General features: G+C 31.4%; 5 protein-coding genes and 2 non-coding genes across 10 annotated transcripts; 5 read left to right on the top strand and 2 right to left on the bottom strand.

Annotated features, from left to right (window-relative positions):
* Positions 1–3,235: 3,235 nt before the first annotated feature.
* On the bottom strand, positions 3,236–9,261 carry LOC107888920 (uncharacterized). 2 transcript variants are annotated; one of them, XM_016813189.2, is made up of 13 exons: positions 9,011–9,261; positions 8,442–8,554; positions 7,454–7,540; positions 7,283–7,329; positions 6,759–6,816; positions 6,354–6,467; positions 5,923–6,051; positions 5,638–5,749; positions 5,035–5,123; positions 4,712–4,780; positions 4,410–4,624; positions 3,557–3,758; positions 3,236–3,487 (listed from the first exon to the last, which is right to left on the bottom strand). In XM_016813189.2, exons 2-13 carry the CDS (start codon positions 8,521–8,523, stop codon positions 3,483–3,485), a joined length of 1,209 nt encoding a protein of 402 aa, XP_016668678.1. In that variant the 5' UTR covers positions 8,524–8,554; positions 9,011–9,261; the 3' UTR covers positions 3,236–3,482. The 2 variants fall into 2 exon arrangements, with proteins under 2 accessions (XP_016668678.1, XP_016668677.1); XM_016813188.2 differs by having other exon boundaries at positions 3,236–3,472.
* Positions 9,262–24,701: 15,440 nt separating this feature from the next.
* On the top strand, positions 24,702–31,653 carry LOC107888919 (sodium/hydrogen exchanger 2). Of its 3 annotated transcripts, none has more exons than XM_041077710.1 (15): positions 24,702–24,847; positions 25,115–25,436; positions 25,530–25,648; positions 25,956–26,053; positions 26,757–26,816; positions 26,902–26,948; positions 27,119–27,313; positions 27,396–27,442; positions 28,027–28,093; positions 28,197–28,297; positions 29,089–29,190; positions 29,268–29,406; positions 29,699–29,761; positions 30,361–30,444; positions 31,196–31,653. In XM_041077710.1, the coding sequence occupies exons 2-15, from the start codon at positions 25,260–25,262 to the stop codon at positions 31,523–31,525; spliced, it is 1,629 nt and encodes a 542-aa protein (XP_040933644.1). In that variant the 5' UTR covers positions 24,702–24,847; positions 25,115–25,259; the 3' UTR covers positions 31,526–31,653. The 3 variants fall into 3 exon arrangements, with proteins under 3 accessions (XP_040933644.1, XP_040933645.1, XP_040933643.1); XM_041077711.1 differs by having other exon boundaries at positions 24,723–24,847; positions 24,955–25,436; XM_041077709.1 differs by lacking the exon at positions 24,702–24,847 and having other exon boundaries at positions 24,855–25,436.
* Positions 31,654–39,121: 7,468 nt separating this feature from the next.
* LOC107888918 (bifunctional 3-dehydroquinate dehydratase/shikimate dehydrogenase, chloroplastic) lies at positions 39,122–43,649 on the top strand. The gene is made up of 11 exons (XM_016813187.2): positions 39,122–39,268; positions 39,369–39,616; positions 39,803–39,908; positions 40,892–41,110; positions 41,415–41,761; positions 42,118–42,181; positions 42,329–42,437; positions 42,520–42,663; positions 42,789–42,937; positions 43,103–43,265; positions 43,376–43,649. The coding sequence occupies exons 1-11, from the start codon at positions 39,248–39,250 to the stop codon at positions 43,414–43,416; spliced, it is 1,611 nt and encodes a 536-aa protein (XP_016668676.2). The 5' UTR covers positions 39,122–39,247; the 3' UTR covers positions 43,417–43,649.
* A 433-nt stretch (positions 43,650–44,082) lies between these two features.
* On the top strand, positions 44,083–47,661 carry LOC107888917 (pentatricopeptide repeat-containing protein At2g36980, mitochondrial). Its single transcript, XM_016813186.2, has 2 exons — positions 44,083–46,985; positions 47,173–47,661. The coding sequence occupies exon 1, from the start codon at positions 44,324–44,326 to the stop codon at positions 46,211–46,213; it is 1,890 nt and encodes a 629-aa protein (XP_016668675.1). The 5' UTR covers positions 44,083–44,323; the 3' UTR covers positions 46,214–46,985; positions 47,173–47,661.
* Positions 47,662–47,809: 148 nt separating this feature from the next.
* Positions 47,810–47,881, top strand: TRNAP-UGG (transfer RNA proline (anticodon UGG)). The gene has a single exon. It is a non-coding gene; the product is annotated as a tRNA-Pro (tRNA).
* Positions 47,882–48,012: 131 nt separating this feature from the next.
* On the bottom strand, positions 48,013–48,084 carry TRNAP-AGG (transfer RNA proline (anticodon AGG)). Its single transcript has one exon. It is a non-coding gene; the product is annotated as a tRNA-Pro (tRNA).
* Positions 48,085–50,067: 1,983 nt separating this feature from the next.
* Positions 50,068–53,810, top strand: LOC107890006 (peroxidase 24). Its single transcript, XM_016814533.2, has 4 exons — positions 50,068–50,286; positions 50,388–50,582; positions 51,359–51,524; positions 53,383–53,810. The coding sequence occupies exons 1-4, from the start codon at positions 50,068–50,070 to the stop codon at positions 53,790–53,792; spliced, it is 990 nt and encodes a 329-aa protein (XP_016670022.1). The 3' UTR covers positions 53,793–53,810.
* The last annotated feature ends 18,279 nt before the right edge of the window (positions 53,811–72,089 follow it).

Below are 72,089 nucleotides of genomic sequence, written 5' to 3'. Positions count from 1 at the left end.
TCATATCATTTTTTTTAAAAAACTATATAAATTAAAACTAAAATATTTAAAAAGAAATTAATATAAATGATAGGTTGGACAGCCATCTCGTTATATAATAATAATAATAATAATGGTGAATTAAAAAATCAATTGGCTTATCTAAAATTGACGAGAAGTTTGATTTTATACGTGACCCTTTGGACCCATTCAAATGAATCCCCTCAATTATTTATCTCTTAATCCTTATCCTTTCTCGATGTAGCTTAACCCTTTCAATTTTAAGATTTTAGTGTACGGGAGGAACTTACAATGACTCTCTCATTTTTCTTTATGTTATTAACAATATTACAATATTTTTAATATTAAAATGGATATGGAGAAAGTGTGGGTTTCAAATTATCAGATGTTATTTATTGGAGTAGATCGGTTGGATTAGTTGAATCGAAAATCAGTTGAATATCAGTTCGAAGAAGAATATTGAATCAGTTGAATTGGACAAAATATTAGTTGAAATTGGATGGATGAACCAAAATTTTAATATTTTATATTTTTATGAATTTTTCTTTATTTATTTAATCGAACCGAACAAATTGATTGAACTAATAAACTGGTCACCTATCACCAATTTAATTTTAAAAGCCTTGAAAAAAAGATGTTTAACAAAATTTGTATTAGAAATAAATATAAAAATAAACCTTTTGTTTATATATTTCCTATAATTTTCATAAACGTGACCATTTAAGGTCAATTTGGGTGTTGATTCAAAGGGGAAAAATTGGTGGAGAATTTGAAGCTTTTTTTAAGGAGCATTCTGTCCAATCACCACTAATGGTGGTGGTTTTTGCTTTCAAAACTAACATGTAAAGATATTTATAGATCATATCGAGTGAAGATTTAATTTATTACCAAAATTCGAATTCAAACGAAATTTTCAATAAATTTAGTTTCATTTCATATATGTTTTTCTTAATACATTCTCTATAATACTACCGACATGCAAAGCCTTAACTAATTATTCTCTTCAAAACACTACGGAAACTTTTAAGAATTTTCAATAACAATAGATTAATTCAAAAGTTTTTATTTATTTATTACAAAAAAAAAGAAGAAAATATTGCAGCTTAAAAACAGAAAAAAGGACAGTTGATATTCGAATCTCTTTTAATATGAAATTACCTATGATGTAGAAAACCTCCATGGTAATAAGCAAATACTAAAAAAAAAAAAAAAGATCTCTTTTAGTTCAGAAAAGGAGAAATCATGAAGTATACTTAATGTTTAAAGGTTTAAACAAGAAATGATAGCTACCGGCTACAACGAATTATCCGTGTGCCATAGGGTGTGAATGCTACCAAAAATTAAAGAAGAAAGTGACTTTTCCTTTCCAATTGTTACTAATTCGCTTTACTTCACGAAAGTGAACCACCACCAACCAGCATGAAACTACACGACAAAGCTACATAATGCTTATATATAGGGTTAATTCCATGAAAGCTTCCTAAACTTTGGAGCAATTTCTATATTGATCCCCAACTTCAAAGCATTTCAATACAAGTATCCTATTGTATTATTCACTAACTGTGTTCAATCATTCACCTCTATTATAAGTACTAGTTCCATTAAATAAATCAATTCAATACTTACACTAATAAAAAGAATCTAATAAGACAACTTTTAATATAATAAATACTTACCATTTAACAAAGCTAATGTTCTTAAAACTTTTATAAATATGCAAATGAAATGTTTTGTTCCAAAAAAAAAAAATTAAAACCAGACCGATGATTGAATCGATTAGGCCACCGATTCGTCGAATCAACTAATTCGATTAAATAAATCATTAAAACATTCATAAAAATAAAAATTTATATTAAAAACCTATACAACTGTCATTTTAATTCAATCTGTACCGGTTCACGAACCAACCAAAACCGATTCAATCTCTTTCTAGATCATTACCCCAACCAATTCTCAGCCCAACTAGTCCAATCAACTGGTCAAGTTCCAGCAACCATGGTTCAAAGTTGAACTCCAACTCCAAATGAAAAAAAAAAAAAAACTCATACCTTATCTAAAAACTATAAATGTCAATTCTGTTAAAATTGAACATTATCTAATTCTTTTTACCAATTTAAGAGTCAAACTAACTTGAACTGATCTCAATCTTCATAATAGAGGGGCCTCATAGGTACTTTCACCATCCTTTCCATCCCACATTTTCTGCTAGTTAGCAAACCGTCACCGACTGCTAATGGAACGATGCTGGAAATGCCAAAAGAAGGGATAAATTTGGTATAATATTAAGGACCAAATTAGGACATTTTGAAATTTAGGAACTAATACAAAATTTGCCCTAAAGGGACCTTTAGTGCGATTATATATATCAGTCACACTAACACCGTATATATGAACAAATGTGAAAACTGATTCCTATGAGACCCACTTCTCCATTGTCACTGTAATTGGGAACAAATGGCAAAAAATCACTGATCCTAATTCTAAAGAATCCCTGTTGCGGCTTGTCACTATCCTATTTTATTCTGACAGGTTAGGTTACATACGAGTATGTATCTGACACATATATACTCAACATTTTTAAGTTTTTCATATATTTAAAAACTCATGTCCATAATCCTATTTCGAACACAGACACTTAAGAAATTTTTTTTTTTTAAAAAGCAACAAAGTCCACATAACTGATTGCAACTGGCCACATCATCAACAAACCAGACTTCTCTTTTAAATTTTTTTTCTTGTCAGTGAACTGGAAGTTTCCACAAAAGAAGTGCAAGTTAGGAACATTTAGTAAACCTTCCGGACAAAGACAATAGGCTGTCCAAATCTGTTGCTATCAAAAACCACCATTGTGAATTGCATTTGCAGATGGTAAGGAAAACCCTGCATCAGTTTGTGACTGAACCAAGGCACGGACCTTGTAACGGTCCTACCATCCTTCATTATCTGCAATACCAATCAACAACATATCTTGAAAGCTAATGGCCAAATCTTCTATTCCTTACCTAAATGGCTTCTTCGGAGCGAAATACGCGAGATAATCAGGTCCTTTCTTTCACATTTATGTTTGGTTTCAACCAAGTTGGATAATTAGACCTAGTTCCAGATCTTGAAATTAGGCTTGAGATCCGGAACGAATAAATGGATACACTATCCGAAGCAGGAGGATAATAGACTATACAACACCTAAAACGGTAAAAATGGCATGGAGGAGCTCAAATAGACCGGTGAGCAACAGTAATTGAAAGATATTTACTTCATTTCCATGAAATATAAATAGAAGCAAGTTGTCAAAAGTGTAATTCAGAAGACTAGAATGAACAATTGAAGAGATATGCTTTCCTAGGTTTTCAAAAATGGATCCTAAATCTCATGTATGGCTAAATACACCTTCGCCAAGCAAAAATTGATCCCGGGACTGTCTATACAACAGGAACACTTCCATTAGGAGGCTGCAAAGGCCCCAGCAGTTTGTCTGCAGAAAATCAAACTACAAGAAGATTTGTAAAGAAAGAAGTCAAAAACTTTGGAGCAAACCGCAACTATGTTAGTAGACTACCTGAGTTTCCAGCAAAAGTATGGTGCTCAGGAACATATTTGCTTCGGGTCAATCCAACAGAATCAGCCTGAGGCCTTGGAATAATATCAACAGGATGCGGATTTGAGAAGTCATTGGATGGCAGGCACACCTCAGATTTACTCGAGCGTAATTCTGAAATTTGGGCAAGAACTTGATCGGGCTTCTGCAGAGAAGACTCTGGCTGCATTTCAAGGAACATGAAATTAGTCAAAGTTTTTCTGAACTCAATGAATACTTCTAGATATTGCAGTGCAGCAAAAGAGTTACGGCAATCAACCATATAGATACAAATTTATTCTATTTAACTGATAAACAATCCACTCAATCCTTGAAGTTTCAGTTCATCTAGATGCATAAAACATATGAATCACATAGGGCATATCAAAAAGCACTTCATTATTTTTAAAAATCCATGCTGTGCTTCTTCATGATTAAAGAAGCCCTAATTGCTTCAAATAATAAGCATCAATCTTTAGTTTGCTTGGTGGACATTCGTCTGTTAAACTTTGAATAGCATTCCACTGATTGTTGAGTTGAGGACTTTAACTTAAAGTCAAGGATGAGATCTTGAAGATATAAATGAAATTAAAGACTAGGTATCTTGTAAAAGTTAAATGATGACCCTTTTTTTCTGTTATTTTCGGTTTTTCCTACTAAATTAAAACAAAGTTGCAAGGGAAACTCAAGATTAATCATGAAAAAGGTTCCAGTTAGATGATTCAAAATAATCTCTCTTTAATTCATTTGTGTCCTTAAGCAAATCACATTCAAACTCATTACAACCTAGATGAAAGAGGAAAGCCTAAAGTAAGCATAGTTAGCAGGGGCAAACCTTCTTGGTAAGCAGATTATCCGCCTGTTCAAGAGGACAGCCCCCCTGAGAAGAATCCCGTAACATCATCGTGCTCTGCTTTGACACTTGTCGATTAGCCATTTCACTGTAAAGTTCTTTGGTTGAAGTAATGAAGTACTGGTGACTAAGCGCTAAGCGAAGACGACTATTTCTTTGAGAGTAATACATTTTGGTACTAAGAGGGGCAGGTGAATCTGATTTAATGGCAGGCAAAAAGAAAGTTCATGGTCAATTACAAGATTCAGAAACTACTATACTTAAGTGAAAGCAGTAAGGATTACCTTTTGTCAGTTTACAGTTAACGTTAGGGGTTTCACTTCTGGAAACTGTTCCAATTGGAGAGTCCTTTGCTGCAAATGTACATGATAAACATTAATGCATGAGTAGCGACGAGCAATAATTTGGTAATAGGATAGCCTTTCTGAGAGGCATATATCTCTGCTCCAGAATTTTGGTTAAAAGCCATCCCAAGATACTCAAACAAAACATCGAAAACTCTTATTGTGAACCAAAGCCTTTCTGCCTTAGCTAAATGCCGGAGATATTGTCCAACTGAGAATTTTCAGGAAATAGAATGACAACAACAAATTTAGTATAGCCTTACATGCATACAGGTCATGTGAATTTAGAATATTTTTCACACCAGAAGCTGTTTTTGGATCATCCGGAAAGGGAAGTCGGTTACCAGCTAGCCTACCAAAAAGAGAAAAGGAAGGCATCATCCACTAGAAAACAAAAAGATCTTCAGAAAGAATAACAAAAGCTTGAATAACAAGAGGTGACCTACTTCATAAGGAGCCCGGAAAAAAGCTAACAAAATATCACAATTCATAAGTACAACATTTTACAAAATCAATCCTCCCCAGGCTGGCAGACTGTAAAGAAAGAAATGAATCAACCTAAATGCCAATATGCTCAGTCACTTAAAACCTTTCTCAAACATTTGCACTCATATACTCCATGTTTGAGCTACAGAAAAAAAGAATACAATACTCATCTCAAAGGAAAGGAACAAGAAGAGGAAAACAGGTTTCTGGAAACCACAAATTGGGTAGAGTCAACAGTAATGAAGAGGAAGATAATTACAAGCATGCTAAGGTAAAATTTGTTATAAAGAAAAGACAATTTTATCATGCTGAACTATAAGCAGACATCATTAGGACAAATTTACTATTATTTGAAAAGAAAAAAAGGACAACGAGAATACAATTTAAAGCGTTTTGTTGAAGGTGGCACTAGAGAGGCTGATTGATCAGTATTCTGGGGACTAATTCCTGAGCCATCCATCAGATATCCCATATCTATACAAGTTGAATTCCCTAGAAGAAAAGGGAAATGATGCATCAAGCTCAAATAACGAAGCAGTTGCTGCAAAGGGAGAACTGACATGTATTAACTAAATAATGACACATTTCACATAGGCATTACATCATAAAATCATACCATTAAATAATGGGAAAAGCAAGAGAAATCAACAACATGATCCACTTACGTTTCACATGCATGGTTAAGGAAGAAGTCATTCCAATTTGCCCATCCACGAGGGATTCTGATGCTGTAGGATCATCATCAGCATCAATAATTTCGGATCTTTCCTGGTCCCCAGCTAGTGTAGGTTGGTCTAAGAGAGGTTAAGAAATATAAAAATATGAATCAACTAGGAAATACAAGTTTCCTAGTAATGAAACTGAAAAAGTAGGGCACTTCCTTAACATAAAACACAAGGAAACCAAAAAACAAATTTTCATTTAAAGAGAAAAAACATCTAAAGCTATTTTAAGTACTTTTGATATTTCTATTTTCCCGAAAAAAGAGTGATTAGTATAGTAACAAATTGAATAAAAGGAGATTGAAACTTAAAAGCGAAGGCAACAAAAATAATTAAACACATTGGAGAAGAAAAAGGTGAAAAAAATTGGATACTAGCATAAGCTGCTACTGACTTCTTCCTTTCCTTCCTTGGAGGTTTCCTATGGCCTGTATTACCATCAAGCTCCAAAATAATTTCTTCTGTGATTTTTAGTGACCTACAGAGTTCTGGAAAAATCGGCAGGGAGAGAAAAGAAACAATTTCAGTGAAGCACCACTAACTAAAGAAACAATGTAGACAAAATGACCATAAATCCCTAGTTCATACTGCTTATAGAAAGATCATTGAGAACAATAGCAATTGACTGACAACAGAAATTACATTAAATGCAGATAAATGTTTATCAATATTATAGATGATAATAATAAACTAGTCTTAACATCAATTTTAGCAGTGTTTGAATTAATCATAATGACAAATTGGGAAAAGTTGGTTACAAAAGTAAAATGCCTCCATACCTGCATGAGCAGCATATTGACTGGCCTTGACCGGCTTCTTACAAGCATTACAACATACCTTCATGATTATATTAAACAATTACGCGACAGAAAAAATATTTGGCGTGCACAAAAACAACTTATGTAGAACCCAACGAACTGACTGTATAAAGAATAAATTTCTACCTTAGTGAAGACACAACCTTAAAACTAAAAACAAATAAAACACACGTTGGATGCTACAAAGAAATTTTGGTAACTAAGAATGTAAAAGGCAAGCTGAGTATTCTCATGCGAAAAAGTTAAACTCTAGGTGGCTTTAATTAACCATACATTTGCAAAACCCCATGTAGGACTCAAATGTGAATTTCTTTTTTATTTAAGATTATACATCAGCAATCCAAACCATATAGAGGGAGCCTTAATAGGCAAAGGTATCATAGTTATAGATCAGAGAGAGCATCAACAGAAACAACTCTTTAGATGAAAGAGTTTTATACATGATGTCAAAGAGAACTGAGATTTCATAGCTCAGATAAACTCACCAAATTTAAAGGATCAGTCATGGGCTTCAAGCCAAAGACATGCATATCTGTGAGAAAAATCAACGTGCCATCATAAACAATGATCACAGCATGGCCCATATAATTTGGTGCAAAAGAAACATTATTAAATTGAAAAACCAATAAAACAAACATTAGTCCGCACAGCATCACCTTCTTCATCAAGTAAATTTGCCTCATCTGCCTCATGCAATTCTCTGTAAATGTATTGAGCAGCTAATTTTTTATTGCCAACCTCCTCTGCCAACAGCGAGGACAATGTCAATACCATGTTGTTTAATAAATTGGACCAACATATCCAGTTCATTTGAAACAGTAAGACCTAAATTTGATAACACATCCTCCGAGTGCAAGCAACAATGGTCAAGTTTGAGGTGCGGTTTCATAAATTTGACAACATGCTTCTTTTGTTTTAACTATTTTAAAAGTGAATCAAGAGTTTTACACATCTAATTACATGCTTGAATAAGACAGAAAGACAGAACAAAAACAAATAAAAAAGATCTAGTAAATGGATCAAAAGTGCGAAATATTCAGGGAGAGACAGGAAGTTGTGGGTTCTCTTTTTGTGGTGGAGCACAGCTACCACTAACTTCACTATAATAATTACAGAGACCTTCTCAAAAAGAAAGAATAATTACAGAGTTTCTCAAAAAGAAGAGACCAATTGTATGACACAACATATTTATCTCCCTTAAAGCATTCAGAACATGACAGTTACATACAATATAAAAGAATAAAAGTAAGAAACGGGTGATGCAAAATTGAGATATTTCTTTAATGATTTCTCTTACGTCAGTTCATTTGCAACATTCTATTTCACTTCCTAGTAACTAATTACTGATTGCTCACAAAATTAGACCACATCATTTCAATTTGACCATGCAACCAACGAGTGCAAATTATTAAAATTTTTATAATAAGCGTTGCTTCAACTCTTCATTTTTCTTGAAATACCCATGTTGGACACATATGGACGTGGATGTGAGGATATAATCCCAAGACGCTCTAAATACAAGGAAACTTGTTAAGAAAAGGCATACACGTGGCAGTCACATACTCTATCTATCACACCCGAATTGAAGTAACATATTGGAAGCATTCACATTCCGATATTTCATACCGTGTAATAATAGTGTACCTGCTATACTCGGCGAGATGCTTCCTGCTTCAAGAAGCCTAGCCATAACCGCCATTCTACCACTTCCCAGTGAGCATACCATTGAGACACAAAGCTAGCTCCGAATCTATACACTGCAATGAGCAATGCAGATAAAATCACCACAATGTTACTACAGCAATGTATAGCTCATAATTAATACTAATGCTAATAATAATTCCACGCGTTTAAAATTTATTGTTTTTCAATAAATGCTGGCAATTCCAGGAGATAAAAAGTTTGAAAACTATCATGTTTGTAAAATTGTATATTATTAACCATTTCCTTTTCATATTAATTTTTTAAGAGAAATAAAATTTAAATAATTAAAGGAAACTCAAATGTAAAAAAATGTGATTAAACAAAATTTAAAATAAAAACGAGGAAAAACTATATACATTGTAAATTCACATATACAAAAAAATCTTACGCAGTCATGCAATCCAGAATAAAGAAAATACAAGAAATTATAGCTCGTTAAAAAAATTTACAGTTTTTAAAAAAAAACCTATAAAAATAGAATATGAAAATGATAAAGAATAAAGACTCACCTCGATCTACACCATTAAAATTTTGGGAAAAAACCCTAAAATTGTGGAGAAAGTTAAAAAATTCGAATTAGTTCTCAAAACAATGCGCTGATCCCGATGCAATGTGAGTGAAACTAAAAGTTCAGGAAAGAGCTGCAATGGCGGAAATGGAAACCCTAGGCGGAGAGAAGAGATGAGTTGGCATTGTGGCGGAGCAAAATTGGGAAGGAAAAATAAAACGAAAACAAAAAACTGACGGTTTTTCTCTTTTGGATTTTGGTTTTCCGTTAATATATGCGCAGGGGGTTGCATTATAGCGATGTGGTCCTCGCCGCATTGGATAACAGGCTACTTTAGACACTTTTAAAATTAAAAATATTATAAATAACAATATAAATTTTGAACTGACTTCTTTGAAAAAGAAATTTGAATTGACCTCTCATCCGCCCGGTTGGGTAGGCCCAGCTCAGACCGGGCTATATCGCGTTTGAATTCAACTTGTTTATGGGCTAAGTGATTAAATCGGTCCAACCGGCTCGGCCTGAGTTTTGGCAATGATATTTTGTCTTTGAATCTGGTTCTGTCCGAATTTAAATTGAATAATTTGAAATATATTTTATTTAAATTTAAGCATATAATATAAAATATTAATATTAGATATTTTATTTTTTATTTTTTATTTTTTAAAATAGTAGAGTGAGTTATTTGGGTGGGTTGAGTTGAGTTAAGACTTTTTTTTTTAAAATTAAACTACAGACTAGCCTAAATTAATTAATTATTCCATACTTACTACTTGATGGCTAACGCTATCTAGATTTTCCGAAGTGCAAACAAGTACTTTTTTGAACTTGATAAATGATGCCAACTTGAGAGGCTTGGTAAATACATTAACAACTTGATCTTCACTTTAGTTCAATTGTTCCTTCATGATTAAAGTTTCACAAAAAAGGTAATATTTTATATCAATATGCTTGTTTCTTCTGTGTAGCATAAGATTTTTTTTTTTTTTTGACAATTGGATGGTTGAGTTGTTTTCACAAAAAATTGTAATGTCTCTTTCTTGCTTGAATTCCAAGTCTTCAAGAATTTTCCTAAACTAAATAGCTTGACAAGAACAAGCTTGTGGAGCTTCAATATGACCACACCGAACTTGTGGAGCTTGTTTTAGTCCATATAAAATAGTTTTCAATCTATAAATTTTATGCTCTCTTTTTTTATCTTAATATAATTATGGGGTTGTTCAATAAATACCTCTTCCATGCAAGAATGTCAATTCGATATTTAATTGAAAGTTAGGCCAATAATTATGTATTGCTAATGCAACATCAATATGATGATGATATGTACTATAACTAGGGCAAAAACTTATATGTAGTCCACGCCATACTTTTACTTGTACCCATTAGCTACTTACCACGCCTTGCACTTGTCAACTTGGCCATTTTCCTTCACATTTATCTTGTAGACCCACTTGACACCAATGGTTTTATGTCCTTTAGGAAGATCGACCAACTCCCAAGTATAACTCCTTTCGGTGGCATCAATTTCAACATCCATTGCCTCTTGCAATTTTGCTTCCTTGAAAGCACTTTCAAAATTTGTTGGGTCACAAACTACGAGCAATGCAAAATGAGTAAATGCATCATCATTTTCTCCAATTTCAATAACCTCATAATATTGCATCCATATATGCCTTCTTCGAACACGCTGAAGTACTTTAGTTGCTACACTAGTTTTTTCTTCTTGTGTTGGAAAAATTTAAGTGGCTGGTGAAGAGGTGTTCTCGGGCATTCAAGTTTTTTCAACTTTATTAGCACAAGGGACTTGAGTAGGCTCCTGCTCATCCCAATCCCAAGAGTTCTCTTCATCAACACACAACATCTTGACTTACAAGTTTCTTTGTCACGGGATTGAACAATCTATATGTCTTTGATGTTTCATTAATACTAAGAAAGACACTTCTTATTTCTATCATCAATTTTCTTCTTTTTCTCCTTTGGGTGGCCATAATCTAAGGTCCAAATTAAACTTAAGATCATGCCTTTAACCAGTCTGAACCATCAATATCCTTTTGATGCATTGACGATGTTTGGACTTATTTCTCTAGAAAGATGAAGCTCCAAATGACAAATGGAAGGAACTTGCCCTTCCGAAAAACCAACAAAAGATAAAACATTAAGCCTACACTGCATAGGTGGGTTCTATCCCTTACCTTGGACAACCACCATATACGTTTTGTGGTTGGAATATCAAAGAAACAAAATAAAAAATACACGACAAAGAGACAAAAAAACTAAAGGGATTAACATTCAAACCTTTACAAGAGAAGCTATGGCTAGGGGTGTTTAGATTTTGGTTAAAATCGAATTGATAGACCGAATCGGTCTAATTTAGTTAATCGGTCGCTTAACCGATCTAATTCGGTCAGAGATCGATGAATGATTTTTTGGAAGTTTGATTATCATTTAATTCGGTTTGAAATCGGGTAATTAACCAAATTAACCGAACTTAATAATTAATAATGCAAATTATATGTAGTTTTAATTCAGATAATTTGGTCAAATGGACATTATCAATTTTATTTTGATATGTTTTATACTTGTTTTAAACAGAAAAATAAAAACATATAAATTTCGGTTAATTCAGTTTTAGTTCAGTTAACTTTTTTTTGAAAAAAATTGATTTAGTTAGTGGTTAAAGGATTAAAAAAATTTGACTAATTCAATTAATACTAGTTTGGTTTGGGTTAACTGTTTGAACACTCTTAACCATGGCAACTGTTTCAAATGATCGACAACTCATCATCGTTAGTCTTGTACCAACTCTGCAAAGATAGCTTAACCAAATTAACAATAATAGAATCACAACCCTCTAGGGTTAACAAACTAAAAACTATATACATTGCTTCGAGCCGAGCAAAAAAAGTAAGGTAAATTACTCCGATAGCCACCGAACTATTAGTAAGTTTCTTTTTTGGTCACCCAACTATGAAAAGTACTTACAAAATGATCACCCAACAAATCAAAAATTTTTTTTTTCACAGATAGTTAATAGCTAATGGAAAGATAACATGACATTTTAAAATCGACATAATAACAAATTTAGTCCTTAACGTTTATCAATTGTGTCAATTTAATCTTAATTTTTTTTAAAAAAATAGCTCTTAATATTTACACATTTCCTAATTTTATTCTAGTTTTACATGAAAATGTAATTCATTAAACAATGAGTAAATTAGGAATAAAAACATAAACAATTTTTTAAAAAATTTCTATTTATTATTAAATTAGGTAATCCTCAAATATATTGCTTTCCTTAAACTTTAAATGGTTGAGAACTTGATATCTTTTAATAACAATTAACTCGTTTTTATTAGCTTGAGCTAACTGCCATTGACGAAGCAAATCAAAGCTTAATCTTTTGAAGTTGTTAGACTTGAAATCGGGTTGAATTAACAAAGTGGATACTTTTTATGTTTAAGGAATTGAATTAGCTAGTTCACAAGATTTGGGTCATTTTATTTATTCTTCTCGTTCTTCATTTTTTCCATTGAGTCAAATGTAGGGACGATGTCACAAAAGGACGAAATGGTAGCACTTTAATCGCTCCTATTTACCAACAAAACCCATCGTTTGATGTTAGCTTTGGCGACCAATAATACAAGTTCATTATGACTCTGTTTGAACTCTCGGGTCCCCAGTCTATTTAGTTTATCCACTCCCCAAACTTATCTAAGATTATTGAGGCTTCGACTATGGAAGTTGATGATATCAAAAGCACTTTTGTTTTCCTTATAATAGTGGACTAACTGAACGAGTGACAAGACTCTTTATGTTTGTAAAGACGTAATAATGACAACAACAACAACAATAATAAGAGCAGCTCAGTTGAATTGACGTCAAACAATTCAAGCACAAATCTTATGTAATCTAAAAAAAATGAATCGGTGAAAACTTAGTCATCTCAATTGTTAGTGGTCAATCCAATGATGAAGAATTAGAGTATCAAAAGAAAATAATGAGATAAGGTAAACATTATGACCTAGGGTTTTCAGGTGTTTTCATTTTTGGAATGCTTTTGATCAAATTTAGTTGATAAATTTATCTACTTTAGCTTTTTAGTTGAAAAGATCGTAGAAAAGCAAAAATGCAAAAAGGACCAAATTATATAATGTGTAAACTTCGAGGGTTAAATGTTTTAAAATCAATACTAAATTGACATGTATAAATGTTTGAGCATTAAAGCTGCTATTATGCCAATTTTAAAAGCTGACACATCAAATTTTTGTTAGCCATTTAATGACGGGCGACAAAAAAGAAAAAAAATGAATAACTAAGTGACCATTTTGTAACTTTTCATAGTTGGGTGACCAAAAAAAAAATTTATTAATAGTTGAGTGACTATAGGAACGAATCTGAGGAAGATAGGCAAGGGCCCCTCATATGGAAAATTTGTTATATAAGTTTTTATCAAATGATTAAATTAAAAATTGGTTTAAGATAAAATTACACTTTAACTACTTAAAATAAAATAAAAATATTTAATCTCTTTAAAAATGATGAAATCTTAAATTAATATATTATAAAATTATATTACGAAATGATTCCACTTTAATTTACCTAAAAAAATAATATATATTGATTCGTATTATGGTAGAGAGTCTTTGAAACCAAAACAACGAAATGTAAAACCTATTTATAACTAAAGGCACTAATAACTTTTGGGCCCGTCGCACTCTTTTCCTTGGAAAGAAATTGAGCATAAGAGAGTGCTTCAAATCTATCGATAACGGCAATAGATGAGGCCATGGCAGGAACATATTGTATAGGGTCTAATTTCAGAAAAGAAAAACCATATCATGTCATGTCATGTGTGTAGGGCCCAATTTTTAGCCCGGGGCCCAATAATAACACAGTCCAATACAAATTGTAAGCCCCAAGTTCTAAATCCTGGCCCAAAATACAATTCTGGCCCGATCACACAAACCCAAATGCCACACCCAATCCAATCGGCCCAAATTACTTAGACCCAACCTAGCCCAATTCCCAAACCCCAAACAAACCATAATCCCAACCCCTCGCGCCGTAGCCCTCAACTGCCGAACAACCTTCACACGCCCCGCGTCGTGCACCGCTCCACCACACCACGTCAATGGTATGCCTACACATGCAACTGCAAACAAACACAAAAAAAGAGACAACAACAAAGAAGTTTTGTTTGTTTTTCTTTCGTTCGGCTATAAAATCGAAGAGAATCGAGTGTAAAATGGGGACTTTTTTTATTTTTAGGGATACTGTATACAAACAAAAAGGCTCAATAGCAATAAAAATCAGATTCAAGAGGTTGTCTTTTCGCTCTTTCTCCTTCAGCATTCTTGTTTCATTTTTTTTCTTTCTCTTTTTGTTTCTTTACAAACTGATTTTAAGAAAAACCGAAAGAGAAAGGCTTACCTTATTCCGCTCCGTGGAACGTCAGTAGAGGCGGAGGTGCGAGGCACGAATGACCCTCAGATGCTGCACCAGGCTAGGTCGAAACCCTAGCAAAAGGGGGAGCATTCTGTTCTTTTTTAAAAAAAAAACCAAGGCTGCCTTTGTTTAGGGGTAAAAGCTTTTGCGTAAAAGCTTTTGCAGAAAAGCTTTTCAACCTTTTCCCATATTTGGTTGGCTGAAAATAATTTCTTATTGTAAAACTTTTTACAAAACACGGGAAAAGAAGCATTGATTTTAGTAAAATGTCTTACCGATTTTATTTTGGTAAGATGTTTTCCAAAGGTTTCCTTCCCCAGTAAACTTACCTGAAGTGTAACACCTCTAACCCGTATCCGCTGCCGAAACAGGGTTTCGGAGCATTACTACCATTTACAGATCACTAAAAAATTTCACTTAAATACTTACCGATTCCATGCATCAATATATATATTACCATTCAATCAATGACTTGGCACTTTCTTAAGCATCATTAACAGCAACACTTGTTAGTGTACTTACACATATTGCATATAAATTCTTATTTTCTCAATATATCATATTTAAATTTAATACTCGTCTTAACTTACATATTTTCCTTATATTAATATATAAAAGATAATCTCATATGTACATGCCATGATACATATCATTCTCTTACCGTTTATTTAATAACATTATCATTCATTTCATTATATCAACATTTCATGTACCATATACTTTCCACCCATGTGTCCATATAACATGTACAAATCATAATATAAATTCAATACAAAGATAAATGATTTATGAGTTCATTAATTCCATAATTTTCATATTCTTCCATTTCTCATATTTATCCCGTTGAATTTCTCGGAATTTCGATGGATTTTCCTTTGTTCAACGGGATGTATCATTTTATCGGGCATTATCAAATATATCCATATCAATTTCATATGCATGACAAAAATACAATTCACAAGTATAATCATGAATTCTATTCCATTCAACCGGGATTTATTTTCAATTTATATCGAGTATTATCAATATTCCATCAATTATCATGAATTGAACATTCAAATCATATTTTCATCACATAACCACATATTTCAAGTGTTTAAAAATACAATTCAAGTTACACAAACTTACCTCATTGCTTGTTTGTGTTTATAATTTCATTAATTCGATATCTTTTCTTTTCCACGATCAAGTCTCGTATTTGAGTTATTCGGATCTTTATAAATAAATTTGATCACTATTTTCATTCATTTCATATTCTAATGCATTTAATTAATGCTCTAGGCAAAATTACCATTTTGCCCATAAACTTTTAATTAATGACGATTTCATCCTTATGGTTAGGAAAATAAAATTCTTGCAATTTAATCCTTATTTCCAACTATTGTTCTCATACGTATTGATAACAGTCCAAAAATTCTATAAAATATCAGGATTTTCCATAATTTTAACACTTTTCAATTTAATCCCTTAAAACATGTTTTTCCCCGATTTTGAACTAAATTAATAATTTCATTCAATTTTGTAATTTAAACAATAAAATAATTCATTTCATCCAATTTAGTCATTTCTGACATTTTTACAAAATTGCCCATAAAATTTTACTTTTATTCAATTTAGTCCCTGAGCCTAAAATATACAAATTAGCCATGCTAGATGAATATTCATACATATTTTTCCTCCTCCTCCTCTCCATTCCACATCCTTAATGTAGATAACACACTTGTAAGTAACATTATCCATAATTTTTATTATTTACTTTTATGAATATTCAAGCTGTCTATCTGCGTCATAGTCACTAAATTATTTATATCTGGAGCTATAGAACTCCAAATTAAGATCTGCTAATTTTCCCTGAAACTAGACTCATATATATTCTTACCATAAAATTTTAAGAATTTTTGGTTTATCCAATAAGTACAGTTTATTCTTTAAAGTTACCCCTGTTCTGCTGTCTGATAGTTCTGGCCCTTCTTCACTAAAAATTAATTATCTCCTCGTACAGAATTCGAATGATATTCTCATTTGTTTCTATTGAAACTAGACTCATTCAGGATTCTAAACATATAAACTTAAGCCCATAATTATTTTTATCCAATTTTTTATGATTTTCCAAAGTTAGAACAGGGGAACCTGAAATCATTCTAACCTTGTCTCACAAAATTCATCATATCTCATGATTTACAATTCCATTGCTTACATAATTTCTTCTATAAGAAACTAGACTTAATAAGCTTTAATTTCATATTTTATTCATCCTATAATTAGATTTAAAAAAATTTTGATTATTTTTCAAAGTTAGACTACTGCTGCTGTCCAAAACTGTTTTAGTGTAAGATATTAATTACCATGTTATAACACCCTTATTTTCTTTTTCTACACCATTTCTCATCACTTTCTCTTATTTTCTCTTCACTAACATATTAAGAACATAGAACCTTATGTAAGAAAACTCTACTATAACATTATTTCCATGCTTTGTCAATAATAACAAACTTAAAAACATATTGAAATCTTGATGTACTTACCTTGTTCTCTTGATACCAATCTTTAACTTGATTTTCTCTCTCCTCCAGCTTCTATTTCTTGAATCCAACTTGATATTCTAACTCCCCATGGTCTCCTTAACATTTTTGTCTCTTAGTAGCTATGGAAATTCTTTTGATTTCTAGGTGAAAATGGTGAATTTTTTATGGAAGGACCAAATTGTAAGAAAAGGAAAACTTTGTTTCTTCCTCTTCTTCTCACATTAGTTGCATGAGAAAGGTGATCATCCTCCTCTTTCTTTCCTTACATATATATATTAAATAAAATAATAATAAAATAATAAAATATCATTTAAAAATCAATTTAAAGTATTAATAAACTAATATTTATTTAATTAATTTATCTAAAATATCTCCAACATCATCATTGTCTCTAGATTTCTCTCTCTTCCAATTGACCATTTTGCCCTTCATGATCTTTTAAAATTCTATTCTTGAGTCATCACTTAATTTGGTAAAATTACAATTTAGTCCCTCATAATTCTTCACCTATTCTATTTGGTCCTAATTCATCAATTTTTCTTGGTTTCTAGATCATTCCACCTTTAAAATATTTGCACTATTAGTCTTTTAACTTTTCATATTTATACCTTAATCCTTCAAATTTTGAGTATTTACTCTTGGACCATAAAACTTTTCTCACTTTTACAATTTAGTCCTTTCTTGAATCAATATGTCATAATATACTTCCCAATATTGACATAACTCAAAATTTCCCTTTTTGTCACTTTATTTCCTTATTTTACTATATTACGGATAATATTTTACTGTAAAAAAAATTTCGAGGTATTACATGAAGCTCCTTCCCCTTCTCCTTCCCCTTCCCCTTCCCCTTCCCCTTCTCCTTCTCCTTCCCCCTCACTCATCCTTTGCACCTTGATCTATTGCTTGCTGTCAAACAAAAAGACCCCTAACCTGACCCTGGGCTCGACTGGTCAGTCCTTCTGAAACCAACATCACCTTCCTCTCCTGGATAGCCAGAACCCAAGTCTAAACCAGACTCCACGGTTAGACCTGTTTCAATTGAAGACCAAGCCAGGTTTGCCAACATGCAAATGCAAAACAAGGTTCTTAACAGTTGTAAAGAGTTTTTCAAAAACAGGGTTCGTGATGAAGAAATCGATGATGGTGATGATGATGATGATGATTTTGATGAAGAAGAAGAAGAAAAGAATGAAGTAGACATGTTTTTTATTAGAATTTTTGTGAATAACAATGAGTTGAGGGGCTACTATGAGGAGAATCATGAGAAAGGTGAGTTCTTTTGCTTGGTTTGTGGTGGCATTGGTGAAAATTTAGGTAAGAAATTCCAGGTGTGTATTGGACTTGTACAGCATTGTATATCGATTTCGAAAACAAAGTGTAAGACAGACAATAGAGCTTTTGGATTGGTTGTTTGTAAAGTTCTTGGTTGGGACATTGATAGGTTGCTTGTGATTTTGTTGAAAGGAAAGCCTTTGAGTCCTATTTTGGCTAATTCAAGCGAATCACAGGTAAACTTCTTATGTTTATTTGCATTTTAATTGCCTAATAATTGTATCAATCATGAAGCTGTATGAGTGTTAGATACATGTTATATATTGTTTGAATTGAGTAATTTGTAGAATTTACATTGATGATTATTGCTTATATGAACTTCTATGAATGGTAAGGTTTGTAGTGTTAAGGATTTATGTTGAATTGATGGTCTGTGAGGTGAGTGAGTTTTTTCCCTCACTATTTGCTCAATTAGTGAGGAATTTTTTGTAATGAGTAATGGAGAATTGGATGTATAGTGAAATAAGGAACTGTATCCTAATGGTGTTAAGTGCAGAACACTTTGCAAGGAGAAGGTTCCAATAAAAATGTAGAAAATCTTGAAACTGGACCATTTGCAATGTTATGATGGTAGTGATCACTGCGTGATGTGAAGTAAAAATAGTTGTTTTATAGCATTATAGGTGTGGGGTTGGCATTCATGGGCAGTTAAGCAGGATTATTATGTATGTCAAATAAGACTTCAATTTTACAGCATGATAAATTATATTTTGTGATAACATTCACATGAATGCTTTCTTGTCCTTTATTTATATGGTTTTCCAATTTCGCAATGAAATATACGTAAATAGTAATGAAACCTTGGCTTTAAAATTTTATTTTAGGAAATTGATTTGCTTAAAATTATATCTTGATAAATTACACTTTGTAATGACATTCAATATGGATGCTTTCTTTATACTGGCAGCTGGATAGATTCATACCAAATCGCTCAGCAATGGACTATGATTATGCACATTACATGCTGATTGAAGGGAGGAAGATCAAAGAGAACCAGACAGTTTTCTCACCAGCCAAGGACGCCTATAGGATGCAGCTAGCCGAGGCCTTGAACATGAATAGGACTTGAATCTTGGCTTTCAAGAACAAGCCACCAACACTTGTTGAACTCTTCCATTGGCTTGAACAATTTTGAAGTACAGTTATGGGATCCTGCTTCAAATAGGCAGGTTTGTATAAGCTCTAAATATTAGCAGTTTCTTTTTGTTTCCCAGTTCTATCATTTATTCCGACACAATCCTTTATTTACTAATGCTTGCAGTTGCACACTCTGACAGGTTGTCACCAATCAAGAGTGGGTTCAATGGCATGGAACAGTCACTTTCTTACAACTGGAGGAATAGATGGTATGATAGTTAACAATGATGTAAGGATTAGATCCCATGTTGTTAAAACCTACAGAGGACATCGGCAAGAAGTTTGTGGACTGAAATGGTCAGCTTCTAGACAACAACTGGCCAGTGGAGGCATGATAATCTTGTTCACATATGGGATATGTCCAAGGCATCTTCAAATTCACCAACACAATGGATACACAAGCTAGAGGATCATACATATGAGATATGGGATATGTCCAAGGCACAAGAGTTGGCAAAAGAGAAAGCTGATATTGCAATCAAGAGTCTCCAATGTCTTTCTCAAAGTCTTCAAATTATACATTTGCCTGAGAAAAAATAATTTCTCTGTTAAATTAAATTGATGAACAATAAAGTTTTTGTGGTCATCAATATTAAGTTAATAAACTTCCATTATGTATACAAGGAAAACCTATGTTACAGGGGTTTCTCTTTTTCTTTTTGAAGTATTTGTGTTTGACGTTTATTTGAAAAAGTGTGAATAGACTTTGGTTGTTTTCAATTTTTGAGGGTTAATATTCTAGCTTAATAATTGAGTATTATTATATATTAAATTTGATTTATTTATTTATAAATAAATTATTGTAATATATGTAAAAATAATTTAAAATATAAATTTATTAATATATATATAAATTTATTAATATATGTAAATATAGCTTTTCCGGAAAATATTTTCAAGAAACTTGCCAAACAACAGAAAATATTTTACACAGATTCATCTAAACACCGAAAAAGTAAATCATTTTCAGAAAAGTAAATCATTTTCCAGAAATTATTTTCCAGAAAACATGTTACTGGCAAACAAACAGAGCCCAAATGAATTTCGCAAAAAAATCAGACTTATATCACTTGTAAAACGGCACCGTTTTGTGCCTGGGGTTTAAGCATCTAAACGACGTCGTCTCAGCCCCCTGAATTCGCGCCCTGACCAGACCCTGGGATGATCCGCGCGTTTTCTATTAATGAGATATTTGCGTAATTGGACCCTCCCCCCTACGTTGTTATGTGATTAGGTCTTTTACCTTTTTTCTAATTTCGCCCAGAAATTTTGTGTAAGCTTCATTTTGATCCGTGTTTAAACGCTGTGTTCAGGAATCTGTGGTAATTTCGTTTTCAATCCCCGCACATCTGCGCGCATTGCGCTTTAGCCCTTAGTTCTGTTTTAATGTTCTATTTTATCCTTTTAGTTTAATTCTATTTCAATTAAGTTTGTTTTTCCATTTCAATGGTTACTTCTTTCATTTTTTTTATTTACTTAATATTCATTTCTTTTAAAAATTATTTAAATATATGTTGTGAATTACTTTAATCATTTTTTACCTCATTTCAATTTGGTGTTTTATTCGTATTTATTTTTTTTTATTTAAATTATATAGTCATTATCTTTAAAAAAAAACCTTTTCATATAATGTAGTTTTAAAATTACGTATGATATTAAATTTTGTTTTCTTTATATATTATTATATACACATAGTTTATATTAAAATTAATTTCATCCATGTACATTATCAATTTCATGTTGTTTCATATTTATATTTTCTTAAAATTTACTTATATACAATTTATTTCTCTTAAAGATCCTATTTTACTATATATTTTGTTTTTTACACCCTCATCCATTATTATTTTATGTATGTTATTTTCGTTAGGTTTTTCACTTCATAAACGTTACTTATTTTCAAATTTTGCATGGGCATACATCATTTTTATGTACATAATTGACATTATATTTGTATTTATTTTAGCTTTAAATTGTTTTGTTATAGCATTAATTTTAAATTTCAGCTTATAATGTTTATTTTAAAATTTACTTATGTGATAAACCTTATATTTTATGCATTAATTGTTTTTTTTTTCGTTTATTTTATAATCTATTTCAAAGTTTTGCATATATTGTTTGTTTATATATATATAATTTATTTTATGTATTGTTTGTTGTTTTTATTGTTTTTGTGTGTTTTAATTTGCATATGTCGCACCTTTGTATTATTGTTGATAAATGGTGTAGTATACTAACCGTGTACATGTTCCATATTAGTTACTTCGTTTTTAGTTCCGTGTATTGATTCATAGTTGAGATTACCAACTTGTTTGCTTTAATCTGTTCATTTCATTTTTTTATTGCAAATAAACTGAATAAACGTACTCCACCGCTTTTATAACGACCCGCATTTTAAAAAACCCTCTCAACATAAAGAAATATTTTGTGTTTGGAAGTTCGAGAAGTCGTGCTCTAACGTGCTGAATTTTGATTTTTCGTTTGACTGAATAACTGAGTATCTTTTTGAAATTTCATCCATGTTTTCTTAAATTAAAAAAATGAGGCAATATTTTGTGTTTGAAAACTCGGGAAGTCATGCCCTAACGTGCTAGGTTTCGACTTATCGTTTGGTCAAACAACCAAATATCCTTTTAAAGTTTCGATGCATGGATTTTGGAAATCATAATATGACCTTGGTATCGAGAGTTTGAAATGTCATATCCTAACGCGCTAGTTATGATATTTTAGTCTTTCGAGGCAAGAAAATCTCAGCATCTATTTCGAATTATCCAAACATTTTGAAAGAGATCTTTTTTTAAAAAAAATCTTTCCAAATTTTCAATATTAGGACATTAATTAATCAATTAGGTACTGATTTTGGACGTTACGAGGGTGTTAATCCTTCCTCGTACGTAACTGACTCCCGAACCCGTTTTCCTAAATTTCGTTGGCCAAAACCAATATTTTAATAAAATAAAATGTTTTATTAGGTGATTCGATCCCACCTAAACAAAAAGGATCGGTGGCAACTCTAATTTTTCATTTTAAAGTCGACTCCCATTTTTCAAAATAAAAATGGTTTCGACAATGTGAACCTTCTTTGCCTTGTTCCTTTCTTCTCCTTCCATTCCCTCTCCAAATAATGAAGACTCATGGAATCATCCCATGCATCCGACACCACAGTCACAACCAAACACTTATCATACTTTCTTAGACTAATTATAATCGACGGTTAAGATCATTTTAAGAAAAAATTGAACTTTCTTTTCCAAGAGGCATATAAATACATTTCCTTTAGGCGGATTTTTTCTCTGCCATCTCTTCGCTTGTTCACTGTCCGAAGGTAAAACTCTATGCGGTTCTCTTATTTAAATTTAGGGTAAATTGCATCTGTTGTCCCTTAATTTTGGTCAATATTATGTTTCGGTCACTCAATTTTTTTAATTATTTAATAGTCATTAATGTTATCGAATTATTACTTACATAATGTGATATGTTATTTAAAGAGTAAATAACCAATTTATTCTTGAATTATAAATAAAATATTATTTTGATATATTTAATTATTTTTTTAATAATTATTCTAAGTTTTTTAAAAAATATTAAAAATAAATTAAAATTACTAAAAATATAAAATGTATTATAAATAATTATTATAAAATTAAATAAAAATTATTATATTAAAATAAAACTCTCCCCACCCCGTTCCCCTTCTCTCTCCCATGCGTCATTTACGATACCAGCAAATGAAAAAATTCCGTCGCAAATTTTTATTGACATACCATACCAATACGGTTCTTCAAATCTTGAATCCGTAGTCGACCTGACAAACATGGTAGATTTAAATACATTGGTGGGGCTGGAATTTTGGAATCAGTCCAGGCCCAATTTGGACCAGTTCAAGTAAGACAATTTAGATGAGCTTGGTTAAAATGGTATAAATGTTCCTTTGAAATACATGTTAAAACATCGCGCATATTAGACTCACCCTTTTGTTCTTTTCCCCTTTTTATGGAGTGATTAAATTTGAACTCTTTTGATAATTTTGCATCAATTCATTTTGTAATTTAATGAAGTGATAGTAATTTTCTTCTTGTACGAAATTGGGTATATGTAAGTAAAGCTAAAATAATTTATAAACCATATCTGATAGCTGGTAATTTAGAATGAGAATTAAAAATATTGGGAATAGATCCATATAAATAATGAGATAATAAAAATGAATAAGAACAACATAACTATTTTATGTAGAAAACTTTTTTGAATAGGATAAAAAACTACGGGTAAAAGAGACTTCGGCTTTTCACTAATGAGTAAACAAATATGAGTACAATATAGAGAAAATAAACTTAAATATACTAAACATATAAACCCTGAAAATAAAGCCTTAACTCTCATAGAGTTCTCGGTACAAAATTCTTTACATAGTTACCACGAAAACTGTCACCAAAACTTATCTGCGACTACAACTTGTCACCCAAAAAAAAAACCCTATAGTTCTACATCTTGCCTTTTTAATTGGCTTATTGAATCAGGGATACAATGACCCTTTTAAATAGACTAAAACTAAAGTCCTAATATGACAATAATATTCCTAGAATAATCAGAGTTTAATTAAGAAATAAATAGTAGAGTTTAACTAAGAGAAGAAAATTTGATTGAATTTGAGAACATACCATCATCTCGTTTTCTTCTTGTCGGAATATTGTCTGTTGCGTCGTCGCAACGAGAATTACGCTATCGCGACGTCATCTAATAAATACGAAGCACACTCCATAGAAAATCTTGTTTCAACCTTGCCTTTTTGTAGTGTCATATAATTAGAAATTTGTAGGATATGAGTATTTCTTTTACAACCAAAGGAAAAAGAGAAGATCAGGGTGGGGGATAGTTATTTTATTTTATTTTATTTTATTTTATGTAATTTAATAGAATGAATTTTACTTAATATTAATATAAAATTTTTATATAATTTTATATGTAATTTTAATATTTTTTAAAACTTTAAAATAATTATTAAGAGAATAATTAAACATATCAAAATAATGTTTTATTTATATTTTTAAATTGGTTATTAGCCCTTTAAATAAAGGTGTCACTCTTAATCGGAGATAATAAATGAGTGGCAAAAATGTAAGAATTCTATAACATTAATGACTATTTCGTAAGTAAAAAATGTTAAATGGCTTAAACGTAATATTGACCAAAGTTAAGGGAAACAGGTGTAATTTATCCTTAAATTTAATATATATATATATCCAGAATTTTAAAAAAAAAAAAGTATTCTTTGTCAACTCGAATAAGCTGCTTTTCGGTTAAGATATCGAATCAGATTCTGGTTGGGACTTTATGATCCAAAACGAGGACGTTTTATTCTCAGTTCAATACTTTTCTAACCACGGAACTGAGTTGAGGTGAGTTGGATTCTGACTCAGTTTTTCTCATGCTGATTTATTTGTTTGTTTGTTTTTTATAAATTCTTCTTTGTATATTTGAAGCTTTCTTTTTTGAGTTGCTGTAGTAGTTCTGTTTGGCCGGTGAGAAAAAGAGTAGGAAAAAAGTGGAAAAAAACAAGGAATTCGTTGTAGAGTTTGAATCGTTCCATTTTTATTTTCGTTCTGAAATTTTTCATGTGTTTCGAATTTTATTTTCACCTATTCTCCTCTACTGTTTCTCTGCAGTCAAACTAGAAATTCTAAGAAACTGAATTTCCAGCGGAATTAGCACCTGGAATGGGAGTTTCCTGATCCAAAATCAAATACTTGAATCAAAATTAAATTCTTAGTTCGTACTTTCAAAATCATTTAATTCTTGATTGTTAATGCGATGACAATCGGGATAATAAGCTCCGCTTTAGCAAATTCAGAGACGATTTTAGCCTCTGATCATGGCTCAATAGTTTCAATAAACTTATTCGTTGCGCTTCTTTGCGGGTGTATCGTGATTGGTCATTTACTAGAGGAAAATCGATGGATGAACGAGTCTATTACTGCTCTGGCCATAGTAAGTTTTAGTTTTGCATATATACACATAAATATTATAAAGGAAACAAAGGCCATTAATTTTCGTAATTCCGAATATTTCTTTTTATTGCAGGGAGTATGTACTGGAGTTATAATTTTGCTTACAACAGGAGGAAAAAGCTCACGTCTTCTAGTTTTCAGTGAAGATTTGTTCTTCATTTATTTGCTTCCTCCTATTATTTTCAATGCGGGGTGAGCTATTGATGCTTGCATTTAATCTTTACTTTTGTATTGTACTTATTTTTTAAGGAACACGATTTATTTGTTTTAGTTGTTTATGTAAAAGTACATATAAATTCGGGTTTTTTTTTTCATTTTTTCAGTTTAGTTTTGGGTGGTATACCAGGACTATGTTGCTCTGACTCTTTATTTTTCTTAAATTATTTTTGGTAACCACACCCGAGTCCAAGTAACATGGTATTGGTATAGTACTTGATTGTTCTTTGCTATACTAAAAGCATCTGAACAAATGATTGATAATTTATCTTTGTACCACCAGATTCCAAGTGAAGAAGAAACAATTTTTCCGCAACTTTTTGACTATCATGCTGTTTGGTGCAGTTGGTACTTTAATATCCTTTTGCGTCATTTCTATAGGTATGTTTAATGGTTTAATAACCTTATTATGTTTCATATTTTAATTTAGTTGCTGAAGCTCAAAGGTCGTACCCTGCTTGTGTTTTCTTGAACATCTTGACATTGTAGTTGAAGGTGGCTGATTTATGGAATCCGTTGGTTTCGAATTATTATTGAAACTTGGACTCTTATTTTGGTTGAAGTACCTTTGTGCAACATTCATGTTAGCACATATTGAGGCATGAGTATGGGATATGATCCTACGAGGATCTTCCAAGTGCAGTACATGAAAATAATTGGGAAAATTGAAAATAGATGCATCAGACACATACTCGTATTTGAGACTCGCACCTAAATCCTAGTAATATAGCAATTTATAATGAAATTGGTCATATTCCAGAGAATAAGGCTGGTTAAAGATTTTATAGCATGATGATGGAATAATTGGAATCATGCCCTTAAGTTATTTGTGTTAATAACTGCATATTGCATCCATATTACTTGGACTCAAGTGTGAGCACTAGGTAAGAGTATGTGTCTGGAACGGATATGTTAAATTTTTATGAAGTTTTTCCTTGTATTTGGAGTCTTTGGAGGGTTATATTCTTATACCTATATCCAAAAATGTGTCCAACATGGGTGATGAACTTAGGTACTTCAAAAAAGAAAAATAAAGTACTGGAGATCCTACCATCTATTAATTTGTCCTCTTATTGTAAATTAGGTGCCATACATTTCTTCAAGAAAATGAACATCGGTGATCTTACTTTAGGGGATTATCTTGGTAATATTCGTGGCGCTACATCTTTTCCTATTATTGTTGAAATTTATGTTTTACTCTTTTGCTAATTCTACTCTCTTAACTGCAGCAATTGGTGCAATATTTTCTGCAACAGATTCTGTGTGCACTTTGCAAGTATGTCTGTGTGAGATCTAGATTCTTATTAGAACTTTTAAAGGGTAGTTGTGCTCTAGTTGTTGGACTCTTTCTCTAAGAGTACTTAGGTTTGACACCCATATGCGACACTCATAATCGAGTTCAAGTAACATAAGTTGTGGTGACCTATTCTCTCCTTATTCATTCAGGTGCTTAATCAAGATGAGACACCTTTATTATACAGTCTGGTTTTTGGTGAGGGAGTTGTCAATGATGCCACATCAGTGGTTCTTTTCAATGCAATCCAAACCTTTGATATTTCTCACATCGACTCTACCATGGCTTTGCAATACATCGGAAACTTTTTGTATTTATTTATTTTAAGTACTTTGCTTGGAGTTTTGGTGAGGCTTTCTTTCTCTTCTCAGGTTGAATTTCCTTGATTTTGGTTGGATTTATTTATTTATTTTTGTTTATCTTCTACAGGCTGGACTGCTTAGCGCTTACATTATCAGAAAGCTCTATTTTGGAAGGTATGCATATAAGTAGTGTTCATTTGTTTGCCTCATCTAACTTGCTGAGGGTAAATTGAATTATCTGATAATTTCATGAGATATGAGATTGTAGAATGGTTGAACTTTTCACATCCTCAATTTGGGTTGAACATAATATGTTTATATTATGTTATTGTGTTATGTAGCGTTGATAACAGTTAGGTTCGGTTTTTAAACAATTATGATTAATGTGCAGTATTTTTAAGTTATTTTCACTAAGTTATAAAAGTATTTATTTTTATATTATAAAAATAAAATTAATAAAAAATTAAATAAAAATTATAATTCAGTTCAATTTGAATGTTACTTTTTTTAAAATATTACTTTTTTTTTCTTTTTTTACTTATGAAAATAAAATTTGAACTTAATCAAATACATTAAGATAATATATGAACCAAATACTCCTATTCGAATCAGCTTTCAGTTTTCTCTGTTTCTTTAAACCCTGCTGTTATGTAATTAGTTATATACACTAGTAAATACTTGCTTATGTCATAAATGAAGGAAAAGAGTTCCATCTTTTAAGATAGTGTTCTCATTTCTCTCCCCTTCTTGTAAAACAGGCACTCCACTGATCGTGAGGTTGCTCTCATGATGCTTATGGCTTACCTATCATATATGCTGGCTGAAGTAAGGTTTCCCCCTACTTGTATGGCACCTCTTGGGTTAACTTTTATCTTTGTATTATGTTAAAGGCTGTCTCACCACAATATTTGGCCCTATTGTCTTGCAGCTTTTCTCGTTCAGTGCTATTCTCACAGTATTCTTTTGTGGGATCGTTATGTCTCATTACACATGGCATAATGTTACTGAAAGTTCGAGAGTGACAACCAAGTATGCCTGATATCCAAAATAATTTATTTTGACAGTTGAATTCTGTGTTGCTTTGATACTTGTGTTGAACACATATTAGAACATAGATATGAGAATGCGACTTTTCAAGGACCTTCCGTTTATATGGAAAACATAGAAAAGAAAACATACTCAGGTCAAGTATATATTCGTATTTGACAATCATATCCAAGTCTAGTACCATAGGTTGAATTAGTTTGCCACTTCTTTTGGGTCTTGGGAGAAAGCCAGCCAATCAGTCATGGTAGTGACATGTCATTACACCTAATCAAGGAACAAAATATCGAACCGACCGGCCATTCGAATTGACTGAACCAAAAATCAGTGGGCATTCCTGTGGGTGTCAAAAGAAAATTGAACTGGTTTAATCGCTGAAAATCAGTAATTTTTTTATAAGATACACATCTCTTAGTTTTTTATTAAAAATACGAACATGAAGCTAAATACATTTCTTTTTGTTAATTATTAACTATTTTATTAGTTTATTTCATGTTCACGAAGTGTTTAAAGTATTTAAGCACTAAAAATTCGAATCAGCATATTTAACCAGTTAAACCAGATGAACCAGGAAAACTGGCTCTATCTGTGGTGTTGTTATTTAACATAGGAAAAATTGAACATATCCTTGTTGGATACACGCTCATATTTGACATTAATATCTGAATCTGACTTACATAGGTTGAATTAGTTTGCTAGTCTTTTTTGATCTCGAAAGAAAGCCAGCCAACCTTTGATAGTACTGATATGTTATTGCTCCCAATTGATTATTGCAGGCATGCTTTTGCAACATTATCTTTTGTTTCTGAGATTTTTATCTTCCTTTTTGTTGGTATGGATGCATTGGACATTGAGAAGTGGAGAGTTATCAGTGACAGGTGAGGTCAATATTAAACTGTTTTTAGATCTTACAGATAACTTAAATGCAGACTTAATTTAACCCTTTCCTTCGCAGCCCCGGAACATCAGTTGGTGTTAGTGGAATTCTGTTGGGGTTGATTCTTGTTGGACGAGCAGCCTTTGTTTTTCCCTTATCCTTTATATCTAACTTGACAAGGAAAGCGCCGCACGAGAAAGTTGACTTCAAACAGCAGGTATGAGTTTCAAACCATTTTGATACATTATGATATTCGGACTCTTCATATTTGTTGAAGTACTTCTGCCCGATACTCGTGTGACAGATGGATATGGTGAGATGACCTTTAAAGATCCTCTAAATATATGAAAAAAAAAAAACCTTAAAAAAATCTGACCATACTTGTACCAGATACATATCCATATCCAACACTCATACTTGAGTCCGAGTAACATAGCTGATTTGTATCTCCAGTGTGCTTGAGACAGATTTGATGAATTCATAGCTCTCTTTTGACATCTGTTTTGCAGGTCACGGTTTGGTGGGCTGGTCTTATGCGTGGTGCTGTCTCAATGGCACTTGCTTACAATCAGGTATAAGATTCAATTGCTTTTTCTATTCTTGATTGGACCCTTTATCTAATAAAAAATGAGTTTCGATTTCCATGCTTGATTTTATTTCTTGTCTTCAAGTTTGAAATGAAATTTTCAATACTAATTAAAAATAAAAAATAGATATTAAAATAAAAATAAAAATAAAAATATGACTTATCTAGACTTGTGACTAGTCGAGTCAAGCATTATGATAGTCGATAGCTAGAGATGTTCAAGTTCAACTTGACAATGACCGAGCCAACTCGAATAGTTTTCATACACAAGTGTCTCTTGTTTACACCCTATTTAAACCCTATGTTACTTCGATTAGGGTGAAACTGTTGGACACGAGTATGTCTCCCTCACGGGTATGTTCATGTTTTTTTCTAATATTGAGAGTCTTTAGAAGATCATATCCATAACCCATATCTGGATCTGTCTGGCATGGTAGAAAAATGAAAAATTATATGCAATTTTATATTCTATTTAGTTATTATTTGAAAAAAAAACGAATATTCACCTGCAAGTAACATACGCAACAACCAAAGCTAGTAGAGAGACAAATATGTAAAGACGGACTAAACTATTTAACTTTGCAGTTTACCAGCTTAGGTCATACGCAGTTGCGAGGAAATGCGATGATGATAACCAGCACAATCTCGGTTGTTCTTTTCAGCACAGTGGTAAGACACAAAGTATATATGTTATTTGAATTTGGATGTAAGCATTGGATACGAGTATGGTAAGATCTTTTCAAGTTTTCTCATGTATTTAGAGTATTTTTCAAGTTTTCTCATGTATTTAGAGTATCTTTGGTAGTCATATCCTTATAACCCCATGTTAGACACGAGTGTCAGGAATAAATACTTTAAAGAAAATAGAGTCGGAGCATCATAGTAAACTATCCCTTTCTTTGTCACCGAAGCTTTGATCATAAAATCTCATATTTTTCAAGTGGCAACATGGCACTCAAAAGTTGCTTTAATTGTAGCACTCTATGTTATCTGATCTCGGGATGAATATCGGATATGAAAACATATTTGGTACCTAGTATACTTGTCATAAGTTTACATATATATATACACACACACATATTTAAAGGATTATATTTTCAAACTCATGTTTGAATATGCATTTGACATTAGTTTTTTTAGAAAAATAAAGACTCTCGGTAACATATGTAGTACATCATTCTTATATTTCTCCAACTCTTCATTTTTCTTGAAATAACCATATCCGATATCTGTGTCCGACATATTTTGAACACGAATATGGGATATGAACCCCCCTCCCAAAAAAAAAAAAAAGACACCCATATCAGACATCTATCCAACACTCCCGACATTCACTCATGAGTCCCTGTAATTTATCTTTGCTATGTTTCACTTAGCATGAGTCTCCCTATGTAATTTTATGTTCCTCTAAACCATACAGGTTTTTGGATTGATGACTAAACCATTAGTGAGACTCTTACTTCCTTCTCCAAAACATCTCATGAGGACGCTTTCGTCTGAACCATCTACTCCGAAATCATTCATTGTACCACTTCTTGGCAATGAAGGCGAACCCGAAGCTGACCAAAACAACCGTAATGCATGTCGACCGACTAGCTTGAGAATGCTCTTGACAACTCCTTCCAACACTGTGCATTACTACTGGAGAAAATTTGACGATGCCTTCATGCGACCTGTGTTCGGTGGAAGAGGTTTCGTTCCATTCGTTCCCGGATCACCCACCGAGCAAAATGGTCATCAATGGCAATGAAAAGGTACTAGTAGATTTTACATTAAGAGTCAACAATTAAGGTATTTTATATGTATATAAATATTGATACATTAATAAAGTCACATTATATAGATTTATGATATTTGTTTAATAGTACTGTTTTTTTATTTTTTGGGTTATGTAGTGTTTTAAAAAATATTTTATTTTATTTTCCTAGCTCTTTGTTGTGATTTAGTTTATAAACGGATCGGAGGATAACATGTATTTAAACTTATTTGGATCTACATTCTTTTACATATTGCAACAATCACAGTACTATGTGTTTAATTTTAATTTTTTTTTCAAAGTATATAAATTATTTTATATGCTTTAATAATTTATTATACGATATATTTCACTAATCAAACCCTCATCTTTCATTTTCATTCGAGTTTGTTTCACACAACATATTAAGCTTTTTATGGGTTGAATACCTTAATGCATACATCTACACATAATTATTTATTTTACATTTGATTAATCACATCCTTGTATTCATTTTTTATATGACATATTCTGTAACACCCCTTACCCGAGACCGTCTCCGTAATCGAGTACGAGATGTCATCCAATTTAACTTACCGATTCGGAGCATAAAAATTTGCTTTTAAAATTAAATTCACTGTTCATAACAACACTGTCCACCTGCGCAACTGTCACTAATTTAATTATAACTTGAGTTACGAAACTCAAAATTTAAATCCGTAAATTTTCCGTGAAACTAGACTCATATTCCTACTTACCATAAAATTTTCAGAATTTTTGACTTAGCACATTAGTACAGTTTATTCATTAAAGTATCCCCTGTTTCACAGCTCGACAGATCTGACCTCTTGGCGCTAAAAATCAAATATCTAATTGTACAGAATTCATATAAGGTTACCATTAATTTATTTTGAAAATAGACTCACTAAGGAATCTGAACATATAAATTATGACCTATAATTATTTCTGTACAATTTATAATGATTTTCTAAAGTTAGAACAGGGGACTTCAAAAACCATTCTGACCCTGTCTCACTAAAATTTAAATATCTCAAAATATAAAATTCCTTTGCCTACACCGTTTCTTTCATGTAAAAATAGACTTGATAAGCTTTAATTCTATATATCATTCACCCTCTAATTCCATTTCTACTATTTATGGTGATTTTTCACATTCACGTCACTGCTGCTGTCAAAGAAACTGCTTCTTTGAATTAGTTACCATTTAAACATACATAACTCCAAAACATATTCTTTAATAACTACTTCAATAGCTAACATTAGCCATATCATTTGGACATGCTCAAAATGATTAAGACTCTATACATGCCATAGTTTAAACATTTTGAAAAGCACATAATACCGAGATGGTTATGATAGTGTGATACGAGCTCCGACGGTCCACTATTCGATCAAGTTCAAATCACTATAAAACAAAGGAAAGAAAGAGATGTGTAAGCTATAAATAGCTTAGTAAGTTACATGTAAACAATAATTACTCAATTAATAATTAACACTTTTAACATATAACTAATCAAAACATTTCTTAGCAATTTCAATCACTTACACATACACAATCTTACCAATTCACTTGCATATACATTTTCACACTTAACATTTCATATTCACTTTAATTCATTATTAATCCCGTTGAACACTTGGAATATACACGGATACGTAGAGATTTAGCACATAAGTGCCACACTGATATGTAGCCGAAGCTACCACTGATATGTAGCCAAAGCTACCACTGAAATGTAGCCGAAGCTACCACTGATCAATAACACTGGAAATGTCCACGGGTCTGCTCACACAAGCTGTCAGGTGTCTGCAACACATGCTAGATCACCCAGCACCCGGGACTCACTGTAACACTGTAACACTGGTCTCTAGTGACATGTCACTTGTATCCAATTCTATTCCTAAGTTCAACCGGGAATTTACACTTAACACTTTATTTTCAACACTTTATCACTTGAATAATTCATGAACAACTTTCATGTTCAACCGGGAATTTACACTTAACACTTTATTTTCAACACTTTATCACTTGAATAATTCATGAACAACTTTCCTTCCACATTCAATATTAATTCACATATCAAATATAATTCACAATTTATACAAATATAACTATTATTTACATATAACCTACCTCGGATGCAAAACGACTATTTTTGTAATTTAGTCGATAACTTTCTCTTTTCCCCGATCACTTGCATTATTTCTTCTTTCTTGATCTATATTAACACAATTTAATACATTTTATCAATATTCCATTCAAATACAATTCATACACAACATTTTGACACATTTACATTTTTCCCCATAACTTTTCAAAAATTCCACTTTTGTCCCTAAGCTCGTAAAAATAAAATTCTCTAAATTTTTAAATTTCAAACTTCACTAAATCATATTTCATGCTCATAACGGGCCTCAATTTCACAAAATCATAACTTTATGCACACTTTACCATCTTTCACAATTTAGCCCTTTTTCAACATTTTTTATTGAAATTCATCTAGTAAAACTTGTAATTAACACTTCAAACATTCATTATCTAACATCACTAATCAATTTACAATTATATCATGAATGGGTCAATTTTTAAACTTTAATTTCATTTAAATTAAATAGTAGAAACATGAAATTCAAGCTTCAATAAGCATAAAAATACGAAAATAATTAAAAACGGGGCAAGAAATCACTTACAATTGAGCTTAGGAAAATCAAAACCCTTAACTATGGTAACCTGAAACTTTCGGCAGCAAGCTTCTGATTTTTTTGAAGAAGATGGACACTTATTTTCTCTTTATTTTGTCTTTTACCCAATTTGGACAAAAATGCCCTTGACCCATTACTTAGATATTTTTCTAGAAATACCCTTTTGTGTCCATAACACTAATTTATGGTCTAATTGCCACATAAACACTTCCAATTTCATGCAATAATTCAATTAAGTCATTTAATCACTAATTAGACACACTTTGCATTTTTCTCAATTTAGTCCTAAAAATTCAATTAAGCACTAAAGCATTAAAATTTCCTATCCATATTTTCACACAATATTTCAATCAATCAGTAACTAATAAAAATTTATAAAATTAAACTATTTCACTTCGGATTTGTGGTTACGAAACCACTATTCCGATTAGGCCCTATTTCGGGCTATCACATATTCATATAATGCAACATCTTTATTTAACTTCGAGTTAGAATTTTTTTACGGTTTGAATTTAATTTAACTTGATTATACTTGAATATGTTTTTTTTATATAAAAAATAAATTTGCTATAAAAGTTTCAATATAACGTAAATAAAATCATCACTCAAAACTAAAACAAAGGCTCAATATAATAAATTTTCCAATTGCTTTGTTCTTTTTACATAAGATTTGTTCAATTTATTTAAAAAAAAAGGAAAGCAAAAGAGCAGTAGGAGGTTGTATCCGAAGAGCAAGGTGAGAAGGGGCACAGCACGGCAAAACCCACCTCAACTCTTTTCACTCCACATTTCCTCTACAACATTTATGAAAAGCAAATATCATAAAGTTGAATAAGAGTTTGAGAAATGCAAATACTCTACACTCCCAACATGTTACTCCATTCCTTTATTTTTTTTTAAAAAAAAGGGTATTTGTGCTCATTACGTATTCATGCATGGGTATGGAGAATATTTTAGCTCATGAAATTTTATATTTCATAATCTAGTCTCAAGTTTGGCTGAAAATTCCCATATTTGGATTAGGAATGAGATATTTATCATTATCATTTGAATCGAATTAAACTGATTGGTCAGGTTAGAAATTAATTAAGTATGGGTCCAGAGAGTAGGTTTTAGATTATTTGAGCCACAAATTAATATCAACCGATTGGATTTCTTTTTAATTTTTTTAATAATTCATTAAATCGAATCGTCTAGACTAATGAATCAATAGTTAGATCGGTTTGACGATCAATTCAATTTACACTTATTCATAAATCAAGTTTGGACAAAAATTTTTACATCTGGGCTTGACTTGAACCAACACGAATTTAATTTTGATAAGAATAAAAATATTTTTAAATTTTAATATAATCATAAAATATCAACTAAAAATATTTTTTAATATTTTATTAAATTTTGAATAATAAAACGATTTTTTTATCAAACCAAAATGAATTGAAATTTAATTTATATTTTAAAATTGAATCTCGAGTTAACTCAACCTACAAATACTTTTTTAAAACCTTAATATTTATAGTTTTAAGATGTTAGTTTTGGTAAGTAAAGCTTGTGATATATTGTAGGCGTCTATGATGGTGTTAACATATGACAAATTAACGTCACCCTTTTAGACTGTTGCACCAAGAAACCCTCTCCTTCCCACCTGCCCCTTTTTTCACTTAACCAATCTTCAAATCTATCTAACAAAAAACAATACCAATTTGCTAGTGAAATCTACTCCGTCTTAATTATTCAGGTAAATATGATAAATTTAAACTCAATAATACGATTATAATAAAAAGTTTAAATTTTTTTTTCTAAGTTAATTTATGAAATTGGCAATTGTTCCCACAGTAGGGGCCCAAGGGTGAAAGGAGGTCCGAAATTAAATTGTAATTTTTACGATAGAAAATACAATTTTACCATTTTGATAGATTATATCTTTATAATTTTTAAAAGATTAAATCAAATTTTTATATTTTTATGGTGACCAAAGTACAATTTTACTTTTACGAATTAAAAAATTTAAAAAATTTAAAAACGTCATATGAAAAAAATTTTATATTAGGGGGCCGGACCCACCCAACTATTTTCAAAGAAATATGAAAGATTAACTTTGACCCTTAGTAATGCTTAAAAAAGAAAACACTTATTATGATTTGAAAAACACTTTTAGAATAAAAATTATGCTAAACAATAAACTTTTGGTTGAAATGAGTGGCTTTTCAAAAGCACTTTTACTCATAAGTTAAATTTTTTAATTTTTCTTGGGCCAAAAGCACTTCTGAAAGTATTTATTCCTCTATATTTCTTCTCTCATTTTTCACTCACTTTAAATTGCAAATGCTAATGTAAAATTTTTAATATTTATACTTGGTATATAAATATTACCCATTTTTAAAAATTTAATCTAAATACATGTAATATTTTAATTTGTTAGGTTTATGTTTTCTATATTATGTTAATATCTAATATGGTTTATACATTCAAATTACATTTTAAAATAAAATCATTAATTAAAAAAACATTTCTTAAAATAATACAAATGTGTTAATATATAATTATAAATATTTAATGGTTATATTTAAATATTTAAAATATACATTTTATAAATAATTAATATTAATTGCTTAAAAATATTTAAAATTTATATTTTATATATTAAAATATTAACAATAAGTTATAATAAATTATTTTTATATTCTTACTAAAATATCATAATATTAACTAATTTTAATATTATTTAAATGCATATTTGTTACTTTATAATACCATGTTTAAAATAGACATTTTATTTCTTAAAAGCACTTCTTGATAGTACTACTAAACACTTAAATCTTAAACCAAAATTTTTAGAAAAATATTTTCCCACGGTACTTTTTAAAAAATATTTTTCAAAAGAAATGATAAACTAGCCCATAGTCTTAATACGAGAACAATTGTCAAGTTCAAACACTAATTTAGATAAAAAAACAATTTAAATTCCAATATAAAAATAATTATGAAATTCAAAGGGTAATTTAGAAAAAAAAAATAGACCCAATATAGAAATACTTATCAAATTGAAACCCCATGCATTGACCCGTTTGTATATGATGCCCTCTAAATTTAGACTAATGGAGTGTATATGGCTAGCTTATATAGACTAGATTTCATTTTCTTCCTACTGTAACTGTACTATATATATAAAAGGGTAAATTCCACTATTAGTCACTAAACTATACATAAATTTTTTTTATCATTTAATTAGAAAAGTTATAATTTGGTCACTAAATTATTTGAAAATTTTCATTTAAGTGAATAATTCAAAATGTTTTATTTAAGTCACTAGACTGTAAATTTTTTTCTTAAAAAAGTTCTGTCAGCAAGTTTCAAGTGTTGATTTGATGACTGGTACTGTGGATCAATACCTATCGACAAGTAAAATAACATAACTTAGACTCAAATCGATCTGATGGCTAGTGTTGGAGATCAGAGAAAAAGACTGATTGAATTTTGGTTTATAAATTCATAACTTTCAAAACTATTTCATGAAAAAGAAAAACTTAGTTGTAGAAAAAAAATAGAAAGAGAGCTTTCGATCAGTGTATATAGTTTTAACAACCCAATAACTTAAATAAAAACTTTTAAATAGTTAAGTGATTAAAACAAAAATTTACCCATAATTTAATGACTAATGATGTAATATATATTAAATATAATCGTCCCTAATTTTTTTTAATTTTGAAAATTAAAAATTTTAAATAGATTTTATTTTTCCACTCACTCGTTATAAAATTTAATAGTGGTAAAAAGAAAAGATAAAAGTAAAAGAGAAGATAGACATGATAAGGTTTAATAATAGAAAGTAGGTGGTCCAAACATTGAAATTAAAACCAAAAGAAAAAGTGATTATTCAAACTCATGATTAAAACCTATGTCCTAACTTTCTCTAGTCCTACAGTGTTTTTCAAGTAGTTGAATTCATCATGGACCTGGATGAGTTTGATTAAATATATTATTAAAAATTTATAAAAATAAAATATTAAAGATTCAATTCAATCAAATATTTTTTTTGATTTATCAAATTTTGAATCAACCAATTTAATATTTTTTCCTAAACTGATATATATGCACAACAATAAATTTTTATTTTTATTCTTTTTGAAATTAGCTTGAAAGCTAATTTCACAATTTAAATTGTACCAACATTTATATAATTTTGACTTCACCAATCTCATAAATATATATTATCTCTGTACTTCGTAATTAGGTTGTTTTTCCTTTTCTTTTTTTTGTCTATAGATTCATTTTAGTTTCTAACTTGGAAAATATAAAACTTTGATGATGTGATACTTTAAAATTATATCTCATTATCACTTAAAAATTAAAAAAAAATATTATATAAAATTTCAGGTGACGATAGAGTACAATCACAAAAGGTTATATTCAATGTTTTAATTATCGGGCCAATGGTTGGACAAGTTAAATCACTAGTTCTCAGTTTAACTAATTTGATTGGCACAACCATCAAAACCAACAATAATTAAATACAAAATTCATAAAAACCTAAAAAAATAAGAAAAAATATTAAGCTTGTTAAACTATTGATTCTTGTCTTGATTTTTTATTTTTACAAATTTCAAATAATTTTCAAGTCAATCAATTCGACCTTTTTATTCAAACTATTATATTGATCAGTTCTCGATCTGATCTTATATCAACAACACTGGTCACATAATTAAATCTTGATAGAATTTAAGTTCAACGATCAAAATAAATCTAATTATCAAGTTTAATAATTAAAAATAAATACAAATACCAAAGTGGACCTAATTGTTAAGGGACAAAGAATTCTATTATCCCATTATTTTAATATTCATTTAATTCTTATTAAACCGATAAGTGGATCCAATAATTGTCAAAAAGTCCCACCAACCAATTAGGTTCCTAGATAAAATTAGCCTACGCCCATAACCCGTACTCCCCTAAAAGTAATCTTTGGCTTTTTTTTCTTCGAGTTTTCACACTCAAAAACTTCACCAAATCCAAATGGATACTGTCAACCCCTTGGTAAGTCTTCATTGCTTTTGATTTTTGATTAATTTAGTGTTTTTTTGTTAAATTTATGAGCAGATGAAAGATGGTTTGATTTTTTTTTTCAATTTGAAAGCTTGTTTCATCAGCTTCTGGTTTGAAAATGGATGTGAATGGAGGTGAAATGAGCAAGAATCCCACACTGATTTGTGCTCCAATAATGGCGGATTCCATTGATAAGATGGTGACTCTCATGGCTAAAGCTAAAGCTTCTACTGCTGATCTTGTGGAAATTAGATTGGATAGTCTCAATAATTTCAACCCTTTTGAAGACCTCAATGTTTTAATCAAACAATGCCCTTTGCCTACACTCTTCACTTACAGGTTTTTTTTTTCAATTTTCTTTTCTAACTTATTTTCTTTGATTTGATGCAAGTTTTAATGGGTATTTTTAATTTTTTTTTTCTGGGATTTCCCTCTTTACCCGTGTTTGAATCTTTCATAAATTCCACCATGAAAGGATCTTTTAAGCTTGTTTTGACTTGTTTAACTTGCAAATTTGTGTTGCAGACCAGTATGGGAAGGAGGCCAGTATGGTGGTGATGAGAAAAAGAGATTAGATGTTCTTCGATTAGCCATGGAGTTAGGGGCTGATTACATAGATGTTGAGCTTAAGGTTTGCTTCATAGAACTTCATTTGTATACTGCTTGTATCCTACTCTTCTTTTTTTTTTCTTTTTTTTTTTATCATTGTTACTCAAACTTAGGTGTGAGTCTCAAATGCATTATGTGTCCGACATGTGTATGTTCGTTTTTTCAAGCTATTTCGTGTATGTGAAGAGTTATATCCTCGTGCCCCTGTCCAGATATGCGCCTAACACTAGTACTTTCAGAAAAATCAAGAGTTGAAGTAACATAGTGCTTGTTTCTTACTCTTTGATCAATGTTATTTGAACTCCAGCATGAGTGTGAGTGCCTAATATGAGTATGTACCCCACATGGGCGTGTTTAGTTTTCTCAAGTATTTAAAGTGTTATTTTTTCATACCTATATCTAGATATTAATCGGACATAAGTACTTAAGAAAAATGAAGAGTCGAAGAAACATAGCTCTTGATTGAAACATCACATCTTTTATATCTAGTTACTTTGTGTGTAAACTGTAAAGTCTACTGATCTTGGAGTGATTCAAATTGTATAGTGCTCGTTTCTTACTCTTTTGATCAATGTTACGCGTGTTTGGTGTGAGTGCCAAACACGGGTATATTTTTGACATGGGTGTGTTCAAATATTTTTTAGGTATTTGGAGGGTTATATCCTTGTACCCATGTCTGGACATGGGTCGAATATGGGCACTTCAAGAAAAATAAAGAGTCAGAGTAGTATAGCTCTAGATTGAAACATAAGCTACGTTACTTGGACTTGAGTGTGAGTGTTGGATACGGATATGTGCCCGATATAGGTAAGGTCAGATTTTTCTAAAATTTTCCATGTATGTAGATTACATTTGAGGGCCATATCCCAGCATCCATGTGTCAGACACATGTACTTTGATGACAATGAAGAGTCCAAGTAACATAGAACATAACATCTTATTATATCAAATTATTTTGTCTGTAAACTGTAAACTTATAGTGATCCAAATTGCTGTCTTTTCAAGGTTGCTCATGAATTCATAAAATCCATTGGTGGAAAGAAGCCTGAAAAGTTCCAAGTTATAGTTTCTTCTCACAATTATCAGAGCACTCCATCTGTTGAGGAGCTCGGAAACCTTGTTGTGAAAATACAATCAACTGGAGCCGATATAGTGAAGATTGCGACAACGGCCATTGACATCACTGATGTCGCACGAATTTTTCAGATAACCGTGCATTCTCAAGTAAGAATCATATACGCTATGAATATAAATATGAAACACAATCTTATAGCTTTACATTGGCATTCTTGAGTAGATTTATTTATGGTTAATGCAATGTTGACTTCTGAAAACCGAGCAGCAGTAGTGTTAATGTAAAACATTCGATAATCTATGCCGAAAACTTTTGCATAATGATGAGTGTGACAGAAAGGGCCATTTCTGTTATAGATTTGTCATTTTCTTTCGTCTCGTTGGAGCATTATATGTTTCTGAGATTCTTTGTATGTTTAAATTCTTTGGGTCGATTTGCTGCTGAATATTTCAGGTACCTATAATTGGACTTGTTATGGGCGAAAGGGGGTTGATTTCGCGGATTCTCTGCACAAAATTTGGTGGCTATCTTACTTTCGGAACTCTCGAGGCTGGAGTTGTTTCAGCTCCTGGTCAACCGACTATCAATGATCTATTGAATCTATACAATTTCAGGCAGTTAGGTCCCGATACAAAAGTGTATGGGATTATTGGGAAGCCTGTTGGTCATAGCAAATCACCTGTGCTCTACAATGAAGCATTCAAATCAGCTGGTTTCAATGGGGTCTTTGTTCACTTGTTAGTAGATGACTTAGAAATGTTTCTCCGAACTTACTCATCGACTGATTTTGCTGGATTCAGGTTTGTTCCTGTGTTGGACATTTTCATTTCTCACGGTGGCACATTTTTAGTTAGTGTACATATAGGATTTATCTTGTATAAGTTATTTTACGATTTAGCCCGATTCTTTAATTTTCTAGAAGTACCTCTGTTAGACGCATATCCGAGCATGAGTGCCAGGATATGGGCTTCCAACAACCATCCAAATACATGGAAAAACTTGGAAATATCAAACATACCCATGACAATTTACATAACGTACCTGATACTCACACCCAAGTCTAATTGGCAGGGGTTAAGCCTATTATTACACTCCGAATCTTGGTTTCGTATAGAATAATATTGCAAGATGATTTACTTCTGTGGCTCACATGCAGCTGTACAATTCCTCACAAGGAGACCGCAGTGAAGTGCTGTGACGAGGTAGATCCGGTTGCAAAGGTAATTTACTATTTACTTATCTAGCAGTGGTAATGTTCCCATCCACAATTATGTACATCACGATTCTTTCAACTTTTTCGGAGATGAGTGTTTTCTATGTGTCAAAACTGTGCATCATTGAACTTTATCTTTGATTAAATATTACAGTCCATTGGAGCTGTTAATTGCATTATAAGGAGACAGAGTGACGGGAAGTTGTTTGGTTATAACACAGATTATATCGGTGCTATTTCAGCCATTGAGGATGGATTACAAGGTTCCTTGTTCGTTTTTAAGCAATGTACGTTTTCAGTTGTTTGTTTTGTCTGAAGTTCTTTAACTGTGTTTTTTCTTGACAGCTAGATATAACATGAGCAGTGCAGCCGGATCGCCATTAGCCGGTAAGCTGTTCGTGGTTATTGGTGCTGGTGGTGCTGGGAAGGCACTAGCTTACGGTGCAAAACAAAAAGGAGCGAGAGTCGTAATTGCCAATCGAACCTATGGTACGATGCACTTGTTTTTCTTGTTGTAACATTCTAACAAGAGTTATTTTTTGTTTTATACATTTTCCGGATCTGCGTTGGTGATAGTTTGAGATTGTTGTTTATTTTATCGATTTAACTTCAAGAACGAGCTCGAGAGCTTGCCAATGTAATTGGAGGAGATGCTTTGTCTCTTGACGATTTGGCTAGGTTCCATCCGGAGGATGGCATGATTCTTGCCAACACAACATCCATCGGAATGCAACCTAATATCGATCAAACACCGATGCCCAAGGTTTGCTTTTTCTTTTTCCTTTTCCCCTTATGATAGCAAATCCTAATTCGAAAATTTCCGAAGTTTGGTTCAACAGGAGTCCGCCCTCTCATAGTAAGCATTGAGTGATCTGTTCAACATAAATTGCAACAATAAGGGAAGTAAGCAATTTCTTTATTATTGCAGGACGCTTTGAAACACTATTCACTGGTTTTCGATGCCGTTTACACCCCTAAAATAACCCGACTCTTGAGAGAAGCCGAGGAAACCGGAGCCACGATTGTTTCTGGGTTGGAGATGTTCATCGGGCAGGCCTACGAACAGTTTGAGCGATTCACCGGTTTGCCAGGTAAAACCTAACCGCACGTATAATTTACCGTCTTTTCAAGTGGGTCCACTCGATTTATTTCAGTTGATGAATTCATTTCCCCTCGTTCTTTCATTGTCCCCTCCCCACAGCACCGAAGGAGCAGTTCCGGAGAACTATGTCAAAGTACTAACAACGTTGACACAACGACTCGTTTGTCTGCAGCAAATTGCTGGTTTGTTTTTACTATTCATTTGATGAGCAGGGCATTGAAACAACAATTTGTTTAGGAAGTAATTGTAGTGTTTTTGAATAATTCCTGGTTTTCTTTCATATGAACTTTATTTTCTTTATTTCCTATGATCTGTGAGTATGTACGATAGACCTGAAATTTCATATATTCCTATTCGTGTATTTTGCTTTGTAGTAATCGTGTTTATGATATAAATTTTTACATATTAATAATATTCGTGTTATATAAATTTTGAGAAAAGAGATTTTTATTTTATTTTAGCATAATTATTTATTTTTACTTTTTTGTCCTTAACTCTTTTTTAATTATTGTGGTCATTAATTTTTAGATTTTAATTAAATTACTTTTTTAAGGATGAAAAAAATTAAAGTATAAAATTTTAATAACATTAGCATAGTAGCGGCTGTGATAGCGCACTTGTATTCTATAAAAATTCAAAATATACCTAGAAGGTTAAAAAGTTAATATCAACAATTATAAAGTTTATTGTATCAGTCTCGTTAAAATTAATGTTTTTTTTATATGATATGATTTATTAAAATATATATATATATATAAAACCAACTCAACTATAGCAGTTTTATACCTCTCATTTCATCAGTTCGGTACCCTAGTCTGACCAACTGATTCGGTCCAATTTGACTAAAGTTTTAACAATATAGTTAACTCTCTTATAAAAAATATTTTTATTAATAAAAAGTTGAAAAAAAAATGAATTTATTTCATGTCGAGGCAAAACTCAGGACTGAGCCCCGAAATTCGAAACGTCAAAACCTGAAATAATCCGCCGGTTGGGAATCGACATTTGACATCAACGTTCAAGTTCCAATGCTTTGAATTATGAGATATGCGTTCAAATTTGCACCAACTGACCACCAAAATCGTGTCTTTGTCAAAGTCCGGCTTTATCACGACCGCTCGCAAACTGTTCGATGAAATGCCTCACAAAGACTCCATCACTTGGAATGCAATGCTTTCAAGCTACTCTCAATTGGGTCTTCACACGGATGCACTCTCTCTTTTCCACCTCATGAGATATACCAACACAAAGCCTGACCACTTCACCTTCACATCAACTCTAAATGCTTGTTCGGGCCTTGGCTCGTTTCGTAATGGAACAAAAGTCCACGGATTAATCATTGCTTTCGGGTACCAATGCTATTTACCTGTTAATAATTCTATTATTGATATGTATGGGAAATGCTTAGATCCTTATAGTGCAAGAAAAGCGTTTGAAGAGATGGGTGAAAGTATAAGAAATGAAGTGACTTGGTGTTCTCTTTTATATGCTTATGCAAATTCTGGTCAGTTTAATATTGCATTTGAAACCTTTTATGAGATGCCAAAAAGGGTTTTAGTTGCTTGGAACATTATGATTACGGGTTTTGCTCAAAATGGGGAAGTTGAAATGTGTATTCAGTTGCTTAAAGAAATGAGAGAGAGTTTGTGTTGTTTTCCTGATGAGTGGACTTTTAGTTCTCTAATGAATGCGTGTACCGAATCCTCGGATTATGCATATGGGTGTACAGTGCATGGGTTTATTATTAAAATCGGTTGGAGCTCGGCTATGGAAGTAAAGAACTCGATTTTGAGTTTTTATGCTAAACTCTGTTGCATGGATGTTGCTATAAAAGAGTTTGAATCTGTAGGGTTACTCAGTCAAGTGTCTTGGAATGCTATGATTGATGGTTATATAAAAATGGGGAACACCATTGATGCCTTTAACGTGTTTCAACGTGCACCGATGAAGAACGTGATTTCTTGGACTAGTATGATTGCAGGGTATGCGAGAAATGGGGAAGGAGAACAAGCTCTTAACTTGTTTGTTCAGATGGTAAGAAGTTGTATATGCCCAGATGAGTTCACGTTTGGAGCTATACTTCATGCTTGTTCAAGTTTGGCAGTACTTGGGTTTGGCAAAATGGTCCATGGTTGTGTGATTAGGTATGGCTTTCAAGCCTATGTCTATGTTGGCAATGGCCTGGTTAACATGTATGCTAAATGTGGGGATATCAAAAGGTCAAGCTACGCATTTAATGAAATTCTTGAGAAGGATTTGGTCTCTTGGAATGCAATGTTGTTTGGATTTGGAATGCATGGGTTGTCTACTCAAGCATTACAGATCTATGATGAGATGGTGGCACATGGGATGAAACCAGATAAAGTTAGCTTTATAGGCTTGTTAATGACTTGTAGCCATGCAGGCCTTATCAATAAAGGTCGTTTATTTTTTGATATGATGAGCTCTTTGTATGGTCTTACCTATGAGATAGATCATGTAGCATGCATGGTGGATATGCTTGGCCGGGCTGGGTATTTAGTAGAGGCAAAAGAGTTGTCTAGTAAATACTCAAAAAAAGATACTGTTGAGGCTAAGAGCAGCTCATATGAAGCCCTGCTAGGTGCATGTTCCATTCACGGGGATGTCAGAATGGGGGTTAGTGTCCGGGATGATTTACAGCACAGTGTAGACTCTCAAAAAGATATGGGTTATGTGCTATTGTCGAACTTGTATTGTGCTAGTGGGCAGTGGAAGGAAGCTGAGATTGTGAGGAAAGCAATGGTGGATCAAGGGGTCAAGAAAATGCCTGGTTATAGTTGGATTGAAGTGAAAAATAAGGTGACAGTTTTTGTTGCAGGTAACATTTCACATCCATACAGGGAAGAGCTATATATGATATTAAACTCTCTTGATCCAGAAATGAGAAATCCTTGCTTTTCTAGTTTCGAAATTTGAATATATATATATACACACACACATACACATATTCAGATTCTCCCACAAGGTTCCATTGTTTGTACTGAATGGTTAATAGAGAATAAAGGTACCAAAAGGTTCTTTTGAATTCTTTCCAGCTTCTTTGCCTGAAGAAATTGTTGTTTCCAAGGACTTGAAGCCAGATGTTGATAGCAGACATCTTAATGGTTCATGTTTGAGTGCTCCAGTAATAATGAAGTCAGTAATGGGATTTGATAGGAACTCCTGGTCAACTTCGACATCAAAATCCTTTGAAATTCCAGAATCAGTGCTATAAATTTTGATGCTGACAAATCCCACGTAAAGTTTGTTGTTGGTCAGATAAGGGCATTGTATGGGTGATGATGATGACTTTGCCAAAGTACTATCGAGAGATTAAGAACATTGAGTTAAACCCAGTTTCTCAAAATACATGTGAGACAGCTTATTTCAAGTTAAAAAGGGTTCCAAAGTTATAAGCAGAGCCTACTGGTAGGAAGGATGAATATGCCATCTTAACTAGAAAAGTTGAGAGATTGTTAGGAACGGGATGTCTAAAATTGTATGTTCTGGAGAACTGGGAATGTAACATAGAGCAAGTTACGGATGAAACTTATTGCTGCACAGAGGCAGTAGTTTTAGAGCATATGGTTGGTTTTCATTCTGTTACAGTTGAAATCCATTGGACCGATCAGATTAGGTTTCTCTCATCAGATAAATGGCAGCCTAAGCCTAAGAGGCTTCTGGGAACATTGACTCTGCAACATTGGAGGTACATTACCCATCTTCTTGGTTTTGAGTAGTAGCAAGATATGAAGTCCAATGCTCTGTTTTTTAACACCTTATATGTGTACAAAACTTGCACTTTAAGTTGGTCAGTACTTTTCTTATGATGCCTGATGTCATAAGAGCAATACAACTTTGGGGCAAAATCTTGATTTTTTTTTGTTTGCTACTAGGCAAAGCATGTCATGGTCTGAGAGAGGTGTCATGAATGTCACATTGGTTATATATTAAAGTTGGTCTTGCTATAAGTGTTCATATGACCTTCAACTTACGAGGTGCTTTTTTTGTGGACAAAATCGTGAGGCTCAATGGATTGAAATGGACAATACCTTTCAAGTTGGTGGGAACCATGAAATTTGGTATCAGAACTGGCTCTGGCGGTGCTAATAATATGCCATTAGGACAGTTGGCCTTTGTTGGACTAGAGGATTTTTTGATCTTAAAGAGAATCCATGAATGCTACCTTGGCTGTCTTCTAAAGTTGGTCTTGGGATACAATTGTCCTCACTACTTTCATCCTAGATGCCCAATGAGTTAAAGTAGACGATGCTCATTCAATATATTTATTAATGTTTTGGCAAACAAAAAGTCTATGTATTAATAATGCCTCAAATATTAACAACATCTCTTGAGGAATGAATGTCTTAGGTCGGTTTGTGATACTTAACCAACTTTACTCTCGATCTGAACGCATGAAGTTGTGTCTTCTAAAGATCATAAAAAAGGGTAGTAATTGCTTGCCCTGCCTCTTGTCATTTCATTCTGACTACTTATAATGAAATAAATTATTTTAAACCCACAGAACAAAGAGGGCGTTTAGTCTAGTGGTATGATTCTCGCTTTGGGTGCGAGAGGTCCCGAGTTCGATTCTCGGAACGCCCCTTCAAAAGCAATGTTTTCTTTTTGTCCTTTTTTGTTTAAAAAAGTCAAGCTTATTTGAACATTAGGCTTTGGGTTTAGTTTTCGGGTCAAAGCCCATTTAAGAAACCAAAAAGATATACATAAAGCAGAAGGGGGCATTCCGAAAATTGAACTCGGGACCTCTCGCACCCTAAGCGAGAATCATACCACTAGACCAAATGCCCTTTTGAGTTATCATCTCCAACTAGGTTTATTTAATTATGTAATATAAATCTAATAAATAGCACTTTCAATTTTGAAAACAGAAGAAAAAAAAAAACTATTAAATTAATTTGGCTGAAGAAGGATGATAATTTCATGCGGCAAAGAAAAAGTAGTACACTCAATAATTTGTGTATTTGTTTATTTATGTTACCATTTTCAATACATTCTCTATTTACATATTGATGCATGAATAGTTGATATTTTAATACATTCATGCACCATGTGTGCAGCACTTGGGATGGTCCAAAAATCCATTTCCCTGGAGGTAGGAAAACCCCTATTTACCGGGTCTGGGATCGATTTCAACTCGGATCTTGCCTGGTCTTTCTCGCCTATCTATACCATGCCTTTCATCGTGAACTACTAAATCGATTCCTGTTGTTGGCAAAGAGAAATCTAGAAGTAGAACTCCCAGCTCTGGAGCTGATTGAATGATTCTTGTTCACTGCTAAGCTAATCGTTTTGTCCTACTTGACTTTATGTTGATACCTCACCCTAGGGTTAGGAGCTGGCGACCGGATACGCAGGTAAGAAGAGAAAGAGCTTATTCATCGGGTCACTTTTGATTTTAGCTTTAGAGAATATAGTGAAAGTAAGGAAATTTAAGTCATCCCAGTAATTACACAACTATGAAGTAAATTATGTATCATGTGAAATAATTAATTAAGTTAAAGTGTAGTTAAAGAAATGGATTAAAACAATTTGCAACAATAAGTTGCTTACAATTTAAAAGAACTTAATTAGCTTTTCATTTTATTAATTATTTAATTTTGATTTTGATGATTTGTTAATGTTCAGAGATCTTAAGATTCAAATGCAATGAATGTGCTGGAGATGCTGATGAAATAAAAACAAAAATCAAATTTATTTAAATCTATTTAAGGGTCGTTATATAATAATAGAACCCAAGTTTAAGTTTCTTCTTACCCAAGCATAAATTTATCCCATAAAATTGGGGTCATTTTTCTTTTCTTAAGCTTTAATTCTTTTATCATATATATTCCTTTTTTGGTTGCAAATTAATAAAAAATGTATTTTTCATAAAATAATGTGAGAAATAGGAATTTCAACCTCTTTTCGAAACATATCTATAGACCTAACAATCTAAAACATAAATAAAATTAATAAATCATAAATTTTCAACAAACCAGGATTTATATAAATATTAAACATATTTACAACACAAAAATCTTTTATAGGGTTTGACTTTGAGAAAGAAAAATGGAAACTTTGTGTTCATCTTTTATTATATAAAATTTAAAGTCAATTTCCTCCAATATTTTAAAATTAGAACTAATAATTGGGAGACAACCACACCGCCCTTATTTATAGGTTTTATTTAATTTGGAAAATCAATTTAAATAATGAACCACTTCATTAATCATGGGATTCCTATTTCTTTATAAATTTAAAATTTAATCTTTATACTTTTATTTTTAGAAATTTAGTCTCTCTATTTTTTAAATTTTAAAATTCAGGTTCAATTTGCTAAATTTATTAATGTGACATTTTAAAATAATAATAACAATGTAATTTTAAAAAATGACATTATAATGAAATTGAATTTAACAATATTAACAATTGGACCTAAAGTTTAAAATCTAAAAAGTTATGATGACTAAATTCTTAAAAATAAAAATATAAGAACTAAAATTCTAAATTTATGAAAAGTATGAAGACTTATAGAATATTTTAACCATTTACGTATTATAATTATTATTTGTAATAGATGTAGATCATGGATAATGATTTCTTTTTTTAAAATGTACATTACTTGGATATGCTTTATGTTAATTATTTTATTTTTGTATATAATAAATTCAAATATTCAAATATACAAATAATTTTAATATTATTAACAATCCCAAACACATTTTCTGTTGACCTATATAAAGGGGTTCTTAAATCACTACCCTTCTCAATTGAGTCTTAATTTGGTCAGAATGAGGGTTGGATATACCATTTTCATTCTCTTTCTTTCTTTTTCTTTGCTCGGATTTTTAAATGTTTGCAATGCACATAGGTTAAGGTATAACTTTTATAAGGAAACTTGTCCGCAAGCTAATTGGATAGTAAAACAGATTATCACGAATGAAACTCGAACTAATCCAGCTCTGGGCGCTCACCTAATTCGAATGCAATTCCATGATTGCTTTGTTAGGGCAACTATATATATATTCAAATAAAGTGATTTTTAGGCTTCTTGGGAGCCAAGTTACATGTATTGTTGTTTACTTTTACCTTGAAACGGTTATTTTGTTAGGGTTGCGATGGTTCAGTGTTGTTGGATACAGTTAATAATGGCTCCAAGGTTGAAAAAGACGCGATTTCGAATCGATCTTTGAAGGGTTTCGATGTGATCGATGATATCAAGAATGCTATTGAAAAGGTTTGCCCTAATGTTGTTTCTTGTGCCGATATCCTTGCATTGGCAGCTCGTGATGCTGTTTCTGCACCGGTAAGTATATCTATTTCTATAGGGATTTAAATTTTGATATTTCGTCGTTGATATATTTCTGCTTGCGTTATTGTTTATTATAGTTGTAGTTATTGTGGTCGATATTTACTTTTTGTGTTTCTATATAATGAGGCAATTGAGGGTGTAATTAAGTTAAGATGAGCTTTCGTTGTAAGAATCTTGACCTCAGCTCAAATTTTAATGTTGAAATCTCAAGGTCAAGTTTGATTGAATTTCAAATTTGAAGTTCAAGTTTGATTTGATATAAAAATCGAAATTTTTGAGCTTGTTTAATTAAACTTGATGAACCTTATTTACTTGATAAAAGTTAAGTTGGATTTTTATGCTCAACATTGAACTCGACTATATATGTTTGAGCTCGAGTTTCAATTGATAATTTTCATTATAATTAAATACATAAAAAAAACTAAATAGATTCATGAGTTTCTCCCATAAGAAATTAGAATACTTGAATTCGACTAGCATGATACTTTGAGTTACTCAAGCTCAATTTGAAAATGGCGAATTATATCTAATTCAAGCTCCTTTTTCGAGTACTAAAACCTGAGTAAGTTTGAGTACATATGTCTCATTTGCTCCTAATAATATTTCAACTAGGACTATCATATTCTTACTTTTAAGAGATAATATTGATAAATTCAAGAATTGGTATTCGAATCACAATATTTACAATAATTCTTCTGTTTCCGACTATGATTTTTTTTATAATAAAAAACAATTAATAATATATTTTCTTTTTTGAATTAATATTATAGTTTAAGAGACGGTTATGGAACGTAGCCCTTGGAAGAAGAGATGGGAGAATTTCACTTGCAAGTGAGACCAATGGAAACATCCCTTCACCTTTTGCAGATTTCACCTCTTTGCTTGAAACTTTTAACAACAAAACCCTTGATGTTAATGATCTTGTAGTTCTTTCAGGTATATTTTTTTATTTTATTTTATTACTTTATAGTAAATTTGATAATGCCAAACTCAAGCACACATGAAAAATAATACTAGTCAGTTGAGTCATAACTCGATTGATTGGTATGGATATTGTTGATAATGTAGGATGATGTGGGTTCGAGTGCGCTGAAGCACATTATCCTCTTATTTATGAATTAGGGAGGGATTATAGACAATTCTAAATATTTTGTAAAAAATTACATATGATTAGAACCTATAATAAAATGACTAAAACAATAAACTAAAAGCATACTACTAAAACATGAAAAAAAATATAATGGGTAAAAAGACTGGTAAGTCAAATATCACTCACAAATTATCTAATTTTTAATACCCAAAACTGAATCCAAATTAAATATCATTTTTCCCTGAATATCTGAATCTCATTCATTATTTAGATGTTGGTTTGAATATTCAACTTTGCATTGGTTACAAAATATATAGATTTTTGCTTCCTAAAAAATTCAAATATATTACCTTTGATGACTAAAGCTATGTTTTAGCCATCAAAATTAGTCCTCAATTTTGGTTAAAGTTTACACAAACTAATAAATAGCGTATAAATATCAATAAAATAATTTATAAAATTAAATAGAATAATTAATAATAAATTTAAAAATGTTTAAAAAATAATAAAAAAAATATCTCATTTATTATGTAGCTTCTCTTAAATCTTATTTTTTTTATTCGTAAACCTAACTGAACAATAAGATGCAGTCATCAAAATTTCTAGATTTATGATTATCTCTTTTATTACTTGATCAATTCAATTAATTAAATTTTTTAAACAAAAATTATAATTAATATTTATATAATAAAAATAAATATTATGATATTAATTTATTTTAAAATGCGACATAATTATATTTAATACATATTATATCATATAAAATAATATACATACACATTTAAGGATATATAATATATTAATTATTATATAATTAAATTATTAATGTAAAATAATTATTGTAACATTACGATATTACAACGAGCATTCTTCTATTAACGATATGCAACTTAAGCCTTAAATATGTAACTAATTGCATATAGGCTAGGCTCCTCTGCTACATCAACCAGACTCATTCCCACAGAGAATTTTTTTTTTATTTTTTTACCAGCTAATCTTAATTTCAAATAAATCACTCTTCCTCATTTGTTTCTCTTTTCTTACCTTTTTTTATTAATAAAAGAGATCCTCGAAAAAACTCTTTGACCAATTCGATAGAATTTGACATATGGCAATGTTATCTCCAGCCAACATGCCAAACGAAATTTACTATGTAACCTGATATATAATTACGTTAGTAATATACCTTAATTATATAATACTAATTGTATATGTTATAATATACCATAAAATTAGTTACATGTTTAAGGTTTAGGTTGCACATCATTAATAGAAGAATGCACATTGTAATATCATAATGTTACAATACTTATCGTACATTCACAATTTAATCATATAACAATTGAGATATTATATGTACTTAAAAGTGTATGTATACTATTTCATGATATAATATGTAAAGATAATTATGCCACATTACAAAATAACATAACCACAAATATAAAATTTTTGATGAATTCATCTCATTTTGTTAGGTTTACAAGTACAAAAGAATAAGATTTAAGAGAAGCTGCATTATATTCAAGAGAATAAGATATTTTTTTGGACATCTTTAAATTTATTATGAATTAAAATATTTAATTTTAGAAAATATTTTTAATTTTATTATTAATTAAAATAATCCCTAACCTCTTCAACTCAATTAGTCTTTGATTAAACCATGAATGAAATTCGTATTAGTAATTTAGCAAATTATTGAACCAGGCGCTCACACCATTGGAGTTGCACACTGTGGAACATTCTCAAGAAGACTCTACAATTTCACCGGCAAAGGTGACGCCGATCCAACCTTAGATCCGACATACGCCGACATCTTGAGGAAACAATGCCCGAGCCCGGCAAATCCGAACACGATAGTGGAAATGGATCCTGGGAGTTCACGATCATTCGACAAACATTACTATCATATCTTACGCCAAAACAAAGGATTGTTCATATCAGATGCAGCACTTCTCACAAACAAGGAATCGGAATCGATTGTGATTCGGTTACAAAGATCAAGAGGCTTGTTTTTCGCTGCATTTGCGAGGTCCATGAGGAAAATGGCCGCCATTGATGTTCTTACTGGAAACGATGGAGAAATCAGGCGAAATTGTCGTGTTGTTAATCCCTGAAGCATTTCCAAGATTTAGGGTTTGGGATTCGCAGGAATACATACATGAAAAAGAAGGTTCTATCAAATATATATGGAGAAAGGTGAATAAATTTGAAGAATTTAGTTTTTTTTTTAAATTTTAAAGGAAAATAAGGTAAATTTACCATAGAAGTCCATGCATTATATCCTCGTTTAATTCTTTGACTTGAAAAACAGAAAATTAATTTTCCTACATTAAACAAAAGGAGTAAAATAGCATTTGCGTTAAAATTGTATCGTTAAAAACTTATTTTGATGTTTTAATATAAAAGATGATAAAAAAAAAACAGTTAACTCTTCATCTTCACATCATTATTCAATTTCGCCTCTACTAATTTATTTGAGCAAGTTAGCCTTTTACCTTTCAATGTTGATGTTGTATTCTTTTGCTTATTATCCATATTAATAAATAATTTAAATTTTTTTTAAAAATAAAAATAATTTTTTAAATTTCCAGAAAAATTTCTATACTATTTTTTAAAAATACAAAAGAATTTTAATCTTTTTAAAATTTCCAAAATTTAAAGAATAATACTCTTCAAATTTTTTTTTAAAAGTAAACTTAAAGATTATCTTAATTGTGTAAGTAGTATTAAAATATATTTATACCAAATATATATATCAACGATTCATTACATTTTTGTTTTCGTATTTTTTTAATAAAAATACATTAAAATTTATAATATTATGTTCTTTTGATTTTTTTTTTTAAAAATTGAATAGGTTTCTATTTATAATTTGGTAACTTCTAAGAACTTTTTTTACAAAATTATTTGTAATTTTGCAATTTTTATAAATATTTATGAAAGTTTGAAGAAACTATTTTTTTTATTTTTTAAATATTTTGTGTTATGTTTTTTGGTTTTGAAGAGTTTTTATCTTTTTAATAATTTTTAAATTTTTTGTAAATTTTTTATAAATATTTTAATTTTTATAATTTTAAAATTATTTACTAATATGACATATAAGCTAAAGTAGTGCAATATGTTTAGATTGCCATACGAGTTGTCATGTTAGCGTCTAATGCAATTCTCAAAAGATCTTGTAGTGGGCTTTTTCTAATTTGACTCAAAATAAAAAAAATTAAGAGTTAATTTCTCCCAAATAAAAGAATGAAGTCAAATTAAATGAAGATATAAAAAAAGTAAATGAAGATATAAAAATCGAGAGTTAAATTTATTATTATATATAAAATGAAAAAATATGGATTTTGTTAGGCTCTAAGGGTGAATTGAGATTTATAATGGTTTGGTTGCTAGAGTGTTTGATAATTGTTTATGCATATGATCAACAGATGTGGAAGTAAATGGGGGAATTTTGGTCTAGAAGGCCAATAAGTAGAGAAGAAGACGATTATAAGAAAAACGGGGTGTTTCCAGTCCCCGTCCCAAAAGGGTTTTGGAATTGTATTTTAGTGGGTTTTTTTTGGTTGGATTCTCCGGGTGGGTTATTATATAATAAAATATAAAATATAAATATATATAAATTATTATCATTGTATAATAATTTGAAGAAGAGTTATAAAGTTACTCTTTTGAGACAAACTTATACCTGTGAAGCGTGTAATTGGAGACTTACCGCGTGAGTTTTAACTTGAAATTTTATTGAATTAATTAGATGGGTTTAAATTCTTTCCATTTCAAATCAATTATTTTAAGGGGGTGTTTAGTTCGCCGAATGTAATATTATAACTCTGTAATGTTACATTTTAGAATGGGATTACGATTTTTGAATTGTCAACATTCTAGCCATCTCGTAATCACATATTACGGAATAGTGTCAAGAAGTCATAATATAGGATGTAATATCATTACGACTCATTCTTTAAGCTATCTTAGATTACAAGTGTAATCTTAAATTTACCCTTTATTTTTATTATTTTAATCAATTTAGATTATTTATTCTTAAATAAAGTTTAAGACTAACTAAAGACAAATACATACAAATAAATCAAAATTTGAAATTTATGAAATTATTTTATTTTTTATTTAACTTAGCAAACAATTCTAAAATGCACAATTGTTTTTAATTTAACTGAGACATAATATTGTATGGTACTTAATATTAGAGGTGTTCATGGGCCGGGCTGGGTCGGGCCGGGTTTGGGCCGAGCTCAACTAAAAAATAATGTTCATTTATTGGGCCCGGGCCGAGCCGAGCTCAACTAAAAAATCATGCCCATTTATTGGGTCCGGGCTGAGCCTAAAAATAGGCCTAATTTTTTTGTCCAAGCTCGACCCAGATAAAAATACTAAAATTCGGGCCTGGCCCGGCCCGCCTGTATTAATTTTTTATATTATTTTTAAATATATATAATACATCAAAAATACTAAAGACATCAAAATAAATATTTCCTAACAAATTGAAAATAAAATTTAAAAAATATGTAAACTTAAATAACACTAAGATAGATGCAACTTAACAAGCAAATGCCTCAAAAATAAAAATAAAAAAAATTAACAAATGCCTTTAAAATAATAACAAAATGAACAATAAAATAAGTTTTATACAATATCCAAACAATAACAACAAAATAGTAGTAACATAATATTAAAATGATAGCAAAATAGAGAGAAAAAAACAATAAAATAACATTTAAAAATAAAAAAATGCAATTTTTTTGTCCTTTAGTGAATTAGGGCAGGGCCCGGGCTAAAAATATCTTACCCGAGGGCCGACCCATTTTTTAAATGGGCGTTTTTTTGTCCAAGCCCATTTTTTGGGCCTATATTTTTGCCCAAACCCTCCCACATTTCGGAGGGGCCTTCGAGGCGGACCGGGTAGCCCGGCTCATGAACATCTCTACTTAATATACAAATAACTATTACATTTACGATTATTTTAAAAAAAATTACATGATACTAAAAATTTAATTAAATAATTGTAAAATCAAATACTAATTAAAGTAATTTTAAATAAAATTATTAAAATGACAGTCTCACAACTGTAATGCCACGTTTGGTTGAGGGATGAAATAGGGCTGTAATGGAATAGAACTGTAATTAATAATTCAGTTGTTTGGTTGAAAGGAATGGAATAGAGCTGTAATAGTATTCTTGTGTTTGGTTGGATGTAATAGATGTTGTAATAGTATAAGGAAAAATGTTTAAATGACCAAAGTATCCTTAGCAGAACTTTTTAGGTAGATTATTATTATTATTATTATTATTATTAAATTTTAATACGATTATTATTAAATATGATTTAATAAAAATAAAAACAAATAATTGAATCATATTCTAACATAATTATTATTAAATACAATTCAATAACATTTTTAATATAATTATTATTAAAATATGAATTAAAAAATCATAATATATAATATTAGAAAAATAATATATAACCTACATTATTATTTTTAAACTATAATACATATTTAATGTGTTAAAAATATGATTAGCGAAACAAATAATTTAATTATCTTCTAAACTAAAAAGCAAAAGATTAAGAGTAATAAATAGCTTGAAAATTATATTTTACATCCAAACATAATGTTCATACATTAGCAAAAAGTTACATGATATCATTAACTTATATGCCATCATTTATATGTTAAATTTTACAACATCACAAAGTTATAATGGTTTATGGAATTCTACTAATGACATCTTACCATCCAAATATTACATATACAAAAAGTTACCAAAATATAACTAAAAATATTTAATGGTCAGCAAGAAATCTTTCCACCCATTCCAATCATACATAAGAAGGTAAACTGAAGAAAATTAGCATTTGCGTTGGATGATCTGAGATTTTTCTCAACGCACGATAGATCTCATCCTCAGTTAGTCCTTCTACTTCACATAACGTCAGATATAATTTTTGAGCACTTTCTTGAATCACGTCTTAGAGGCAATGCTCCTACTTAATTCAAGGCCAACAGTCCGTATGTTTTCCCCCAAAAATATGGCAGCATCAATAATTGAAGTAGAAATTTGTTCACTTCCATCAGAAATCTTTTTTTTCCCCTCTTTGAAGATGTGGAACCATCTTGGTTTGGCTTCGATGGTTGCGGTTGTGTAGCTAAGACATCCATCTCATCCAAGGAAACATCATCTTGGCATCCCTGATAATTGTTTCCTTCTTCAAGATTATTTGCAGTAGCTATATCCTCAGCATCTATTTCTTCAACAATATCTGCAGTTGTTTGAGCATCTTTCCCAGTGGCTCGATCTTTTGCATATATGAAAGTAAGTTGATCATAATAAGGAAACTAAGATGTCTGAATTGACCGGCTGCTTTATGACTTTATAAAAAGAAGAAGAAGAGAAAATTTACATTAAAAATAAGTTTGGTCAAAACAATATAATAAAAACTAGAAAATAATTCTTATGCTTATATATGAGTTCCACACAGCATCTTCAGCAACAACCATTTGCCTATACTCGTCCTAACCAAAGCCGCTATTGTCTTTTCCACTAAGCATGTCGTAAACAGTTGCCCAGTCCCTTTTCAATGACCTAATCCTCGATTCAATATTAGGTTTAGCCTTTAACATAGCATGGGGTAAATTTTTTTCTAACATTCTTTCTAGCTCATTTAAATAACCAGCCTTGAATCTCGTATCTGCTTTATAGGTTCTAACATTGTACAAGTCAACCATACAAGCAACCAACGCAACATCTTCTTTTGGAACCCATTTCCTTTTGGTTCATCGAGAATTTTGGGAAGAAGCACTTGATTATGAAAAACCTGACATAATTATCTTAAGAAAAAACACAGATTAGATTTAGATTCAATATTATGAATCAGAAGGTTGACATTTTATAAACTTATAACATATGAAAAATCAAAAGAAAATAAATTAAAGTTATAATTCAACAAGTCTAGTACAATTCATAAAGACAATTCAAACAACACCAAAGTTTCATAAAATAGATACATCAAATAACATAAAAAAAATTAAACTTCTACTATGTTTAATAAACCTAACTAATTTCTAGATTCTTGCCATTCATAGAACATTTGATTGGCTAGTTCCATCCCTAGGTAGCCCAAGTATCCGATGGATGAATATTTACGATATTCAGTTCATCGTCATCTATCACATTATTAGGTAATCCTACCCCCAAATCCACTCCAATAGGATCGAGAGTCATATAGGTTTGAATAAAATTATAGAACAAACAACATGTAATAATGATTCTATTATGCACACTCATAGGATAGAATGAAAGACTCCTAAGTATCCCCATATAAGTTTTAATAACCCAAAGCATCTTTAAATAACATTGCACACTGAAGCATGTTTCATATTGAAAAATTCTTCTGAAATACTTGGCTGGTAACCTTGATGCCACTCATTCAAATGGTATTTTTGTCCTCTAAAAGGCATAAGAAATCCCTCATAATTTGTGTAACCAGCATCAACTAGATAATAACAACCTATAAAAAAGAAAAAAAACTATTTATGATGGTTAACTTTTCCAAAAAAATATGATTTCAAAAATTAATTCAAATTCCTTAAATTCTACACCTTACCATGAGGAACTTTTAGTTCATGTCTCCTACTAATGGCATCTCGAAAAACACACCCATCAGCAACAGGACCTTCCCAACCAGGAAGAACATAAACAAAATGCATATCAGGTGTACAAACACCTAAAACACTTAAGCAATTCTACATCACATGTATAAAACATCGAGTTAAGATACTAAATTTAAATCTAAATCAATTGAGTTATGTATGAACTATATATGGAATTCACTCCAATACCTTGAACCATTTCCACCCTGGGTCTATAGAATTAGTTGTACTTGGCTCTGCCTTTTTAAATAACACATCTTGTAAGCGTATGACAACATTTAAAACATTGTTAAATAATCAGCTAACGGTTTACCTGGATCTATTAAAATGATGTTTGATAACTCAGTTTTTAAGGTGATGAGAAATGATATGTAAAACCATTTCTACTTGCTCATCAACAAGTATGTTCCTTGACGACTTCAATCCCCCTAAAGTTTGTAACATCTCACATAATTAAAAAAAAAACAAAATCTATTCATCCTAACTTGTTCAATACAGGTCTCATCACTAGCATGCACAAGTCTTTTTACAAAATCTAGTTGTGCATAAAAATCTAAAATATATGATCTAATCCTTGGTCTATAAGTATGTAGGCTAGAGACGACACCAAATGTAACTAATAACCAACTCGCAATTGTACAAATATGCAACCATACTGTTAATGCAAGACCAGTTCTTTTTCGCCTCTCACTTTGTACTATTAAAGGCAAATGAGCCATTACTACAAGATGTTAAAGTGTTAGATATCTTCAAATAACATTATAAATTAATCTTAAAACAGGATGTGATGCATATATATTCGAAGCACACAACGTAAAACTAAAAAGAATAACTAATTTGCTATTTTGATGTATTATATTATGCATTATAAATACTAATAAAAAGCACCATAATCATTAGCTTAGCACTAGTGTGGAGCCGTGGACAACTACAATTACATATTTCCTAAGAAGTACTGCTAAATTCAACTTGATTGATATTTGGACTAGTTATAACATATTTCCTTCACTGTAGTTTTTTAATAACTAAATTAAAAGACTCAGCAATGCCAATTTGAACCATGATTACTTTACTGGTTCTACACCAATTACTCAATTAAGTCTCTATTATAAAGTTGGCAATCCATGAATAGATGTATTTTTTTTAGATAGTTGCAATTATAGAGTTGGAAATCCATGAATAGATGTTAATTTTTTTTGTTAAATTGTATAAATATGATATAAAATTATCAAATATATTAATATTTAAACATTAAAATGATATGTGTGAATTAACCCCTGATTTTATGTTCAGCATGGAATAATTATATGCTATTTTATGATATATGTATAACCAAAAAAAATAAAAAAATCATGAAAGATGTGTGAATATATATTATCTAATAGAAATAATATTTTTTTAAATAAAAGTAAAATATTTTTTTTAAATAAAAGTATTTATATACATCAAAATAAAAATAAAAATAAAAATTTATAATATAGATAAAATAAAATTTAAATAATAGAACAAAATTTAAATAATGAAATTGATAGTTATGTCTCAACTTGTAAAATATACAAAGCTAGAAATATGACATAAGTGTCACAAATAAGGATTAAAAAGGGGATTGAATTTTCTAAAAAAAAAGGATTGAATTGAATTTACTAATAAGAGTTGGGTGCAATTGTAATGTGCATTATATTTCTAAGGAGAAACTCAGGTTCAAACTTTAAAGATAACATTGTTGAGATAGAAAACCGTAAATCTTTAAAAAAAACAATTCAATTATTAAAAAATGCATTGAAGGAAACATGTTATAAGTAGTCCAAATATCAATCAAGTTGGTTCTAAACCACTCATTACGCAAAAAAAGACTAAGCAAAAACCAAATCTTCAAGTCTACTGCTAAATCAATGGCTACCATTGCCAATAAACAACCTGGAAAAAAAAAGGCCAAACATGTTTGTGAAAATCAAAGAATCACATTTCTTTTCATTAACCATATTTTACATAAATTAATACATCAAGAATTTTCCCTTGTTTCTGCAGTAAATATGCTAAAAAAAATTTAAAAAGTAGAAAAAAAGCCCCTCAAAAACTCACAAAAAATTAATTAGACAGAGTATTGTAGAATCTAACTCCAAGATAGTTTCAAAATTGTTCTTAATCTACAAAATTTAAAACATAAAAGAAGAAAAGAAGAGATGAAAGCTTAACAACATTTTGAAGTTTCATCATTCCAATTTCATCTACAATATTTAGATTTAACCTTAAAATCATAGAATTGTTCATTACTTAACTACCAAGCAATCAAAAAGAAGAGTATATTGGGAGTATGCTCAAGTTTATATGTCACCTAGCCAAGATTGTTTATAGAATTGTTCATCACTTAACTCCCAAAATTGTTTGAGGTTTCATGCTTTTTCTAGGGACCCAAATATCAAGAAATTTTTAATATTCGTTTAGGGGATGGGACAATCAGACGTGTTCAAGTCCTTGAAGTTGATGGAGAAAAAGCTGTTATTCAGGTATTTTTTTATCTAAAATTCTTGACCTTTCCTTCGTAACTATGATTTCCTGTTATATGCACCTTTATATCATGCCAAAACGAATAATGTCTGGTGCTGCAACTTCACTAATAGTAGATTCTTTTATCTTCATAGCTCTAATTATATGTCATCTTGGCTAGGTTTTAGAAGGAGCATTTGGAATTGACAACAAATATACAACTGTGCAATTTACAAGAGAGGTATGTGACGGCCTAGTTTTCTCTTTTATGTTCAATCCTATTTTTGCATCTCCTAATTTGATTTGAAAATAGCTTACCTTCAAAATAGCTTACCTCAAAAACCTAGCCAATCAATATTTAGAATTGTTCATTGAGTATATTGAGAGTATGCTCAAGTTTTGGTCACTATGATTATTAGGTCCAAAAGTAGAGTTTTGAGCTTCCCAAAAGCATTAAAGAAGCAATTGGATGTAATATTTATAGAGGATGGGGTTTTTGTGATGAAAAACAAGTACTTAATGTTAAAGCAAACAAAAACGTGCAAAAAAAAGGAAATTGTCAAACCTTGTGGGGAATGAAAAAATGAAATGGAAATTTTGGGATTGAGTAAAGCAGCACAAGTCATATGTTATTAGCATTTCTTCACAAACCAAGGCATTTTATTTTCATTTATGCTGACTAATATGCACACACTATAGAATATTTTGCAAGCATAGAATATTATCCACCATCTTTTTTGTCTTTTATTACCTTCATTTTTTTAATCAGGCACATATTATGGGACTTATATGCTATATAAGTGTCAGCGAAGGATCAAAATGGTCCTGAGGAAATGAACCAATCAACTTTATATGTTATATATGTAAATGTAGAAATGGACTAATCAAGAAAGCTTACGAGCTTTCCATTCTTTGCGACATTGAAATTACTCTTATCATGTTCTCACCATTCGGTTGTGTCATTCATTTTTTAGGCAAGAAAAGGTACCCCTTACTAATCGCACCCCATTGAATTACAACTATCATATTTATGTTTATCATCTTTTTTTTTCAATTCTTTTTTTTTATTGCTAGGCAGTTAGCTTATGAACAATTTTAGGATTTTAAGGTTAAATCTAAATGTTGTAGATAAAATTACAAATAAAACTTAAAATATACTTAAACTACAACTAAACAAAATAAATTAACCTTATTGCTGTAGACCAATTCCACCCTTTGTTGCAGACCAATAAACTAAGAAAATATAAAAATCAAGAACGAAAATACAGAAAGTTGTATAACAAAAAACCAAGAAAGTTGCAGCTACATAAAGTTTTAAAAATTCTAATAAGGACAAGAAATAGAACTCTACTCGAAACTTTAAGCTAATTAAAATATAGAAATCCATAAAATTTAATCCAATAACACAAAACCATCAAAGTAAAGCAACCAAACTAAAACATGGTAAAGAACGAAAATAACCACTCAAAATCAATTTTGAAGTAGAAAAAAACTAGAAGAAAACATGGGGAAAAAAATCAACGAAAGAGAGTTACAAAAACTAGAAGGGAAAAAAAATAAGTCATAATTTTAGCAAACATTAAAGCAGTATAAGAGCAAAAGAGAGTTATAAACCTTGGTTTAGCTATTGGTTGTAGAAAACTTGGAACCCACCAGATGAAGTGATTCTAAAGAAAGGAAAAAACAAAAGAAGAAAGTAAGCAAGCAATGGAGTAAGGAGAATGGTTTCAGAAAGATGAGGGGTAAAGATTGCAAATGGAAAAAAAAAGGGAAAGTCTCACTTGGGTTGAATAGTTATCCAGTGGTGAGGGAAGGGTTTAGGTATTTAACGTTTTCATGGAATAAACCTATGGGTAAATTACACCAACAGTCACCAACTTTAGGGTAGCTGACAAAATAGTCACCTAGGTTTTATTTCAGTCACTCAACTTTCAAAAAGTTACAAAACAGTCCTTTTTGTCGTTTTCCGTCACAAACGTCACGGCAAAGTGACATTGCAGATGGTGACGTTCTTGGTGTTAAAAAACCATCCAGTTCTCCAATTACTCTCAATTTAACAGCCTTACCAACACCCTAAAAAAGAAGAAAAAGAATAGGAGACGAAGGAGAAGAAGAAAAAAAAGAAGAAGAAGAAGAGGAAAAATGAAGATGCCTGAAGTGATTCCGATGTGCTATTGTGGAAACCCAGCCAAATTAAACACGTCTTGATCCAATGACAACCTAGGTAGGAGGTTTTTTGGGTGTAAGAAATTTGGTAGTGGATTTCGAAAACCATGTCGATTTTTCAGCTGGTTTGATCCACCGTTGATGCCTCGTTCACAAATTGTGTTGTTGGGTCTTCTGAAAAATGTGAGGACATTAGAGGATGCAATGAGGAAAGAGAAAAACCTGGTTTTTGGTGCTTGTATTTGTAACTTTGTTGTTTTTTAAACCTTAAATCAGCTTATGTTGTTGTTAGCGTGAAAAACCAAGTTATGTTTTGTAATATTGTTGCTGGTATATTGTTGCTTATGTTGTTATACATGGCTGCTGGTACACATGGCTAACCAGCTCATGTTGTTGTTTACAAACTTGAAAGACTTGAAAAGAGATATAATATGTGGTTATTGATTACAAATTGTTTTGTAATATTTTTGTTGCTTACAACAATTACAAATATTGTTTCATCTTCATTTCATTTGTATTTCTCAATACTCATATATTAGAAAAGATAACAGATGAATTTTCTTTTTGTATTTTTCAATTCTCACACATTTGTTTTTTCAATACTCATATGTTAAAAGAGATAACACAAATTGCATGGATCAATGCTCATATATTAAGGCCAAAATGCCAAACTTTTTACAAAAGGAATGAGGGGGAAAATATTGCTAAATTTTCCTACAATTCAACACAATTAAACATATATGAATTGTAGGCAAATTTACAAAAAAATTCTGTGGCTATATGCCTAAGTTTACCAACAGTAGCAATCATAGGCAAATTTACAAAAAAAAATTATCTGCCTAATTTAATAAATCAGTAACAGGCAAATTTATACATTTTCAAAAAGTTAACAAAATAAGGTCTATTCATAATATCATCATTGGTCTGTCATGGATGACTCTTGAGTAGGAGGTATCCATCTAATAGTGGTTGGTTTTCTCTTGAATGGGAGCTTTTATTTTAGGGCAGCATCTTTATGGTGAGTTGGGGCAGCCTGTTGAGTTGGGGTATTCTCTTGCTAATTTGGGGTAGCCTATTGCTGAGTTGGGGCAACAACTTGGTTGTGAACACCAAATTTATGTCTTTTGACCTACAAGAACAAGTGAAATCTATCAAACAAATTCATAAATAAAAGTATAATATAACTTAACTTAAGACAAATGACTTACTGGAATGTTTTGGCCAACTTCCCCTTTGCAACTCCTCTTATTGGGGCCTATTCTTTTGCATTCACTACACGTCATGTCCACCCTTCTCTTACTCAACCTTTCTGTTGTTTGTGGGTCTAGGTTCTTTCCTTTTCACCTTAGTAGGTCTACTAGGTGGCCTTCTTAGTGTAGGAGGCAGTATTGGCAGCATGTGTAATGACCCAAAATTTACAATTATTGGAAAGTTTACTTTCGAGTCTCCATTTTCATAAAACAGATTCATTTTAATAAAATATTTACGAAGTTAATTATGTGGTTAATTAGGTTTTGGTTAGGTGAATTTGTCTAAATTAAGAGTAATTAGGTATAATGACTAGATTGCAAATAGGGCAAAAGTTGAATTATAGAATAAGAGAAAAGTGAAGGGACTAAATAAGAAATTAAACCATATCTAACAAGTGTATGGTAATAAAAGAATACATATGTACAAATAATATACACATGTATAAAAATAATAAATAAATATTACTTAATATTTAAGTATAAGTATAAGTATATGTATTATATTATAATACATTATATTAGTTTAATAATAATAATAATAAAGTAAATAAAAGAAATAAAATAATAGAAAATGAAATAAAAAGAAACAAAGAAGGAAAAAGGGGAAAAAAAGAGAAAGAAAAGAAAAAGAAAAAAATAGGGTTTTGAATTCAAAGCTTGAGTGGTAAGTCAATTTAGTCCATTTTCTTTTAATTTTGATGCTTTTAGAATCCTAGAACAAAATACTACTTGATTTATGTTGAAATTTTAGAAGTTAGTGATAATGCTTTAGAATAACGTATTTTTATGTATTAATCATGTGTTTATTCTGGGCTTGATCCTACTAATTTGAGCTATTTATGTATTTTTATCGATTAGGGACTGATTTGGAGGCAAAAGCAAAATTAAGAGACAAAAGTGTGAGCATGGAAGACACAAGGACTAAAAACGCAAAAAGAAGAGATTTTATTTTATAAGACTCCATTTTATTAGGATAATTAATATTAAGATAATTATTAGGATTATTTAATTTTAGGATTTTATTTTAATTATCTTTAATTATCTTTAATTAATTGTATTTATCTTTTTAGAATTTAAGTTAAATTAGACTATCTTCCTAGCACTATAAATAGGGGGTGAAGTGACTCTATTGGGTGTTCATCTTTTTCTGTAAACACTCTCCCCCTGAAAGTCTAGGCTTTTGTTTCTTCATATTTTCTTTCAATAAAATTCCCTTTTCCATTTTTATATTTATTTTCTTTTCCACCATTATCATGGGCCACTAAAACCCATCTAGCCGAAAGTTGTCAATATTCCCCAAAAAAGGTTCTTGAGGCCTAGAATCCGTACTTAGCCTTCTCGCCAAGTATTCATCGTTTCTCCGCACTACGAGTTGACACTTCCGTCCATGGCCCTTAAGAAGTAAGCTTTTCAGCATATGCAAAGGCGACCGCTTTGTATGTTTTGGAAGGGTTGCATAACCGGTTCGTTAACTTACTGCGTAGAGGTTGGCGAGCCAAAGAGACGAAATGGTGTGGGATTCGCCATGAGAAGTGTTGATCTAGCATAGATTACTGGCTAGAGTCAGGTTCCCTAAAAATCATAAGTCTAATCTTTGGAGCTGGTGGTCGTAGGCGTCCTCTTCCACTATAACTGGCTTACTTGAGTTGAGAAGGGTTATTTAAAAGCCGAGGATTGAACCCAAGGCGGAATGAGACAACTGGAGGTTGGAATCTACCAATAAGAATTTCTTTTCCTTTAACTTTCTTTATTATTTTTATTAATTTCGTAATCACAATTTCAGTCAACTTTAGATTCTATTTTTTCATTTTTTCCAAATCAAAACTTTAATTCTGTTATTTTTATTTTCCCTCTGTCACGCAGGTTTTCTTGGGCACGATGCTGCCCAGGATTTCGAGAAACAGGCATTCGTATAATCTAGTCCCTGAGGATTCGACCCTACTTCCCATTTACTGTTCTTTTTCATTATTTCTACTATTTTATAGGGAATAGGATATTTTTGGTGCTCTCAACGACCGCATCAAATTTTGGCGCCGTTGCCGGGGATCAATAACGTACTAATCTTGTTTTTTGTTTCTTATGACCAGATCTGCTCCAGGAACTCTTGCGTTTGATTCAGAGATTGAAAAGACTGCAATCGCAAGGAAACAAAGCTAAAGAAAAAGCAATCAACGATGGTTAGGACTCAAAGTAATCCACCGCCAGAAATCAAAATCGACGACGAAGCAGAGTCTAGGGTTAAAGAAAACCCTACTCAAACTTTTGAAGGCTAAAAAGTAGAAGTCGATTCCTCTGAAGAAGTGCTTAACACTAGGGTTGACGAAAACCCTAATTTAGCACCTCAACCTATGGCTCAGACAATTCGGCAACTGGCTGAAGTGCCGACAGAACAACTGCCACTATGCATCGCGTATCCTACTATGGATACTGATTTTGAATTAAAATCAGGCTTGATCTAGCTACTGCTAACTTTTCGGGGGTTACAGAACGAAAATTCCCACAAGCATTTGAAAGAATTCCATATGGTTTGCCTTAGTATGAAACCTCAAGGGGTAACTGAGGATCAAATTTGTAATATTCCGAATTAGGGCCTAATTGGAATAGTGGTTTCGTTACCACAAATTTGAGATAGAAATAATTATTTTATAATTATTTTGATGTTTATGATATGATTGCATGATTGTGTGAAAATTTCGTGATGAAATCCTATGCCTAAAGTGCTTAAATTGAAATTAGGGACTAAATCGAATAATTTGCAAAACTTGCATTCTAGGAGTTTTTAGTATGAAATTGTTTTGTAATATTAATGAGGAGGTCTTAAATAGCAATTTGACCAATTTCTAAGTCTATGGACAAAAATTGGATATGGATGGAATTTTTGAAAAGTTTAGTAGTAAGGGCATTTTGGTCATTTAGTTATTAAAATGAATTAAAAACAAAATTAAAAGCCAATTTTTGTCCATCTTCTTCATTAGGCCGAAATTTCAAGAGTTCTCCATGGTTAGGGTTTGTTTCAACCTTTTAAGCTCCATAGTAAGTGATTCCAAGCCCCGTTTTTAATGTTCTTTACGTTTTTGGAATCCCGGTAGCTCGATTAAGCTTATGCTAGCAATAATTCAACCTAGGGTTCATATTTGGAAAAATACCCATAGGTGAAATTTGTGTATTTTGGTGTTTTGTAATAGAATATGAGGTTTTAAATTATGTTAGACAACTTGTACTACTCGGTTTTAAGCGAAAACGAGTAAAAGGGCTTAATCGGTAAAAATACCTAATAGTCATAAGTACATGTTAGAGTGTGAATTTGATGTTGCCATAGAAGGGAAAAATGATCAGCATGTCATAAAACATAAGAATAAGGGATGAAGTTTAATTCCCGAGCCTAGGGGCAAAAGTGTAATTATGCAAAAGTTTAGGGGCAAAAATGTAATTTTGCCAAAGTTCGTATTAAATGCTGTTTTGATGAATGTATGTATTAAATAAGATTAATTTGGCATTATAGATCAAGAGAAACGAGATTCAAGTCGCGATCGAGGGAAAAACAAAGTTTACGAAGAATAGGCTCTATTGCTAATAATTTTGTACCGAGGTAAGTTCATGTGTAAATGTAGTAACATAATTGTCATTTTAAGTAACTTAATGATATTTATATGATATGATGATTATTATTATGAAATATTTTGCTTTGTGGTTATTGTTGAGTAATATGCAAATTATGTTTATTACTTGTTAAATATGAATTGCTACCGAGCATCGGTTTCAATATTTCGTGGAAGATGGAAAAGATGTGTAATTGAGGAAAAAGCCCGTTTGAACCTTGGGAATAGATTCGAATACAAGTGACATGTCACTAGGATATTTGAGTTCCGAACTCATTGAGTTGAGTCCGAGTTCGTGAGATGTAACTAGGCATCCGAGCTCGTTGAGTTGAGTCCGAGTTCACTTATGGGCGGGTTACATGGTAGCTTGGCTACATAAGTTCCGCAGGCTATTGGGTTTGTCTAGCTGCGGGTATGACACTTACGTTCATGAAATCCGTGTATTCGAATTATATTCCAATGTGTTCAACGGGTGAATCTTAAGTGAATAAGAAGAAGGCCTAAAACGAAGGTGACATGTTGGTAAGTGTGGTAAATGAGAAAATTTGACAGGTATGTGCTTAAACCCTCAGGTTGAAAACTTTGTATGATGAAATCGTAGAAAGATATTAAATACAAATGAAACATGAATGTCTTGGTGTTGTTTATGCAAATGATGTTTTATGTGGGATTGTGTGATTATGTTACTTGCTATTTGCATGTGAACTTACTAAGCATTTATGCTTACTCCCTCATTTTCTTTCATTGTAGTTTTAACAAGCCGACTTGAGAATCGGGATAGGTCGAAGACTCGTTTACACTATCCGAAAGCCTAAATTGGTAAAATGGCTTGTATGTTTTGAATGTGGCATGTATGGCAAAATACTCACTTTGTGTAAATGATCTTATGATATGGCTATGGTTTGGCAAGAAAAGGGTTTGTAAATGATTAGCCATTGGAATGGCCAATCTAAGTCATATTTGATGTTATGTATGTTTAAAATGCTATTTAGTCCATGAAAATCCTTAGTAAAGTGAAATTTGCCATAAAACAGAATCTGACAGCAGCAGTGATGTAAATTTTAAAAATCACTAAAAATAGTAGAAATGGAATTAAATGATGAGTAAGTTATGAAATTTAAGCTTAATGAGTCTATTTTCATATGAATTGAAGAAAATAGGTATATGAATTATATTTTATGAGATATTTGAATTTTTGTGAAACAGGGCCAGAGTGATTTCTAGATCCCCTTTTTTGACTTTAAAAATTCATAATAAATTGTAAAAATATAATTAGAAGTCATAATTTATATGTACAAATTAATTATTGAGTCTAGTTTTAAGAGAAACAAACTTCATAGTCATTGAAATTCTGTATAGAGAGATATCTGATTCGTAATATACAGATGTCAGAGCAGTCGAACCCTAAAACAGGGGAGACTTTAACTAATAAACTGTACTAATTGGCTTGAACAAAAATTCTAGAAAAAAATTAGTAAATATATATATGAGTCTAGTTTCAGAGAAAATTTACAAAATTGGATTTCGAGTTTCAAAACTCGAGATATGAATTTTTAAGCGACTATGATACAGATTACTAGCTTGACTGGAAATTTTAAAAATAAATTATTTGAGCTGTTTAAGTAATGAATTAAGTCTGTTAACACCTCGTGTTCGACTCCGGCGACGGTCTCGGGTACGGGGTGTTACAAAATTAAATTGCGCGCTTTCCCTTTATCCCTAGCAGATTTAGCTAGGGAATGGTTATTTTATTTACCTCCTGGATCCATTACAACTTGGGCTGATCTATCTCGCTTATTTCTTAACAGGTTTTTCCTAGCGTCGCGTACATCCGAGTTAAGAAGAGAAATCATGGGAAGAAGGCAAAAAGACGTAGAGTCTCTATACGACTACTGGGAGCGATTTAAGAAGTTGTGTGCTAGTTGCCCACAACACGGTATAACGAAACAGTCTTTGCTCCAGTACTTTTATGAAGGCCTGAAACCCATGGAGATGAATATGGTAGATGCCGCGAGTGGAGGAGCGTTGGTCAACATGACTCCCTAACAAGCAAGAGACTTAATCTCCACAATGGCTACAAATTCTCAGCAATTTCGAGTCAATCCTGAACCCCCTAGAAGGGTTCATCAGCTAAGTAATCCAACCTTAGAAGATAAAGTTGATAGAATTGCTAATAATTTACAGAAAAAGCAAAAACAACCCGGTTATGCGGAATATGTGCTACCCCTGAACATACAACTGATACATGTCCCAGTTTGAATGATGATACTATGGCTCATTTAGATGCTGCAGGGAATTTTCCTAGGCCACCACAAAGGCGATACGACCCTTACGCAAATACCTACAACCTAGGATGGAGGGACCAGCCTAACTTAAGTTATGGGGCCAATCCACGATATAACCAGCCATACCAAAATCGGGTTCCATAGCAGCCACAAGGTTCAGGTAATTCTCTAGAAACATTGGTCAATAAATTAGCAGCTAATATGCTTGATTTTCAACAGAAAACCGAGGCATCTATAAGAGAATTGACCATATCAATTGAGAAATTAAACTCACAAGGGAAGCTGCCGTCACAAACAGAACCTAATCCAAGACAACACACAAATGCAGTGACGTTGCGAAGTGGAAATGTACTGGAACCAATTCCTGGCAGAAATCTTGGCCAAGAAATCGCCCAGGGAAAACCCAAAAATGACAAACAAGTCCGAGCGAAACCCCTACTGCCAAAAATCCAACCTCTATTCCCGGGGCGATTAAATCAGTGTCGAAAAAATAAGGAAGACAAGGAGATCCTCGAAACATTCAGAAATATCGAGATCAATTTACCACTGTTAGATGCCATCAGACAGATTCCGCAGTATGCCAACTTCTTCAAAGAGCTTTGCACCAACAAACGAAAATTAACAGGTAATGAAAAGGTAAGTGTTGGTGAGAATGTATTTTCAGTGTTACAGCGGAAAATGCCAGCGAAATGTAAAGATAGGGGCATGTTTGCAATACCTTGCAAAATAGGTCATTTAGGAATTAAGAAGGCTATGTGTGATTTAGGGGCCTCCATAAATGTTATTTCTTATTCTATATATGAATCACTTAACGTGGGTTTTTTGAAAAAGACAGGTGTTATCATTCAGTTGGCAGACAAGTCCATTGTGCATCCCGAAGGAGTCCTCAAGGACGTATTAGTCAAAGTTAATGGGCTTATCTTCCCTGTAGATTTCTATGTGATAAAAATGGAGGAG

This window comes from Gossypium hirsutum, chromosome A09, assembly GCF_007990345.1.
Source record: "Gossypium hirsutum isolate 1008001.06 chromosome A09, Gossypium_hirsutum_v2.1, whole genome shotgun sequence".
Classification (NCBI taxonomy): Eukaryota; Viridiplantae; Streptophyta; class Magnoliopsida; order Malvales; family Malvaceae; genus Gossypium; species Gossypium hirsutum.
This window is presented reverse-complemented; position numbering and strand designations above follow the sequence as displayed.

What these genes read in the sequence shown, in the direction of transcription:
- LOC107890006 (XM_016814533.2), top strand. Translation starts at nt 50,068, where the DNA reads ATGAGGGTTGGATATACCATTTTCATTCTCTTTCTTTCTTTTTCTTTG. An exon ending in GTGATGCTGTTTCTGCACCG is followed by an intron (nt 50,583 to 51,358) that starts GTAAGTATATCT and finishes TTAATATTATAG; the next exon opens with TTTAAGAGACGGTTATGGAA. An exon ending in TGATCTTGTAGTTCTTTCAG is followed by an intron (nt 51,525 to 53,382) that starts GTATATTTTTTT and finishes TTATTGAACCAG; the next exon opens with GCGCTCACACCATTGGAGTT.
- LOC107888919 (XM_041077710.1), top strand. Translation starts at nt 25,260, where the DNA reads ATGACAATCGGGATAATAAGCTCCGCTTTAGCAAATTCAGAGACGATT. An exon ending in CTTTTGCGTCATTTCTATAG is followed by an intron (nt 26,054 to 26,756) that starts GTATGTTTAATG and finishes ATTGTAAATTAG; the next exon opens with GTGCCATACATTTCTTCAAG. An exon ending in ATTCTGTGTGCACTTTGCAA is followed by an intron (nt 26,949 to 27,118) that starts GTATGTCTGTGT and finishes TTATTCATTCAG; the next exon opens with GTGCTTAATCAAGATGAGAC.
- LOC107888917 (XM_016813186.2), top strand. Translation starts at nt 44,324, where the DNA reads ATGCGTTCAAATTTGCACCAACTGACCACCAAAATCGTGTCTTTGTCA.
- LOC107888920 (XM_016813188.2), bottom strand. Translation starts at nt 8,523, where the DNA reads ATGGTATGCTCACTGGGAAGTGGTAGAATGGCGGTTATGGCTAGGCTT. An exon ending in TGACTGATCCTTTAAATTTG is followed by an intron (nt 6,817 to 7,282) that starts GTGAGTTTATCT and finishes ATAATCATGAAG; the next exon opens with GTATGTTGTAATGCTTGTAA. An exon ending in TCAACAAAACGCTTTAAATT is followed by an intron (nt 5,124 to 5,637) that starts GTATTCTCGTTG and finishes TCTTTTTGGTAG; the next exon opens with GCTAGCTGGTAACCGACTTC.
- LOC107888918 (XM_016813187.2), top strand. Translation starts at nt 39,248, where the DNA reads ATGGATACTGTCAACCCCTTG. An exon ending in CATTGAGGATGGATTACAAG is followed by an intron (nt 42,438 to 42,519) that starts GTTCCTTGTTCG and finishes TTTTCTTGACAG; the next exon opens with CTAGATATAACATGAGCAGT. An exon ending in AATTGCCAATCGAACCTATG is followed by an intron (nt 42,664 to 42,788) that starts GTACGATGCACT and finishes TTTAACTTCAAG; the next exon opens with AACGAGCTCGAGAGCTTGCC.